The following is a 67,697-nucleotide window of genomic DNA, read 5'->3' on the forward strand; positions in this document are numbered from 1 at the left end:
AGTAAATATACCCTAAATAACTTCTCATCCAAGAAGCTTCTTCAGTTCTAAGGTCAAATGGTGGAGATCAGACACCAACTAGGGAGGATCAGAAAGACAAACGCAACAACATTGTCATCCCCTATATAGCCGGTTTATCAGAAAAACTCAGGAGATTCTTCTCCAAGCACGACATCCCAGTGTACTTCACACCCAGCCACACACTCACACACTCAAACAAATACTGGTTCATCCCAAAGACAGAATTCCTAAACACAAACTTAACAACGTAGTATATGCTGTACAGCGTAATGAGGATTGCTTAGACCTGTACATTGAAGAAAGACTAAAGAGCCACTTTGTAAACGCATGGCACAACATAGAAGAGTCGCCTTGGCGGAACAAGACTCGGCGGTCCATCTGCATCTAAAGGACAAAGGTCACTCTTTCGTGGATGCCAATGTTCATATTTTGGACAGAGAGGACAGATGATTTGAAAGAGAAGTGAAAGAAGCCATCTATGTCTACTGTGAACGACCATCTTTGAACCGAGGTGGTGGCTTAAGACACCAGCTGTCTGCCATCTATAATCCAGTTTTGAGAACCCTTCCCAGATGCCTTAACACCCACTCACATCCTGGGCCATTTCACCTCAGGAAATTGCATGATAGGCTGGGGCCAGGTTTCACAATGAGCTCACCTGAAACCCTGGCTGAATGTGACCTTCATACATTTTCACACCTTGGCTCGTGTGATTAGGTAGAGGATCAATAGGGGTCTATGTCCTTCTTAGGTGACACTCCTACAGGGCTTAAATCTGGGACTCTCCACCATTTGAACTTAGAACCGAAGAAGCTTCTCGGATGAGAGGTGAAACGTCTTCAAGCAGCTTAAAGAAATCCAGACGCTTTTCTTTCCACGCTACATAACCGCAGATGACCTGGACCATTGAGAACCTTCACAGACACCCTAAATGTCATTCTTCCAGCCTGAAATTTGATGATGTTTCAATCAAAAACATTTTTAAAAATTATATTTTATACTCTTGCACAGGTACTACTAAATTTTGCCCGCTGATGCTGTTGTTGGTCAAATTTGTCTCTAGTTTGATGGATTTTAGATCCATCAATGTGTTAAATAGAGGTAAAATCAGGGGTTCAGGAAATTGTAAAACTGAACCAGACATATCATGTCTGTGTATATTTTTTGTGGACAAGTGGACAACATGTTAATTAGCTCTGTAGTAAATTTCAAACGCATAAAAAGGTATAAAAAACATGTAAGCTTTAAAAAAAAAAAAACAAAAAAAAAACTTTTGCAACCCATTGCTCAAATAGTTTGGTGTCAAGAAGGATTAATCAGAGGTCCCAAGACTGTAGTGTCTCCAGAAATCCTAAGTACCTCAATCCTCAGTTCTGTCAGGTCTGGTTCCTTCATGACTTTCCAACCTGGTATGTTTTGTTTTCCACGACAATCATATCATATTACCTACTTAATATAATAGCATAATAACATTTTTATAGCAGCAAAACTGGATGCCATATGCACTGAATGTCTTTGTAGTCTGCCATAATCTAATACTGGCACAATATTGGAATTACTGTTACCAGTTGAACCCCGAGACATTTATCAAAAAAAGAGGACCTGTCAGTAGTGTTAAAACAGGTCTATTGAAAAAGAAGAAAAAACAGTGAGGGCGCACCTATACCCAGTCCAACAATATGTCTATAATAACGAAACAAGGCTTTCTCTGACCCTGCCCAAGACCTCCTGATCACCAATTAAATATTTGAGTATTAGATTTTTTTTAACAAACTCTACTGTACACTTTTGAGCTCTGAGTTATATTTACTTTTGCTCTATCACATATGATTGTTGCACCCTTCACTGCCCACTGTTATTCTTTGAGTGACACACAAAACCAACAGAAACCTCCCATTTCGCCCAGCTATATCCATATTACAGTAATGTTAGTTTAATAATTGTTGACTCAGTTCCATGGGATCATCCACCCAATCTGCAAGCTTTACAAAGAACACATCATTCATGAGAAACGTCCTTAAAGTATACGGTGTCGTGGACAGAAGCAGTTTGGACACGGTCAGAACGTCTCATTTGAGAAATGAAGAAAAAGTGTTTTTAGCTGCTTATCTTAACAAAAAATACAGTGCCGCAAAAATAAAGTATTTGCCCATGATCTGTTTTTTGTTTGGTTTGTCACATTTTATAAAAACAAATTTTGATGTTAGTTGAAAATGGAGTTTTTAAATGTTGACTTTATTTAATAATGTAAAAAAAAAAAAGCTATCCAAACCTATATGGCCCTGTGCGAAAAAGTAATTGTAAAATTTTCACTAGCCACACCTATTTCTGCCAGATATGTGAAATCAATAAATCATTTAAATAGAGCCTGTTTGACAAAGTGAAGTAGGTTAAAAGAGCTCAAAAAGGGACACATTATCCTATGAACTGAAAAAACAAAACAAAGTCACTGACATGTATCAAGGGTTGCAAGGCCATTTATAAGGCTTTGAGACTCCAGTGATCTTGATGATCCACAAGACTTTTAGAACAATATTCTGTGGATTGATGAGACAAACACTGAACTTTTCAGAAGGTTTAAGTCCTGTTATATCTGATGTAAAACTAACACAGCAATTCATAAAAACTGTGTTAGTAATATGGATGTTCTGGGGCTACTTTGCTTCTTCAGGATCTGGGTGCTTTGTCGTAATTGATGGAACTATGAACTCTGTAGTCTATGAGAAAATCCTGAAGTAGTGTCCAGTCCACTTCTGAAAAACATAAAATGTAGGTTTTGGAGTGGCCCAGTCAAAGTCCGGACTGAAATCCTATCACAATGCTTTGTCAGTTAATGCTTGAAAATGCTCCCATATGGCTGGATTTCAACAGTTTAGCAGATAGCAGTGGGACAAGGTTCCTCCACAGCAATGTGAAAGAATCATTGCCAGTTACTGCACTTTATGTTCTGGCCATTGTGATGATGATTATGATCATTGTTATAGACATAAACTGAGTAAAAAATAAGAAAGCAACTGTAACATCAGAAATCAACATTAAAATAAAATAAAAATAGTATATAAACACTGTCTGTACTTTTGTATAGTTCAAAGTTGTTCTATTATCAAGAGATCTGACAGCAGTGATTTTGGCCTTATCAGGTTCGTGCCTTTCCTAATCTAAAACAGATTATATTGTTTGGTTACACCAGAATATACAACTGGATATCGGCTGATAATAAAATTAGCCTATATCTCTCAGCGTTTAGATATTGAGTGTCACTAGATTTTATTTTGATGAAAACTTGTAAAATGGGGTCAAGCTTTATGTTTTATTATTTATGTAAGAGAAACTGAGAACAAGAGTTACTTAAAAAAAACATACTTTTTTTTCTTTCTTTCTTTCTTTTTTAACAAAAGTTTATCAGAGACCATTAAAATAATCTAAGAATTCTTGACAGATACCAAAGTGCGCTCACACAGTAAAATATAAATGATTCATTCCATACATGGGCCTATAGTTTGTATTAGACGTCACACCCATATTAACAAACAGCAAGTCAACCAAGTTCTGCCTAAATTTGTTTTAGAGGAAGGGTATTGTTTTGATAGAGTTGTGGACATTTCGTGTTCTTTTATTGGTTGTTGCTTTTGCCCATTAGGCTATAAAAAGATCGAGGTGAAAGACCTGTCATCCCACGCATAGCTCTAAGCAGGTAAGCATTGAGCTCTTTAAGATTCAGGCCAGTTAAATAATATAACTCAGAAAACTTTCAGCAATTAAAACAAGAATTTCTTTCCTTCAGCCATGGGAGCCCTGTTGATACTTTGCGCTTTGGCAGCTTTACTCAGCTGTAAGTATATTTGGTCATTCTTCATTTTGCTTGGATATATTTGTTCTTTTCTTCAACTCAATTCGAGATGTGTGTCCACGTAGATTTCAATTATATTTTTAATTCTAAAATATAGTTGTTGTTGTTGTCCATGAATTTTCAAATGCACTATCTTATAAAACAGCTGAAAAAATGTTGGTTTTTTTTACTATGATGCCAAATTACAGTTACTAATTATAGTTTAGTTGTTTTCCTGAACAGAAAAACTATTTTTAGTGGTTGAATGCTTGATTAATTTTCTACTTCTCAAAGAAGTCCATTGTGCCAGCTCAAATATTACTATAAAAGCAGGAAATCAGTTCAGTTCTTGCAAAGAATCAATTCACTCAATTGTTCATATATAGAAAACTATATATATATTCTTATATGTTCTTTTTGTGTGTTAATTCCAGTCGCCTAAAATTAATTACCTCGTAAAAATGGATGAAAACTAAGAATCTCAGGATACAAACCACACAAACCTTGCAGAATGAAACTGCTCAGTTTGAAGCAATTTATCCAAGATTCCAGTCTCATGATTTGAAAGCATTGTTGTGTAACCACACAAGGTGTTTGTGTGAATGAGGCAGAATGTTAAACAGGTAAAGAATTTGAGAGTGCGGCACATAAAGGATAGCCATCTAAATTGAAATTTGCTTTTGTTGGGAATAGCATTTACCTTTAGCTGCTATTGAGTTGGCACTATTAAAACTGAATGGATGAAACAGGAGTGTAATCTAAATCCCTCAGGCCCTGACTGAGCCCAGAATGTGGTCTTTTCACAGCAAAAGCACAGATATTGATAATATTTCCATTATGCAATTATATTGTCTGCGCAAGTGACTTATTGAGTGCTCCAGAGAAGCAGTCAAGTGACTATTCCTTCGTCTAAATCTCTGACAATTGTTATCAAGGAAAGAAGCTCATTCATTATAGAGTAGCATTCATCCCAGCCTTTGTAACTTTGAAATGGAGGCATTTTTCAGCCGCTCTCTCTTTGGTGTCATATTGTTTCTTTGTAATGTGTATGCTATCCAAGAACTCTCAAGCCGTGTTTTTGTATTGCCAGCCTGAGAATCCTTTGACTGCTTTGGCAAAAACTGTCTCATTAATTTCCTGACGCTTTTATGACATATTTTCATCATGCACAAGATGATGCCTGCCTTTTTCGTTTCTGAGAATGTGAAAAGCTCTTACTCTGTGTTTTTTTGCTGTTTTCCTGCTCTCTCACCTTCTCCCAGGTCCATCTAGCGCTGGATGGGCAGGGAGGGAGTTTGCCCTTTCCTTCCTACAGAATTATCTTCAGCACTATGACACTCCCCAATATCAACTCCGCATCACTGCTATTCAGGCAAATACTAAAGTGACAGTGCAAGTACCTCCCTTAAGCTTCAAGCAAGAAAAAACTTTAAATGCTGGAGAGGTGGTTACCATCAGTCTCCCCGATGGCGTTGAAATGTATGGTAGCACGAAGTCTTCCAATACAGTGCGTATTGAAGCCTCCGCAGATGTGACTGTAACCTCCTTCAACTACAAGCTGTACACAGCAGATACATCTGTGATCTATCCAGTCAGTGAATGGGGTACAGAATATTTCATCTTTACACCTCCTGGAACGCCCTATGCAACATTTAAGGAGTTCTCTGTGACAAATGGAAAAGAGGCCCAAGAAGTTGAGATCTTCCCACAAGGAGCAATCAAGTTCGAGAACCGTGTCTACGATCAAAAAAGCAAAATGGTATTAAACCTCAAGCCATATGAGAGTGTCCAGCTTCAGAGTTCATATGAACTTTCAGGCACCAGAGTTTCCTCCAAACACCCTGTTGCCGTTTTCAGTGGTCACACTTGTACCTGGAGATTCGCAAAATGCAACCATGTTTATGAGCATCTACTGCCAGTAAGCAGCTGGGGAACAAGCTTCATCATGCCTCCCCTGAGTTTCCAGAAGAATTTTGATAGTGTCTACCTTCAGGCCTCCCAGAACACAAGTGTCACTGTCCAAAATGGCCAACGTAAAGATGATTTGAAATTGAGCACAGGGCAGACAATAGAGATCCAGTACCACAATCCTGACGCGCTGTCCATTCAGGCTGATCATGGCATCCAGGTCCTATTGCTCTTCAATGGTGTGGAACATAGCTGGTTACTGTACTACGACCCTTTCTTGACGAATGTAATATCCACGGACCGTTTCTGCTTTTCCTACTCATTTGAGGCTCTAGCTGGGTTTGAAAACAAAGCTTTAGTTGTAGCACAAACCAGTGCAGCAGCAACACTCCGTTGGGATAATACAGAGCTGCCTCGTGATGTGCAGTGGAAAAAGATTGAAGGATCAGAGTTCTCTTGGGCAGAAATATCCTACAATCAAAGCCCTACCAACAACAAACACACCCTGTCCAGCTCAGGTTCGCCTTTTGCTCTCTACAGTATAGGATTCAGTCAGATGAACGGTTATGGGTCCCTAGGACAGTGCGTGCAGCCAGGTAAGCAGCACACAGTATTGATGTTTAGCATTCCCCCCACTCCTTCACCAGTAATATTTCACATTTATTAAGCAGACTGATGTGAGTAATTATTGTTTTGGGTTTTTTTTAACAGGAAGTGCATCTCTGTCCTGCAGCAGCATCACCTGCAGGGTCAATGAGATGTGTGAGATGAAGGATGGCCGTCCCTCCTGTGTTCCAGTAAAAAAAAATCCTGGAACATGCTGGGCAGTGGGAGATCCTCACTACCGTACTTTTGATGGACGACACTTTAACTTCATGGGTACCTGCACATATGTCATTTCTAAAAACTGTGACAAGGGTGATAGTCTCCCAGCATTTGAGATCCTCGCCCAGAATGAGCACAGAGGAAATCTCAAGGTATCCTATGTTGCCATGGTCACAGTGAAGGTGTTTGATGTTACCATCACAGTAGTTCGGTCCGAGACTGGGCGTGTGAGGGTAAGCCTTCCAATTTATTACTGCTAAAAAGCTGTTTAATTTTTCAAACATCCTGACTTGTCTTTAATTATTTATTATTATTATTTATTATTATTTATTATTTCAAAATAATATTTATCAAAATGCAGTGTAGTAAATAATTCTTTTCATCTTTCATTTGGGCAGATTGACAATATTCTGTGGAGTTTGCCAGTAACCTTGAATAATGACAAACTGAGAATGCATAAGAGCGGAAGCTCTGTGCTCATTGAGACCGATTTTGGTCTGACAGTCCGTTATGATTGGGAACAAAGGCTTGTGGTCACTTTGTGCAGCAGTTATGCTGGTAAGACTTGTGGACTGTGCGGTAACTTCAATGGAAATCCCAGTGACGACTTCACCACACCCTCTGGCGCACAGGCAGGTGGAGCTCTGGCCTTTGGTAAGAGCTGGAAGGTGCCAGGGCTTGGGGAAGCTCAGTGCAGAGATGACTGTACAGATGGGTTGGATAACTGTGAAAGCAGCCTGATGAAAACATGGGAGAGTGACTTGTTTTGTGGCATCATTGCACTTGACCTATTTAGCAAATGTCATAAAATCATTGACCCACTACCATACATAGAGGACTGTAAATATGATCTATGCATGGGAGGTGGTCTGCGACATTTCCTCTGCAGTGCAGTGGAGGCTTATGCTGAAGCTTGTCAGATTGCTGGGGTCCAGGTTCAAGAGTGGAGGAAGAAGGCACAATGTCGTGAGTAATGTTAACTAAGTTAATAATTTAATTAAGCGACATTTATTTTTCATTAACTGTTAGAATTACTAATTACATTATTCTTTTTTTCTCACTAAAGCTGCCAAATGTCCAGCAAACAGCCAATATGAGCTCTGTGGCAGCGCCTGTCCTGACACATGTTCGGACCCAAATGCTTCCTCCAAATGCAAACGCCCTTGTGTGGAGACCTGTACCTGTAAAGCAGGCTTTGTTTTAAGTGGAGATAAGTGTGTTCCTGCTGCTCAGTGTGGCTGTACCTATGAGGGTCGATATATTCCTCCTGGAGAGGCATTCTGGGCTGACCAAGGCTGCAAGCGATGGTGTAAATGTGTTGCTGGAAGCAGACAGGTTCAGTGCGAGGAAAAGGGCTGCAGGACCGGGGAGGAGTGCAAAGTGGTTGATGGCATAAGAAAGTGCCAAGCATTGTCTTTCAGCACCTGCCAGGCCACTGGTGATCCCCATTATATGACCTTTGACAAGAAGAAATTTAACTTCCAGGGCACATGTGTCTACCAGCTTGTTGCACTCTGTTCCAAGGACCCAGAGTTAGTGCCATTTGAAATCCTAGTGCAGAATGATCACCGGGGCAGCAAGGTGGTCGCCTACACCGGGTTAGTAGAGATCAAGGTGTACTCCTTCAGCATTATCATTACTAAGACACACAAAGGCCAGCTCATGGTAAGAAGTACCTAGTGTTTAATATGAAAATGTTAATTCTGTGAATTGTGGTCCTATTTTCACCAAACTGAATGTTTCATTTGGCTTCAGGTGAATAACGAGCTGGTCAATCTGCCTATCACCCTGGAGGAGGGAAAGATATCTGTTTACAAGAGTGGCTGGTATGCAGTCGTCACAACTGATTTTGGCCTGAAAGTTTCCTTTAACTGGGACAGTGCCGTGTTTGTAACACTGCCAAGCAACTACATGGGTGCCGTTTGTGGCCTCTGTGGCAACTACAACGGCAAACCTGAGGATGACCTGATCCCGAAAAATGGTAAAACACCCGTTTCGCCAGTAGATTTCGGTACCAGCTGGCGAGTGGCTGAGATCCCGGGTTGTGTCGAAGGCTGTAAAGGGGTCTGTCCTGACTGCGACATTAATCAGAAAGCTCAGTATGAAAAAGATGATTTCTGTGGTGTGATAAAAGATGCAAAAGGGCCATTCCGCGACTGCCACGCCAAGGTTGATCCAGCTAGCTTTTTTGAAGACTGTGTTTATGATGTATGCTTATATAAGGGCAGGAAGGACGTGCTGTGTAAGGCTATTACAGCATACACATCTGCCTGTCAGGCTGCAGGGGCCAATGTGTACAACTGGAGAACGGTTCACTTCTGTGGTGAGAAATGCTTTCATTTTATAGATAATTTCCATTGAAAAATAATTAATTAATTAATAAGTATATTTTTCATGAATTGGAAAAAAGGAAAAGGTAGAATAAACAGTGTTTGTCTTGTTTTTTTATGTTACACACTTCAGTGAATTTTTCTTCTTTTCCCTCTGGTTTTATGTACCTTTTCTAATGGCTGCCTACTTCTGTGCTCTAAATTGAATTGGCTCTTTTATGTCCCTTGTATACAGCGATGCAATGTCCCACCAACACCCACTATGAAATTTGTGCAATCGCCTGTCCTGCGACTTGCCAAAGTCTGACTCCTCCTAAAGGCTGTCAAGCTCAGTGTGTGGAGGGCTGTTCCTGTGATGATGGTTACATCCTTAGCGGAGATGCATGTGTTCCCTTATCGGAGTGCGGCTGCGTTTACAATAACCGCTACTACCGAACTGGAGAAGTGTTTTATCCCAATGGGCAATGTGAGGAGGAGTGCAATTGCAAAAAAGGAGGAGAGGTAAAGGAAACTAGAGGAGGGAAAAGTAAAGATTAATCATTTAGATGAGGCTTTTTACTGACCTGGTTGGATTTTTTTTTGTTTGTTTGTTTGTTTGTTTGTTTCCTAGGTTGAGTGCAAGAAGTTCACATGTGGCCCTAATGAGAAGTGTAAAATAGAAGATGGTGTCCAAAAATGCCACCCTGTTGGCAAGGGTGTATGCCAAGCTGCTGGTGACCCCCATTACCTCACTTTTGATGGTAAAAAATTTGATTTCCAGGGGACCTGCACTTATACACTGTCCAAGAGTTGTGGACTGGAAGGTACCCACTTGGTGGACTTTTCCGTTCAAGTAGAAAATCAGCAGTGGGACAGGGTTATGAACAGAAAGGTGGTGTCTGTAACCAAGCTGGTTGCCGTGGAGGTCTACGGCTTCACTCTCATCATGAGGAACAATATGTTTGGAGTCCTGGTGAGTAGTTGGCCTACTTTAAAGAAATTTGTAATTACTTCTTTTATGTAGATACAAATGTTGATGTGGAGTTATTTCTTGCACTAACACAGATGTCTTGCTTTTAGGTAAATGGCGTGTTGAGCTACCTTCCTATGAATCTAAATGATGGAGCCATTCTAGTTTATCAAGAAGGCAATCGTTATGTTATTGCAACCAATTTTGGGCTCCTTGTCACTTATGATCTGGTCTATCAAGTGACAGTCACAGTACCTGGTAATTATCGTGGTAAGGTCTGTGGCCTGTGCGGCAACTACAACGGGGACAGAAACGATGACTTCGAGATGCCCAATCGTAGGCTTACCAATAACGTGAATGAGTTTGGAAAGTCATGGAAGGTCACCATTCCCAATGTTGTGTGTGAAAATGGCTGTGAAGGGAATTCTTGTCCTGAATGTGACCCAGCTCTCAAGGCAGTGTTTTCAAAGTCCGCCTACTGTGGTATAATGACCAATCCCAACGGGCCTTTTGCAGTTTGCCATAGCATCTTGGACCCTCAGCCATATTTTGCTGACTGTGTGTTCGATTTGTGTGCTTCCAATGGTGATGGAAAGGTGCTTTGTGACAGCGTAGCAGCCTACGCCTTTAACTGTCACGCTGTAGGAGCCGATGTCAAAAACTGGAGAACGCCTTCCTTCTGTCGTAAGTCATGAAGTTCACAAATTCATCTTTATTATACCCTTTTAATACTATTTTGGCTTCATCTCTAAAATAATTTCTCTTTTCTTGTGATACTTTATTTCAGCCATGAAATGCCCGATCAACAGTCACTACGAAGTGTGTGCTGAAGCCTGCTCCGCCTCCTGTGCTGGCCTCACAGAGATTGTTCAGTGCCCCTCCAACTGTACAGAAGGCTGTGACTGTGATGCTGGCTTCTTATTCAATGGACAGACTTGTGTTAAAGAGATTGAGTGTGGATGCTATGAGAATGGAAAAACTTATAAGGTATGACTGAGGAATTACAATAATATAGTTTTTCTGTGTGTCAAAGTGGCTTTAACAAATACTGATATAGAAATAATGCTTTTTCTCTAGAGTGGTGGACATTTCGATGTTTGATTTATGGTTTTTGATTTGCTCTTAAAATTTTAGTGTTTAAATTGCTGATTAGGCATGAAATAATGTTTTCTCACTAGTTTCTAATGAGTATTTTTTTCCATGTTTAATGAACCTTGTTCTGTGTCACCAGCCTGGTGATGTTGTGTATGAGGAAGACTGTAACAGAAAGTGCACATGTAATCCAGGAAAAGGCCTCATCTGTGAAAAGCACTCCTGTCCTCAAGACACCAAATGCATGGTCAAGAACGGAATCAGGGCATGTTACAACACAGGCAAGACACAAACACTGTATTTTGTATTTACCCATTTGATAAATCTTTACTGGTAAATGAAAAAAATACAGTAACTTGAATAATTAGGGTTCAATTAAACAGCTATTTGAAAATTTTTCTTTATTTATCCATTGCAGATCCCTGCAAAGATCTCAAGTGTCGGGCACAGGAGACATGCCAAGTTGAGAAGGGCGAGGCTACGTGCATCCCCAAATACACAGGCACCTGCTGGGCCTGGGGCGACCCTCACTACCACACATTTGATGGGTACAACTATGACTTCCAGGGGACCTGCAAGTACGTCATCTCTAAGACGTGCGGCGAACTGGATGGTCTAGTTCCATTTTTGATCACTGAGAGGAATGACAACAGAGGCAACACAGCAGTTTCCTACGTCAGAAATGTAGATGTGTTTGTGTACGATTACCAGATCACCATCCAGAAGAACCAAGTTGGTCAAGTCATGGTGAGTTTCAGTTTCTTGCCTGCTTACTTTTGACATTTGCTTGTGTACAGTACATATATATGTGTGTGTATCCATTGTTCTGGTGCATTTTGTTTAAAGGTGGACGGGGAGCTGCTGAATCTTCCTGTACTTTTGGGTGATGGTAAAGTCTCAGTGTTACAAAGAGGGAACACTGCACAGGTGGAGACAGATTTTGGTCTGGTTGTCTCCTATGACTGGAACTGGTACCTTGTCATTAAGCTTCCCAGCAGCTACTTTGGCTTGGTCTGTGGTTTGTGCGGCAACTTCAACGCTAATGTTCTTGATGAAATGCTAAATCCAGCAGGCAAACCAGTTTCCTCAGTCATTGAGTGGGGCAAGAGCTGGCTAGCACCTGAACAGGACAAGGAACATCCTTGCTGGGACACATGTGAGAAAAACTGCCCTACCTGTGACAACGACGATGTTAAGCTCTATAAAACCGAGGCGTTCTGTGGGGCTCTTGCGGACAAGACCAGCGGCCTGTTCCAGAAGTGTCATGAAAAGGTGGACCCCCAGGCCTTCATGAACAACTGTGTGTATGACATGTGTTACAACAAGGGGGACAAAAAGATGCTGTGCCAGGCTCTGGCCTCCTACAGTGATAAATGTCGTGACGAAGGAATAATAATCAAGAACTGGAGAACAAAATTTGGCTGTCGTAAGTATTTGAAAAACTCTTCGTCTAATGATTCAAATCAAATATGTAGTTCTTATTTTCTGATTGTCTCTATTTAATTCATAACCAGCGATGAACTGTCAGCGCAACAGCCACTACGAAGACTGCGCCAGCCCGTGTCAGCCATCCTGCCCATTAACTGGAGAAAAGCAGGTCTGCAGCGGGACCTGTGTGGAGACCTGTGTGTGTGACGAGGGTTACGTCCTCAGCGCCGGCGTCTGTGTACCTACAAAAACATGTGGTTGCTCATATCAGGGTCGCTACTACAAACCAGGACAGCAGTTCTGGGAAGATGAAGCTTGCCATCGCCTGTGCGAGTGTGATATGACCCTGGGCATTGTGGCATGCCGTGAGGCTTCCTGCTCTGCCAAAGAGCAGTGTACTGTAGTGGATGGAGAGCGTGCCTGCCGACCCATTAGTTACGCCACTTGCTCGGCCTCAGGTGACCCGCACTACCGCACTTTTGATGGCCGCAGGTATAATTTCCAAGGCACGTGTGTATATCAGCTGGCAGGGCTTTGCTCTCAGCAGCCTGGGCTGGTGCCGTTCAAGGTGACTGTGCAGAATGACCACCGGGGAAGCAAGGCCGTGTCCTACACAAGCACCGTCAAATTTTCCATATATGGCATCACTCTCACCATAAGCAGAGAATACCCTTACAAAGTCTTGGTAAGTGATGATGTGGATAATGTGAAGCATATAGGCGATGTAATAAAATATTGAATGCCTAATGCATTTTGTGCAGCTATTAGAGGAGAAAAGGAAATAGGGCACAGCATGTAGTCGCTTTATTGAAAATAAAAAACAGAAGAGATACTCTGAGCCTCAAATCGTTGGATGATAATGCCTTTTGTCATTGTACTAATTCTGACATCCCTCATGCTCTTCTGCATATGTCTTTAATTGCATATTAAAATTTTGATCCTGGCAGACTTAATTAAATCAAGATTTAACTGCACATTAGAGTGGATTAGCAAGGGCCACAAAATTATTAAATTTATAAGCTCCTAAAAATATTCCCTTCTCCTTCCCTCGTTTTCTGCTTTTCAGCTCGACGGGCAGCTTGTTTTGTTGCCACTGAATTACAATAACGAGCTGATGGTGTCCCTCAGCGGCTGGAAAGCTGTAGTGGAGACAGCTGCTGGTATCACGGTGACCTTTGACTGGCAGAGCACAGTGACCGTTACTCTGCCCAGCACCTACCAGGGTGCAGTCTGCGGCCTGTGTGGTAACTACAATGACAAAGCTCAGGATGACCTGACAATGCCCAACGGCAACACCACGTCTGATGAAAGACAGCTGGGGGACAGCTGGCAGGTGGCCATTGTACCAGGCTGCTCATCAGTCTGCCAAGGGCCGTGGTGCCAAGCCTGTTCAGACTCCCAGAAGAAAGTGTATGAAGCCAACAAGTACTGTGGCATTATTGCAGACAAGGCAGGGCCCTTTAAAGATTGCCATAGCCGTGTGGACCCAGCTCCTTACATGGAGGACTGTGTTTTTGACGTTTGTCAATATCAAGGGCACCATGGATCAGTGTGCGATGCTGTGGAAGTGTATGCCTCTGCATGTCAGAGCATTGGAGTCACCATCTACTCCTGGAGAGCAGAAAGCTTCTGTCGTGAGTTTGAATTTTTTTTTTTTTTTTGCCTGTTTTTTTAAGTCTCTTGTTTCAAAATATCTTTTACCTTTTACCTTCTTTCCTTTCCCATCTTCTCATTCCATCCCACAGCTATGGCTTGTCCTGCTAACAGCCATTACAGCCTGTGTGCCACGGGTTGTCCAGCCACCTGCGCAAGCTTAACCCCCGTTACCAGCTGCCACAGGTATTGTTCAGAAGGCTGTGAGTGTGACGAAGGCTACCTCCTGAGCGGGGATACCTGCGTGCCTGTGAAGGACTGCGGGTGCTCTTATGATGGTCAGTACTACCAAAAAGGAGACGTCTTCTATTCTGAAGACAAGTGCGCAGAGGAATGCGCTTGTGGGGACAATGGAGCTGTGTCTTGTCAAAAGGCCAAGTGCCGTCCAGGAGAAATCTGTAAGCTTGTAAATGGAGTGAAAGGCTGCTATCCAGAGGGGGAAGGCAAATGTGTGGCTTCCGGTGATCCTCATTACATTTCCTTTGATGGACGTAGGTTTGATTTCCAGGGTACCTGTGTCTATGTACTGGCCAAGGTTTGTGATGATGACAAAGGTCAGCTGACGCCGTTCACCGTCACTCAGGGGAATGAGAAGTTTGGAAATGGAAAGGTGGCTGTGACGAAGTCAGTGGCAGTGTCAGTCTATGGTTATGCCATTTACATCCAGCAGAAAATGCCTTGGAAAGTCTTTGTGAGTTTGTTATCTTGATCAAACATACTTATGTAGATATGTCTTGTATTTTTTCTCATTTTTTTCCCCAAAAATGATTTTTTGTCTCGATCTTTAAGGTGGATGATGAACTACTAAACCTTCCGCTATCCCTGGAGAATGGGCGTCTCAAAATAACCCAGGAAGGTCGCAACATAATTGTTCGAACAGCCTTTGGACTGACAGTCCTCTATGACACTGTGTATTATGTTGAGGTGATTGTTCCCTCTACATACCAGGGTAAGATGTGTGGTCTTTGTGGAAACTACAACAAGAACGGTGGTGATGATTTCATTCTTCCTGGTGGCAAACAAGCCAAAAACGTTGATGAATTTGGGATGGCATGGACGGTGGACCTACCTGGGTATATATGTGGAGGCTGTGGAGGACAGTGCCCAGAATGTGAGCAGGCCAAAGCTGTCCTGTATGGAAAATCCGACTCCTGCGGCATCATCAGTGCGCCTAATGGGCCTTTCAAAGCCTGCCACAGTGTCATTGACCCAGCAGTATATCTGTCGGATTGTGTGTTTGATGTTTGTGCTGTGGGGGGCAACAAAGACACTCTGTGTAACAGTGTGCAGGCTTACGCTTTGGCCTGCCAGAGTGCAGGAGTTCAAATCCAGCAGTGGAGGAGCAACTCTTTCTGCCGTAAGTAACACACAGCAGTCTCTAGCTGAAGATTAGCTCATGTATTCATCTGTGCTCATGTATTTCAGGCACAAATATTTTGCCCTTGTTTTCTCTTCTAGCTGCTTCCTGCCCTCCACACAGTCACTATGAGCTGTGTGCCGACACCTGTAGTGGGACATGTGCCAGTTTTGTTACCCCGTTTGGTTGTTTTCCGGGCTGTTTTGAAGGATGCCAGTGTGATGATGGCTTCGTTTTCAATGGTGTCCAGTGTGTTGTCCTGGAAGACTGTGGGTGTATGTACAACGGCAGATATCTGATGGTAAAAACTGACTAGCCCTATATTCTGGTCACTGAATTAACACCTGAATAGAGCTATGACAAGTTCTGTATGATGAGTTTTTTACATCTTCTTCCCAGGTGGGCCAAGAATTGGTGGACAGCGACTGCAAGTCAAAGTGTGTGTGCCAGGCCTCTGGTATGGTAAAGTGTGAAAAGCTGTCCTGTACCAGCGGGGAAGTTTGCGATATCAGAGACGGGGTCAGGGGTTGCCACCTGAAGCAGGGCCAATGCGTCGTCAGCCGTGATGGCCAGCTAAGCTCCTTTGATGGTATGTCAGGCGCGATAGGAGCACAGGGCGCTTTCCAAGTGGCGTCTCTGTGTGACGAGAGCGCTGAGCTGTGGTTCCGTGTGGTCGTGGACGTTAGGGTCTGCAACAAGGGGGCAGCTCCCACTGTTGCCAGTGTGTATGTGTTCTTCAGCGATACCATCGTGGTAGTGAACAGCGAACACGTGACCTGGGTGAGAACATTTTTATGCAAAAATTGAATGTGATTGGTTTGAGCTCAGTTTTATACTATATTAGATAATAATAGACATTTTATACCATAATAATAACAGTTATGTTCCATTATCTGTGTCATTCAGGTAAATGGCAGGAAAGTGTCTCTTCCCAGCAAAGTGACAAGCGCACTCTCTGTCCAAATCTCAGAGAGGGCTTTGATCATCGAGAGGGCGTCCGCTGTGCGGGTCACTTACTCTATTTCTCAGGAGGTCACCGTCATTATTCACAGTAGCCTGTCTGGTAAAATGTGTGGCGCCTGTGGTAACTACAATAATGACTCCAAAGATGACATGACGACAGCAGATGGAAAAATCACCACTGATGTGTCTGTAGTTGTCGACTCCTGGAGCGCTGGGGACTTTTCCAGATGGTGAGTATTTTAAAGACACATTGCAGCATTTCCTGTGTATAAATATATGGGGGTTAAAGGGGAAGATATAATACTACACTTAGTGCTATGACAGGATCAGCCTTGGCTTCACTACTTACTCTCATAGTGATCCAGAGCTCCAGATATTAACTTTTAATTATTTGGTTCCATGTTAGAGGGTTTATTTTTTTTATCTTAAATGCTATCTTTCCCCGTATTATGCAAACTGCAAACTTAATTTGACCACTGAAATAATCAAGTACAGATCAGCGAGAGATGGGAAGGTGCTATGACCATTCAACCGCTTATTCTCTTAACAGCAAGAACTAAACAAGGACTCCACAGAGCCCTTTTAAGGGAATGAGAGTGTGGTTTTTAATTGCATTTGGTCCAATTTAATTAAGAAATGCCAGAGAATCCCCTATGGTAATTACTGATTAAAAAGCAGGTAAGGCTGACAGGCATGGCCATCAAAAGCTACCAAGCTTGCAATCCAATCACTGCTTGTCATCCAAGGACACTTAAGACTCATCTGGGTGCAATATTAATTTGAGCCCTCATGTTTAGTTTTGTGTCCTAGCCTTAAGTCACCTCTTTGGAGAGCAGAGTTTTGTCCGTCTCTTTCTTCCCTTGACTTGAGTTATTCAGATTTGTCGTTTATTTGGCTTTTTTCTTTTTTCAACAAGTCCATAGAGAACACAAGAAAATAACTCTAATAAGAACTAGTGCTAATCCTCAGTTCTTTTAAAACACAAATTTCATGTACAAAGTCATCACGCGTAATTTCCGCTGTGCCCAAGTGGACACAACTTTCCTTTGCTCCAGTCTCCTTATAAGTTCATTTTCCCTTTTGTTTTCATTGCAGTGGCCTGTAGAGATGCTGGTCCTGTGCCGACAAAAGCATCTGGTTAACAGGTAATAAAATATAAAGTTCAGATATTAACTGATGCTTGCTCGTGAATGAAACAGCTGCACAGTGGCTCACGTCCATGTTTCTTCCCCTCTTAAACAGGATGAAGAATCTCGCTTGTTCACAGATTTACTCAACTTGCTTCAGCACTTCGTCTTGATTCATGGAATAGTTTAAGTTGCTTCCTGGTGATTGTGCCTTCTATTGTTTACCCAGGGTTTAGAAAAAAAGAGGGGGGAAAAGAAAGAAAGGGGGGAAAGAGGAATGGAGCTCATTCTTGACCAATATCTCCATCTAGTGGGGGAGGAAATTATTCCATCTCCTTTCCTGTTATGTCTTGCCTGTCTTGCAATACTTTTTAATATGTGTCTATTATTAAAAAACACATTGTTCTGACCACTAAATAAAGATATTTTCTCTGCAGTATGTGGGTTGTTTGTGATTCTTCGCGTGTTTCCTCTAGAGAAGCTCTAGCAACCTGTATCAATTTAAGCTGGAAAAACATGACATTTTGCACATGTAATAGAAGTAATGCTAACCTAATGCCATTATAAGAAACCTATATGTACTAAAGGTCCTTAGAGTAGGGAGGGGGGCACTTCATCCACCCCGGCCAGGCTTTGCTGTCAGGGGACAGAAAGCTGGCACTCTGACTTGGAAAAACACCTCGCGAACAAAGTTTTCATGTAGCTGAGAGAAAACTGCAACAGTGACAGTCTGTCCTGGCCATCTAGTGTTTATTTGCTTAATTGCACCGAGCCTCTCTTTGAAGCCTGGAAATTGCAGCACAGAACAAAGAGTTCGCTGTGTTCCGTGCAGTTTGTGGCTATTATTTGCCAGTGGGGAGAAATGAGCGTGATTAATAGTTCATTATGGAATACGTGTTGACAAGAGGCACTGGCAACAAAGAGCGTGGGAATAATAATGATGATGATGATGATGTCCTCTCACAGTAGCGCTGCAGTCCAGCTCTGCCTGCGTTGTTTACTTGTGAGCGGGGCAGTCCTGGGTAATTTTTGGGAGTAACTTCAGTGGCACCCCGCCTCCCCCTCCCCCTTTCATTCCTGAGGCAAGACCAAGGAGAAACCGACTTGGTCCAGGCGGGAATGGTGAACGATCCACACAGAATGCAACCCAGACGGCTTCATTTTTAATCAAGTCATAATAGAAGGTTTTGCATGCATTTTATTTATTTGTTTTTTGTGCGTGTTTAACGTAGGGAAACTTTTTTTCCTCCCCTCCAAGTAAAGTTTAGCTCACTGAGCGAAAAGTCTCAACTCACATTAGTTTCCAGGAGGCGGATATACGGTAAGTTCACTTTGACTTGTGCTCTGCTGAAATTAATGAGTTTCCTTGAACACGACTTTCATATTAAGGCAGGTACAAATATATTAAATAAATTCTGCACGCATATAAACAGGACCCTGTGTCAGCAGCGTTTGATTGGTAGATATGTTCTTAGAAAGATATCGTCTTTCTACTTGGTTTCTCCAACGTTGTTTCCACCACCACCCCCAACTAAATGCCTGCGTCCACCATGTGACCGTCTAATTAGATAAGCCATCGCTCATGCTTCTCTCACGCCTACGCGTTCTTTGCATATACCTGCAATGCTTCTGTGCACTATGAAAGCCTTTTTTCCCTGCTCATAAATTTGCTCTAACTTCTACGTGCCAAGTTCACTGGAGGCTCGTTTTTTCGCTGAGCCGTGAGTTTGTGGCCAACAACTTGTGAAATGTCACTTAATCTGTAACAATCTGAATGGCTTCAATTGTTGACAACTCGCACAGATGTCAGAATATCAAAGTTTTTCAGACTATACCTCACAGAATAAACTACGAAAGGAAAAAAACCTCAAGTGTTGTTCCTTGGAAGTATGGTGATGCAGTCTGTTTGGAGTCTAAATATACCCCGTAACAGGTTTATGTAAGTGAAATGTAAAACACAAGCTCCTATTCCTAATTGCAAACAGTCTGTGTTAATCCCACTTTATTATAACCCATTATAATTCATTTTACGTGTTGCTCTACGGGCTTCTTTCCTGTCTCCCCATTATATTCCTCTCCATCACTCAGAAGGCTAACAAACAAGATTATTGGATTGGCACTTGTTCGAATAACTCACCCTGTATTTGTTTGATTAAACCTGATTGGCAGCTCTTTGTTGTTAATCCTGCTCCCAGGGTTGAAGTGTTCATTTCTCTCCACTCCAGGCTCCAGGCTCGTGTTCACACCCCCACTCTAGTCATGCATGAATCCCCATCAGTGCTTTGGGCCAGGGAGGGAGCCATTGGCTCTGCTAACATAGGCTTTGATCTTTGCATTGCAAAAGATGTTATTTCATGGCTTAGATTTTCTATGACTGCAGAGCTAAGCTTTGCGTACCTGCATTACATTTTTTGTTGTCCTGTTTTGGTATTTTTTTTCTTGGTAATTAGGGCTGTGAAGCAAACAAAATTGTGCCTCATATACTGTCTTGAATGGACCTTCAGCCCATTTCCAATCATGAAGGGTGGGATCTGGTGAGAGCTTAACCTAAAACATAACCTTACACATATGGGTGTAAGAGAATCCCAGTGTACTAGGTAATATATAGACCGTAATGCTTCCCCCAAGGGTTTTGCTCCACTTGTAAAGTAGATGACCCAGCAAAACCAGTCCAAATCCACTGACCAAATATCAAGTGCAACTCAACACCAGGCTTGCCTGGTACCCCTCCACTGCTGAGCTCCATATTCTGAGGGGCTGCGCTTGAAATAGACCCTCTTCGCTTACCCAGAGTTAAGGCACTATGTTATTAAGACTCCCATACAGAAAACATTCATGAGCCTGTTATGTGGCATCTAGCTGAGAAAGAGCATTGTCTCCCTACCAGGCATGGTGTCAATGATTTTCCACGTGAAACTCAGTTCAGTTTAACCATAGACTATTGTGAAAACAGTTCTGAACTTCATCGAAAGTGGCTGATTCTCCGAGGATGTCAGATATTCATGAAGAAAGATGTCATTCAGATTAAATTAAGCTTCTTCATAACAACACAAAGTTGTAAGCAGAGTGCTTCTATAGTTCTACAAAAACACCATCTGTGAACTTGGAGCATGTTTTGGAAACACAAAAAGTTATGTTTTGCTTGCCTTAATTGAACACAAAAATATTCGCTAAAAGTTCTCCCAAATCGTCTTGGAATCAGACGTTCTTGTTAAGGAGATGAGATCTGAAATGAGGGTTGTAGAATTTGTTCTTTGAATGTGTAGATGTGTAAATTATGCTTTGATCAAGACAACTCTTAGAATTTTAGAAAACTCATTAAAGAGGTGCCCCTAGCTGGAAAATGCTTCAAAAATCTTGCGAGATTCCTCTTGATTGTTGCCCGATCTCATAAGCAGCTACCGGTAACATCTGATGGAGGCTCTTCTTTTTCATCTTTCGGCTACTCACTTTGGGGTTGCCACAGCAGATTACCTTGCCTCCGTATTACCCTGTCCTTAGGATCCACTTTTATCACACCAACCCTATGCATGACCTTCACTACACCCATAAAGATTCTCTTTGGACTTCCTTTGTCTTTTTCTCCCTGCCTGGCAGCTCCATCTTTAACATCCTTTGTCTAATAATATCATATCTCAGTACTGTCTTGTAAACCCTCCCTTTCACTTCTGCTGCTGTTCTTCTGTGACTATCTCCACCCTGCCTGCACTCTCTTCTTCACCTCTCTTGTCCACTGTCTGTAGCTTAAAATAGTATTATTTGTTTGTCCCACTTGTCTGTCTTTCATTCACACAGATGTGTTATTTCTTCCTCTTTTCTCCAGTGCATACCTCTCCTTCTCCAGGCTAGCATCTGAATGAGGTTGTTGCTAATAAAGAAAGTTGTTTGAGTTACTTTTTTCAGCCTGCACTGTGAGGGATCAGGATTTTTTTTTTTTTTTTTTTTTGGTTACAACTGTGTACAATTGGTTTAAGACATTTATTGTTTCCTGTTATTGTGATTTCACATCCTGACACAGCCCAATCTTGTTTGACTTTTCCAAACAGGTACAATGGATCTTGTGACACTGGTGGCATTCAGTTCCTGGCTGGCTCCTGCGCTTGGTGGGTATTCTTTTCACGAGACCTTCAGCAGAATTACGTGCTTTCCCCCCTTTAAAACAAGCATGACCTTCTTCAGTTGCTTCCCCTTTCCCTAGCTTTTGCTTTAAGTCCTTCCATGCTAAATGAGCTGATGTGTCTGTATAATAGGATCAGCATTTGGAAGGGAGGTGTTTGGTAAGTTTGCGTGAGTGGTCACTGACGAAGCATGAACTTTCGATTTGCTTCTGTTTAATGTTGCATGCATAATTGTATGGCACTTTAACATGGTCAGATGTTTATAATGTCTAATTTGCATACTTAAACAAAAATCAGCTTAAATCTTTCACCCCAGTGTTGTACACAGAGAAAAGGCCGTGTCAGACTAGTGTAAATGTTTCCTTATACAGCAGTTTGAATAAATCAGTTATTCAGACTGCTGCCAAGTTTTCCATTGTTAATGCAAGCTCTGGTCTCAGAGTTGTTTATCCGTGCACCCCGCATGCCATCGGCTGTGCTTGATCTTAAGCAGATCTTCTTTGACTTTTATGTCCGACTCTTGGGTTAGACCTTATTTTGGAAGACTTGTCGGCATCGGTATGATAGAATGTGTTTCGGCTTTGGTGAGGAAAAAGAATAATATTAGGATTTACTGCCCAAGAACAAGGTCAGCGTTAACTGTGTGACTTTCACCCTTCCTCTCCAGCAGCCAGGATGCAGTAGAACAGATAACATATTACTGAGTTCAGGGTTTCAACCGCATCAATCTTATTTGTAGCAGTTCATGTGATTCTTTCAGCAAGTGTCAGAAAAGTCTCTAAGCTTAAACTTTAGAACAGAAAGCTTTTACTCTTTAATAACTCTCCGCTTGCCTTATCATGTCAGTGCTTTCAGCATCGGCTATTATGTTCTCGGTCGGTCGAATATTGTTAATGATAACCGTTAAAAATAACGCATTAATTATGCAAAATGTTGCCTAACACAAGTATTTGTGTAGCGTTCTCTTGTGCTCCTCCAAGGTTACACTGTTCTCACTCGGACCACTGACGCTCACATAAACAGTGCCTGCTTTCTCCTTTCTTATAATGAACAGTGTAGATCTGAAAGTCTGCAGCCAACTTTTTTTTTTCTCCACATGGAGGCAGAGATGGTGTTAGAACAGACCGATCTGAAGTTCCCCGCATTAGTGACAGAGCACGGATTAAAACAGGGCGATGAAATAAAAATACTGGGGTAGAAGAAGCACAGTTATTATTTTCCGGGATTTTTTTTTTAAATATCTGGGCTAGCGAGCATTTTATCCTCTACATTTCTTGTGATGTTTGAGACTTAAATAGAAACTGGTCCTCCTGCCAATAACTGGAACCCCTCTAATCCTGATTTTATTGATTTGAAGTTGGGTCTTAACAGTGTTAACACGCTGTTCCCATGAGAACAATGTCTATGCGTGCGTGTTTTGTTCTGTTTTGTTTTAATTAAGGAGCCAGCTACAAAATGAAGACCTTAATTAATAGGCGCTGTTTCAGATGTTTTCTCAACCCAGTTTTGTCCAACAACAGCCTCTCATTTGCTGACATGCACTTATGTAACCTGCTGAATTTCTTAATAAAGGTCAATGTTCTTTGCTTTCTCTCTCACAGTTTCTGCAGCTGATGATGACAAAGGTGAGTATTGTGGGTTGTTTTTTTTTTTTTTAGAAAGTCAAATTAGCTTAATCTAAGTACTCACTGTAGAGCATTTACTGTAAACTGGTACTAGGCTCATAGTGGTTAAATAATGCTCTAGAACTGCTGTCATATTGTGAGTACTCGCTGAAGCGTGTCAGTGCGTAAATCTGCTTCTCATTTGTTTCCTCTTTTTTGCTTTCTTCTTCCAGACTACGACAGGGATTTTCAATACGGTGAGGGCTGAGCAGATGAACTTGGGCTTTTAATGATCGACCCTCCACACAGGAAACATCTGGGAGGTTGAGATGAGTTTACATTTTTCACTTGTTTTTTCTCCAAAAGTGATGGAAAACTTCCACCCTAAGGCCAAGCTTCTGGAGTAAACCCAATGTAAATACCGAGCACTGTCACAGCTTTTTAGTCGACCCAAAGGAACAGAGTGTAGAGAATGACTGAACATCTGCATTTTATATGCACTTTTATTGTGTTTTGTTCTCGAGGGTAGGGGGTTATTTGGTAGTTTTCTCATGCCCACAGTGTACTATTCCACATAATTACCTCTAAAACGGTGATCAAAACGCATCATTTTCACTGGGGAAAGTTTTTTGTTTGTTTTTGTCCACCTCGCTTTTTCCTCCATGTGTTTCTATTTGCTTCACTTAAGGTCCACCAAAGTGTTTCCTGTTAAAATACACTTGGGCACAGCACTAAAATAATCAAAATGCTACACTACAGGAATAGGCTTTCCTAAGAGCAGTGATCTGATGTTTACCGGATGCAATAACAGAGCTGTCTCAGGGAAAATACTGGTGGCGAATGAGTGCACTGTAATGCAAAAGTACCACAATCATTTGTATACACAACCCTAAATTTGCAACAACAAAAAAAAAAGTTGTGACAGTGTGTGAAATGTAAATAAAAATGGAATCTACTGATTTGCAAATTCAAATAAAATTGTATTTACTCATTTTGAATTTGAAGGCAGCAACACGTCTCAAAAAAAGTTGGGACGGGGACATGATGTTACCAACGTGCAGCATCCCCTCTTCTTTCAACAGCAGGGAAACATCTGGGAATCGAGCAGACCAGTTACCGGGCCTTTGGGAGAGGAATGTTGTTGACATGGGATTCTAGCAGCTAAACAGTCCTGGGACTTGTTGACTGTATTACTCATTTTGTGACAGGCTCTTTTACAATGAGTGTAATAGAATCAGAGATTCAAGCTTTCGAACTGAGCACTGATACCAATCCAGATGTTTCATACCTGTCCTCTTTAGCCAGGGGGCATGGCATCCATGTTTTCCAAAAAGAATTGAAAATTTGATTTGATCACTTAACAGTTTGGACAAGAGAAGGTTTCTGTGGAACCCAACCTTTTTTTTTTAAGATGCGTTGCTGCCATGAAATTAAGAATGAGCAAAGTTTTTAATGAAATAATCAAAAATTGAGAAAAAGTATAGTTGCATTATTTTTTATGACTTTAATTGCATTAGAGTAACAGGTAATAACTATTTAAATCCATAGCAGTTTGAATACATGTACAATGTACCGTAATAAGTGTTTTTGTTCTTTTTAACAACAAAATAAACTTCTGATCAAAATGTTTTTTTCAGTTGATATTTATTACTAAAGATTTTAACACATTTTACTAAACCATGAAATGAATGTACATGTACTATATACAAATAAATACGGATAATTACTAATTAACAATACTCAAAATGATGTCAGGTATAATTAAAATATACCTATATTAAAATATATTAAACAGACCTTTCTTCTTTTGATGTTCTCTCGCTCTCTGCTGTTTGTCTCACGCCTTGCTTCCAGACTGAAGACTTCAAACGTTACATCATATAAATCTGCGAACACTACAAAGTGTTTTTAGTTTTTTTGTTTTTTTGTTATTTCAGATTATGAATCTCTGAGAATTGGTGGGCTGGTTTTTGCAGTGGTGCTGTTCTTCCTGGGCATCGCAATCATTGTCAGTAAGTGCATGGCCGTCTAAAGACACAGCAAGAGTGCAAATGTGTAAACGCAAAAGTGTAAGCGGATTGTATTCCCTGTGTGCGCAAACTCACCTCACAGCCCCCCTATTTCCCTCAGAGGTCTCGGAGGGAGCCACACAGATGCTTCTGGTGCAGTCTCAACACATTTATGCTCCTTGCATCACAGCAATTTGGCCTTTATATCTGAAGTCAGTGTCTTTCCAAGGGTCCTCCTCCTACCTGCCAGCACATGCTGCTGTTGCCACTGGGAGCCCTGAAACCAAAACCTGCCAATAAATTATTCAGTGGCACTCACATGCTCGGCCACACTCTCTGCCTGCCTCTGTTTGTAAAAAGCAGAGTGGGCTTCCAAGTGCACTTTGTGAAAGTTTTTGTTTTAGTATTAGTATTTAGTATATGAGTTATGAAATTATACATAGAAATAGCAGTCATTGATGGGTCCTTTAAACAGAGAGGCTAACCAAAGACGTTTATGCCATTTGTTTAAGAAAAGTACAGATTTTTTTTTAATTGAATAGAAAAAATCTTCAATGACGTTTTAGAATATACATGAAATGCACCTGTGTGTGTGTGTGTGTGTGTGTGTGTGTGTGTGTGTATATATATATATATATATATATATATATATATAGATAGATATATAGATATAGATATATAATTTGTCAGAATTATTGAATAAAAGATTGCGATACGTAGGTCACAGGCTTAATAATTTTTCAGATATTTTCTAAGTGCTGCAGCTTGACAGAAGAGATTTAAGAAGGATAATAAAAAACTATCATCTCATCTCTGCCTCATTGAGATTAAAAGCAAACTGATTTATTTATTTTTTAAAGCGAGCTGAGCACTCTTGGCTTGCACGTACCATGCACCACTAATTCTACTAGCCAGAAGTTATCCAGCGCACCGCCACATGTATTTTTAGTTAAGCAACCAAATATTTGGGGGGATTTTGGTGGATGAATATAGTCTTGGGTTCAGTCCAAGTAGTTGGAAGCTTATAAGGCCTTCCTAGGCTTGCAGCCCAGACGTGCTTATGAAAATGAGCTTGAAAGCGAATTAATGTATCTATCAAGGCTTGGAGGAGTCTCCCTCTTTTAATACTTAAGGGTACAAAGCTGACTGCTGTGTTTGTATAAATTCTCTTAAGATTTGCTTCTGTGCTTTTTGTAGAAAAGCATAGTGTTGTTGATACCAACCCTGTGTAATTCTTTTACTTGTGATTCTGTCTAATTTTTTTTTTTTTTTAAATAACAGGCCGAAAGTGTACCTGTTCAAAGAGAGACAACCCAAGGTAAGTAAATAAACATTTTTCATTCTGGATGCACACAATCAGTTTTTTTAATGTAATTCTGTTTTGTTATGTTTTCAGACCCAGGGGTCCTGATGGGGAACCAGGTGTTCGAAGAGGTAAATGGTTCCTTTCTTATATAATGATTATTCTTTTTTTTTTTTTCCCCACTGACCATGTAGTAACATAAGACTCTTTCCACAGTTTAACAGACATAGATACACAACTGGTAAGTATCCTGCAAACATGTGTGAATCACCTTTAAAGTGAAGCTCAAAAATAAATAATTTCTGTTAAGTTGAACTGAATCCTTTACCTCTTCTGCAGTTTTGCTGAATGTTGCCATTAGGTGGCAGCAAATACTACGTCAGCGGCAGACAATCTTTCCATGAACACATGAAGCTATCTACAGTTACATAATGTTACAGTTCTCCTTTTTTTTATGTTTTTATCTCCTTTCCATGGTAGTAGATATTGTGCCAACTTTATATGATGGCGATAGTGTTGTTATCGTTTGTATTTTTGAGATTTTCACTTCGATGCAGGATAATAAAGCAAATGTTTGACACGATGTTTTACGTTTTTATGCGTGTTTATTTAATTTGGCGCCACTGCAAATTTAAACCAGTGAACTGTACTGTACCACACCGCACCCCTGATTCTGCTGACACTGCAGCCAGCTCAGTTACACATGCAATAGTAAGAACCAGCAGTGTGTGCAGAGTGATTTATGCCGCGTTTTGCAGCTTTTGGAGTTTTTTCTTTTTCTTTTTGGAAAAAAAGGCTTTAATTTTGCCTGTTTCTCTGTTCAGTGCTGTTTATTGGCAGATTTTGACCAGTATGAGTCTGCCAGCCTCAGTGAACATAAAAGCTGCAGATGTAGGCTGTTTTTTTTTTTCCTCCCTGGAGTTGCAGCAATGGAATGACTGCACTGCACAAAAGACACAATGTGAGGCAGGAGCTGGGGTTTTATGCGTGCAAGCTTATATACTCTATAGCAGAAAGTTAACGGTTACATATAATGATTGCTGAAACAAAATGATGCTACACAGAAAATAACAGCAACTCTCCACCACAAACTTAGACACAACACAAGGCTGGGGTCCTTAGCAGGTAGTAGAAGACGGGATAATTACCAAGCCTACCAATTATAAAATTAGATATTTGTTTTAACTTTGGCTGGATCATTAACAGTATCCCATGTGTGGGGCAGCCCTGCTGCCTATAGTTTTTTTTTTTTTTTTTTTTTTTCATTTTGCACCACTCGGTTAGCATGCAGTGTTTCACCATAACCACCAGAGGGACCCGCCTGAGTTTATTGTTCTCCCTGCTGTGCTATGCTGCTCCCACTTTTCGCATCCAGTCCAACACTGCAAACCAGCACCTGAGCTCATCTTCACCTCTGCACTGCAGCCATGGACACCACAGGTTTGTTTCTTTGTTTGTTTTTCCTGTTAAAATGAAACGCGTACAAAAAGTTATTTTGCAGATCAGGAACAAATTGAAATCACTGCTTTCATTTTCACACCTATGTTTATGCTGTTCCATTGCTGCATTGTTTGCTAGAGTTGTGGGAAACAGTTTAGCTGCTGATGCACGGAGTGTCATAACACAGGGAGTTCCTGAGTAAATGTCCCCGCTGGAATGGACAGATCAAATATTAAGTACTTCTCTAAAACAGTTCTCGGATTTTGTGGAAGGGGGAAACCTGTGGAAAGAAAAACTGTCTGCTCAGCCACTTGCTGAGAAACTGAGGGTTCCGCAATATGCAAGCTGCATTATTGGCATCCAGACATCTTAATTGCTTAGCACGGGCTTGCTCGTTTATGTTTCTAAAAAGTCACTATGTTGATGAGGGGTGGACTCCTTAAATTGCTTATTTTATTTTATTTTAAATATCCTCCTAACTTCAAGTTCTTGTTTAACTCAATTTAAGATCTTTTTATCCTCTGCTGCCGGGATGATACCTCTGTATCCTGCTGCTGGCTTCTAACCCATTTTTTCTGCTGAGCCAAGATGCTGCAGTCAAGGGGGGGAAATTACTCCTGAGGAGTTGTGGAGCCAATTCTGCACACTGGGAAGCAGAAAAGCTTGCTTTCCCTTGTAGTGCATTAAAAAGCTTTGTGATAATCCCACTACTGTTGTGGCCAAATAAACACTTTTAAAATGTGGTTTATAACTTGACACTCTTTCTTTGCAGAAACAGTGTTTCCAGACCAAAGCGACTTCGAATATGGTAAGATTTATGTTGTTTATTCATTTCAAAGATCAAAGCCAAATGAGTGTTGTATTTCTACTGATAGCATTCTTTAAATACACAATAAATTCCTATAAGTGTTTCGTGTGTGGTTTTTATTCCTTTTAGATTATGAGACATTGCGGACAACAGGGGTTATCCTTGCTGTCATTATGTTTGTCTCTGGCATATTAATAGCCCTGAGTAAGTTTAGACTTTAAAATATCTGTAAAAATATATATGTAATGAAAAGGCTTTGTAACATATATCAATATAAAAATATTGTTTTGGTAACTCATCTATCATTCCTCAAACAGGTAAAAAATTCACAAAATGTGTAAAATCCTCATCCAAGTAAGAGTTTAGCAGATGATCCCCCTGTGCATGTTGTATGAATTTGCCATCTTTTTTTAAATTGGAAAAAAAAAATCCTACATTCCCCCCCCCCCTATCCCTGCACTGGATGCCTCTTCTCAAAATGCCCCTATTCTGCTCTTTGCACACACACTTCCAACACATTTATGAGATTACACAGATGTGGCAAATCACATGCGCATAGTAAGCATTTCTGAATGGACGCATCACACTCTTCCTGTGTTGGTAGTGAATGGGCAGTGTCGATTCTCAGATTGTTGCATGCTGCTTGTATAGTAAGACTGGAAGAAAGGCGAGAGCTGCTGTTTAAATGGGGCAAAAGCTGCATATTGGTCTATAGTTACACTTAGAAGCCTGTGGCTTCAACTGCATCTAGATCTACCTGATATTGCAACCCTGCTAATGGAAACACGTCAAGTTGAAGTTGTTGCCACAGTATTCGAACCGCACGAGTATGTTTTTATTGGAATTATTGATGAATTTAATTTTGAAGTCACCTCTTGACTAATTTCCTCCTTTGTTTTTCTAATTGCAGTTCCAGCTCATCTGGTACTCAAATCCCAAAGACAGAAGGTAATTTCATTTATCTAGATGGAACTGTTTAGAGTGACTGTGTGCGCTAAAACTTTGCTATTTTTCCATTATTCTCTCTGACTTATTTCCTTTTCTTTTGCAGTACCTCCTCCAACTGTATAGGCATTACAGCACAAGCTTGAAAAAAAAAAAAAACAGAAGCCCATGCTAGCAAATAGATACAAGTAGATCAGCTGTGTTGGTGGCCACTCCTCTTATGGATAACATACCTCTGATGGGTGATTGATAAACAGGGTTTTCTTATACAACCTGACCTCATCCCATATTATTTGGCAAAGCTGCAAAACATCTGTCTGTAGATTACTCTGTGTAGTGTTTAAGATGAAAAAGATATGACAAGGACACTCAATGTTCACATCAAACACAGGAAACGGGTGTGGTTTCTCTTCTACATCTTTTACTGTTGTAAAACAATAAAATCAAGAGCATGATTACAAAATTAGAAATGTGTCCATCATGTGTACAGCAAATGAAACTGCATTCATTGAGCCAGTTTAACATTCGTCTTTATGATTTATTCCTTTTTTTTCCTCCTGCGCAGGATCTTTCAAACAGCAGATCCAGCTGGTAAACCAATCGATGGAAAAACCAAATCATAACAAATCAAAATTTGCAAAATGAAAGAAACATTCATTTTGAGGTTACCTTTACAAATATAACAGTCAGAGCTGATTCAGTTCTAAAGCAACAGTATTCAATTCCCTGTAAAGGCTAAAAGGGAGACTACTTTCAAATGGATCCCATCTACTCTTGTTATAAGAATGTCAGAAATTATTCTCATGTGAAGCAAGAGTGTAGAAAATGAAAAGCATGTTCATGAGAAATGTTATGTGGTTTTGTTGTGAGATTTCCTTTGTGCTTTACAGGAATTTACAGCGTGTCTAATATAAAGGATGACACATAAGTGAGAGGCTTACTTGTCACTCAGATTACACTCATTTAATCTGTGATTAAGTTTCACTGTCATTGCAGTGAAGGTTGGTTGAAATTGGCCTTGAAAAATAAATACTGTGTGAGTGTAAACAAAAGTGCAAGCTTCTTATGTGTTGCTGTATTTTCCATGCTGCTAATTTCTGAAGCTGAATGTAAACGGGACTGTTCAAATGGTACCCCGAAGATCAAAAGAACCTGATGGAATTTAAGCACTGTTATCGTCCTCGCACTCATGACTCATGAGTAAAAAGTACAGTCAGTCAGACAATTTGTCACCACACTTACTCATGTAATGCCTCTTCGACAAAGAAAAAAAAAACATATTGTCTGTCACAATCATTTTTAAAAACATAGAGGTTTTACCCTTAAAGTTTCCTTTTCCACAAAGGAAAGTGCACCTGAGGTTACACAAATATGTATGATGCATACAGAAAGAAGGTTCAATCGTACAACAGATTATTCTCATTCCAAACACACATGAAGCACACATACTGATTGATATGACAACCATCACTCACTGTATCATTATGATAATATTTCAACGAGGGGGATTTGAGACAACAAGAGGTCTTTCAGGGACATTGTCCTGGAGCTTATTTTCACGATTTCACAGAAATCAACATAAAACCGGGAGTTTAGCCTAACAGAAAAATAAATATTACTCCACCTTCGACTACTACTTTTTTTTCCAATAACTAATGCTAATGTTTTGTAGTTCTGTTGTTTCATTGCAAAATGTTAAAAAAAATAAATATGTTACTTAAAAACTTTCAAATGCATGCCTGATTTCTAGCAACAGCGTTTCGTGGAAAAGTCTTCACAGAGATATCACATTTCGGAATGAAATCCTTCACTCACAGAGGAATACTTCTGCCTAAGAGTAGTAAATAAATAAAACACTACAGTTTTACAGAAACTAAATACCAAGCAAATTTGAAGCTTTAGAATTAAAGCATCCTTTGTCTATTGCAATGTGAATTACACAGCATTTGGAGATTTATATACCAAAGTAGTCTTGTTTACTCATCAATATGTAGGCTGGATACTCCCAGAGTGTCATCAAAATAAAACGTAAACCCCCCTTCTCAACAGAGGAACGATCTTAAAGACATATTCCCTCCAAAATGGGACTACAAATTATCTGAGTCATTCCTGGTCCTGCAAGGACACGATACGTCGACGAGAGGAAGCACTTCGTTTCTTCAGCATGAGCTTGAGCTACAAGTTAGGAGATAAATTAATATAAGTAAACTGAAAAATCAAGTCAATCACAAAAAAAAGAAAGAAAAAAAAAAGTGAAGATATGGGTGATTACCTGTTCTCCCAGCAGGCCGCTCTGCAGCAGGTGAGCTGGCTGGTCATTCTCCAGATTGCGGATGCTGGGATCAGCTCCTTTGCTCAGCAGCAACTGCAGGATCACCTCCTGGTGGAGGTTACCATGGAGACCGGCTGCCATGTGTAAAGCTGTGTGGCCGTGAGCCTGTGGGGGGAAAAATATAAAAGCCGCATAACTCGGACTGTTCACAGACAGCTATAGCTGTACGCTTACACATTATGTATTTGCGCATAAACACGTGTATGCATAAAATTCTGCTCTGAGTTTCTTGTCAGTGTGGGACTCACTTTCATATTGACAAAGTCTTTCATGTTCGGCAGGGGAATGCTCAGCAGATAACGCACCAGATCAATGTTCCCCTCCTTCACAGCCAAATGCAGCACAGTCTTGTTACTTTTGATTTCCTGGAATTGGAGAATTGGAAGTAATGGGAGAGACATAATGAAACCACAAGTCAGACTAGAACCGCTAAAAAGCGTCAAGCAACAAGGAGAAAACAAAAGAGAGAACAAAGAGGGGAATGGTTGGCAGCATGACGACATCTTGGTTAGATAAAACCCCAGGTAGCTGAAAATTCTGCCTTGAATTACAGGCCTTACTGTGTTGAACTTCACAGTTGACCTACCTGACTGAGAAGGGATGCCCCTGCACCAAGTAGCATCTGCACACAGGAGAGCTTCTCCATAGCTTTGGTCTGAAGATTAACATCTGCATGCCCATTGGTAGACAAAGCCTTCACCGTGACACTGTGAGAAATGGCTGCACAGTGCAGAGGGGTCATCCCTGGGACAAAGAAAAATATATATCTTTTAGGGGTTCCAGTAAATATGTTTGAGTTGGAGCTAAAAGCTAAGATGTTATTTTACCTTCAAAATTGCGGGCCTCCAGGTTGACGGCCGGCCTGCTCGACAGAATCGCCTGCAGAAACAGATCGCTGATTAGATCTCCTCACTCTTATCTTTGCTTGTTTTGTTTTTTAAGTCATGCCAAAGTCATTTAGTAGTTACTGTAGCTTTACCCGCAGAACCCCTGGGAATCCATAGTGGGAAGCCAGATGAAGAGCGGTTTGTCCATTAACGTCACAGGCGTTGATATCCGCTCCCAAAGACAGCAGATCTTGGACAATGTCTGCCTGGTTTGCCGTCACTGCCACCAGTAAAGCAGTCTGCACAAGCACAGGTAGTATACACATGTATTTTAAGAGACCATGTCAACAACAATCAAACTGAATGATGTTTTTTTTTTTTTTGTTCATACCTTTCCCTTGTGTTCTTTTGCATCAAGTCTCCCTACATCCCTCAGCCTCTCCGCAGCAGCATAGGCACACTCTCTCAGTCCCTTGGCAGTGTAGATGTGCAGGATGCTGATAGAGAAAGAACACATCACAAATTAGTTATGAATGAGACTACATAATTGTGGTAATCCCCACAGCCAATTTCACTCTATTTTCTCTCACGAGTTCACTTGTGACAAGGAATAGAATTTGTAAGATTGTAATTGTCACTGAGCATGAGTGGCTGACTCATTTTCATATTTAGTTTTTTTTTCTTTATTCATCTGTCTAGGATTACCAAATGGGTTCTCACTTTGAGCTCACGACTGAAAACGAAACTGTAGGAAAGTAAATAAATTGTGTACTCGTGTTCAAAGAGTGCAATAAAGTTATCAGCGGAGGTTTGCGTGGGTCCAGAAAGTGAACACGCACTGCATTGCAAAATATCTAGAAGAATTAACACTTACTTGTAATGCTTGTAATGCAGGCTAGAACTTAAAATTGAAACCTCAGTCCACATTTCCCACTGGCAAATTGACTTTTATTCTCTGCCTTAAATCTCAATAGCCGGTATAAACCAAACACTCCCCGCTAACACACTCATGATCACTCACGTGTCTCCGTCTTCATCCTGGCAGGTAGTTCTGCTGTAGTCCATCCTGCTAAGCAGCATTCTGGCTTCCTCGAGCTTGGTGGTATCCATTGTTGAACTGAAAGTCAGCTGTGTGGTCTGGCTTGGGTCCAGAAGTGACCAGGAAGAATCTGAGAGAGCCCCCAGGCAGTCCTGTGCAAAGGAATGCAGATTTCACTCAACAAACTCAAGATAGGATTATCAAACTTGCAGAGTCTGCAAACAAAGGCTAACACTTACATATGGCTGGGACATTGTTTCCACAAATGGATGGACTGGTTGCTGTGTGTATTCAGGTGTCATTGTGTGGCTGTAGGTTGTGGTAAAGCTGGTTCCTGGTTGGTTGCCATAGAAACTGAGTGTAGACTCAGGAGCTGGGGCCCACTGCTCATAGCTCACTGCCATGTCTGAGTAGCTACTTGCTGCACCTAGAAAGAAGAAAACTTATTTTTATCACTGAAAAGATAAAATTACTTAAATAACAAGATCTCTGATATACTTTTGGTTGACTCTCTACTCTCTGTGTTGCAATCATTTGCAATAGTTTTTGCAATAGTTGAGGTCAGTATTAATAAGAAAAATGCTTATTAATGCCTACACATCCAAAGATTTTTGCATTTAGTCTTTAACAGAAGCTGCCCAGTCCTTACCTGTACAGGAAAATGGTTCTGATGGAGGCAATTGCTGCAAAAAGAAGAAGAAGCAGGAAAAACTGTGAACAATCAAATCCTGATAATGTAAAATTTGATGAGATGCACAGGTACTATATGTGCGGCTTACTGGAACAGTAGCTGGAGGAACAGGACTTGTGCTGGTTGTCGGGCAGCAGGGTGGCACAGAGGACGTCTCGCGTCTTCTCTTCTGCTCCAAGAGTTTTTTCACTGTGGGCAGTGTGCAACACGGCTTCTCTTTTGGCGCTGGGAAAGTAAGTAATATGGAAATTGCTCAATTTTTCAACATACTGGCAAGCCTCCTCAGTCCAAATCATGATATTCCAACCACCTTGCTTCACAGTTAGTGTGAGGTTCCTTCCTTGTCTACTGTCCCTGTGACCAGCTGTATACACCATAATGATCCTAAAGGTTGGGTCTGCCTAGCTATGCCTATATGTGTCCAAATGCAGGTCAAATTTGAATGTCTTTGTTTCTGTAGATGCACTTAGACACAAACAGAAGAGACCCTGTGATTCCTTGTTAGATTTTTGGACCATCAAATCGTGTAGCCTCAATTTAGCGAAGGGTGCAATTAAGGACAAATTTGAGACTTCTTAAATCTCATCCCAGTTACAGGGATCCACAACCTTTTTTGTGTTTAGATACCTCTATTAGAGAGCTCTTTAGACCTTGGCCTAATGGAGGGAGATGAGAACAACAGACCTAGAGGTTCAACTTGTTACACAAGCGAGACTAATGATTGGAACCTGATTCCAACTTCACTGATTTTAAGGTGTGGTAAGTGTATGGGCATGAGCGTACTTTTCTTTTCTTTTTTTCTGCATGATTCATGTCTTTAAATTTATTCAAATGTACATAAATGACAACAAAATGTAAATTTTAGATATATGTTCTCTATCTGTTGCCTTTTTACTTCTTTAATCACATGACTATATACTGGTGACATTTAATCGATATCAGAGGCAATGTTTAGTCATCACTAGTCATTTGTTTGCTTTCGTCTAGAATGTCTTGGAGTATCGAAAGGTTTTCTACAGCCAAAGATACATTTTCTTTTTCTTGTTTCTTACAGACTTACTTTACAAAGATCTAAAATAGGGTGAAGATGCAAATTTTGAGATTTGAAAAATGAAAGCAGAGAACGCTTGAATAGCTGCCAATTTTTTTTTTCTGTTAATCCACTAATGAATGAATGCAATGAGCGTTTCATGTCTGGAAATATCAATTTGAAATGTTTTCCAACAAAAGGACAAACTTGTTTACAGCCATTAAAACTTAGCTTATCAAAAAGTTAAACCTTCAAACGAATAAATGAAGTCTGATCACAGACAACCTTTTTATGTCTACAGAAGTGGATTTACTCTCACTGTGTACTCTATGGAGTCTATGTGCCACTTGGCTTTGATTTGTTGAGGGTTAACTGTCAACCAGCCTAATGATATAAATATCACTGATATAAATGAAGCTTAAAGGTATGAAAGCATCAGAATAAGAAATATAAAGTGAGTCGTGAGCTTATGATTCATTTGATAAATGAATCATAAGCTGTACAACTCTCATCACATCTCATTTTCTCCACGCTCACCTTTCACATACATTAACATCAAGTCCATTATGCAGTGAGTGTGTTTTCCCTTTCTGATACTAAAGTATCATTTCCACTGAACAGGTAAAGGAAATCAGAAAAATAGGAAACAAATATTACAAAACAGAATTCAGATGTTTCCAGCTGAGATGTTGTGACCACACAGGTTGTTTCCTCAAAAACTTCACCCCACATGTGTAAGATAAAGTGATATTTCCACCCTGTCTGTGGAACTGCGGTACAAAAGACAAAGCTATGCAAAACCTCCTCCATTAGGAACACAGATAATGTGGCCAAGCAAACCAGACAGATTAATCAGAAAGGCTGTAGTATGGGATAACCACTGCTTATTTTCTATGACATCTTCCTGTAGTACCGCTCCGTTACGCTACACAATGGCAAACCACATCTTCCTGCCTTGGTGTGTCACAGGCTTGTCACCTCAACACGTGTAGTTGCCTTGTGCTTTCTATTGTCTGGAAGGTAGAGCACAAGAAGTCTGCTCTTTTGTCACGTCTCTGTTTTGTTTTGTTTGGGGTTTGTGTTGTTGTTGTTTTTGTTTGTTAGCTTTTACTTTATGAATATTAAGCCTTACAGGGACAACACAGCCCTGTTCACCAAAGCAAACACACAGAGTGTGCGCTTCCGGAAAAAAAAAATGCAAATTCGACCACTGAGATGAAAAAAGAAAAAAAAAGAAAGAAAAGCTTGTAGATCTCTGTTGGCAAGCTGTGTCGCTTCTTCTCAAAGTAGAAGGAGGAAAAAAAGAAACAATAATCTCACTTCCACTTAAAAACCAGTCCTTGACAATAAGCTCATGGTGCTGTGTGTCATATGCCCCCCCCCCACCAGCACACAATAAAGGTCACTTAATGAGAATACATGACATCAGTCTGTACATTTCAGGGCCGCAAGTTTCATTTTCAAGTTCAAAAGGTGTTACTATAGGTTACTCAATCCTGACTCATTTTAACTTTATATCAAAATGTCACCTTTGGCCCGGTGATGTAATGCTGCAATATAAGTGCATATTCTCTGTTTAAAAGTATCTCTGAAAAGATACCACCAGTTGATCGAAGTTGCCCTGTAGGCTGCCAGACGCCAGGAAATGGCCTGGGGGACCCACGCATGCACATTTGGGTTTACACTAATCTAACCCCCACGCAGCTCTGGGCTAGACTGTGCTATATTCAAATAGGTTTTGTGGAAACCCCTGGACATTGAGTCATGTGAGTGGGCGGTTGGGGATTCCGACGACCTTTCTCTTTTGGCTCTATGCTCAGTGAAAAGAAAGAAGCATACAGCCAGTTTCCTCATTTTGTGGTTTAGCAGAGCTGAATATGTAATCGTTCGTGCTTGTTTTTTAAGGGAGACCATAAACAAATAAGCTTAAGCAAACAAGATGCTGTCACGTCACACAGCCTGCCTGTCTGGCACTAATCATAAAATGGGGAAATGAAAACATACTAGCATGGGTGGAGGTGTATTAGGGTTTCCCCAAATGATGTCCTGCTTGTTGGATTCACCCGAACTGTGATGTCATATATGAAAAACCAAGCCAAGAGGAAGGCTAGTGCATGAAAGCACCAGTGAAATGACTGAACTCACTGTACTCTATTCATATCAAAAACACATCCCCCTATTGGCATAGCGTGGCAAACATAGTCTGACTATAAAAGCACACCAGGAGCTGAAAAAGAGCGATTCCTGCCACGTTTAGGAGGCAGCATCCCGATTAAAGTTCATAGAAAACCCTATCAGATGTGTCCTGTCCTGTTGATGACATAGGAGGTCTGTGTCGACGTAAGCTTTTAAATGACACCTCATTGTAATTAAACTCTAACACACACACGCACAACACAAAAAAGAGAAACAGCTTCACCATCCCTGTCTATATAAAAACCCGAAAAACATACAAAGTAATGAGTTAGCGGTGTCGTCATCACAGTCAAAGTATTCACACGATCAGGCTTCTAATCTGCCGCATCAAAAGCACAAACGTACTCACATTTATCAAAGTGCATGTCAGAAACTGTTTTGCTGTGAAGTCTTCGACAGATCGTCCGCTTGCTCGCCAACCTTTTCAATGAGGGATGACCGAGGGATCTCTGACGCTCTGTCACGCTGTAGTCTGTCTGGCTTGTTTTCTTGTTGTGATAGTGCTCCACACAGAGCATGCAGTCCCTTTCCCCTCAACCCCCAGCTGTGGTCACGCCCTCGAGCACGAGGAGGGAGGGCAAAGCGTGAAAAGCAGAAAGAAAGAAAAAATAAAAGAATAAAAGAGCGAAGTGTGAGAACGAGCTGTGAGTTATGCGAGCAAAAGGTATGACAAGTGAATAAAGAGTTGTTTATATTTAGGCGCTGTTTCGGACAGAAGAGCGTTTATTTATAAATGGTTACCATTACTTCACCCTGCACCAGCTGAACGACTTAACCGCCTCAGGAATTAGTAATGGGTTGTCCAGTCTCGTAGTAGGCTAACAATAAACACAATCAGACATTCTGCTTATAGAGTACGTTCGCTTTTAATACTTGAAGTACATTTTGAGGACAAAAGTGAGTGACGGCGAAATACATTAGTTTTTACGTTGCGCTGAAAGCCTAAACAAGCTGGAACTCCTTGACTGTTTTGTAATTCAGTTTATAATGACACTTATGTCATGTTTCAAAAGCTCATCTCAAGTTGGTAGTTTTAGATGTGTGGAATCAAAAAGGTCGTGGAAGTGATCGCAAAAGTACAACAAGTGCCTAAATGTTAAAGTAGTAACTGACAAAGAGATAAGTGATCTGAAATTTTCAATATTGCGCTGATGCAAAACAGCGTTTGATAGAAAACTAAAGAAATATAGTAACACGTTATCTCAACCTACTGTTATCATGACTTATATAAAGTTCTAAAGATAATGAACTCCTATCAAGTTTGTTTTTATAGCCAAAAAATGTGATCTCAGCTTACAGTGAACAGAGTATTTATTATGATTTAAAATATCAATTTTCTGCCATTCTGCTGCCCGCAGTGTCAATAGAGATGCCCAGACCTTCCTTTCCAGCTCTTCTTTGTGGACTGTATGTAAACTCCATGTAAACATATTATCTTTCTCTTATCTTTGTTACCAGTATAGATAAAGTCTTACGGGAATCTCTGTGTCACCTAAAGAGAAAAACAACATCAAAACATCCAACTTGGTGGTGAGTTGTTTTTTGTTTTTTGCCAAATGACTAATATATATGTTTAGGGTTTTTTTTGCCTACTTTCTCCATAAACAATTGTCAGACAACACAGAGAGAGGTTGAACAACATAATAATGCAGAAAGATGTAAACAAGTGGAAAAAAGAGTTTAGAATATATATTTAAAGAATGTGTAATTGTGAAAAAGTGCTACTAAACAAACAATGTTAAAGGAAAAATGTGTCTCATCAGATATTTAGCTGTGGGTTTAGTTATTTTTGAAAGGTTTGGATATTCCATTTGTGTGCTTGCTGTAAATATACTCTCAGATATGAACCTACCCAGAGGACTAAATACACACTTCCATATATTCAGGACTAGGGCTTGTGACCTGTACATTCATCAAAAAATCTTATAGTGACCCTAATGCTCGCCCTGTCATACATGTTCCCATTGTGGGAATTCATATTAAACAATTCTCAAATAATTGAGCAAAAAGTGCAGTCTTGAGGCTGTCCTGAAGTCTGTGGTTTTCTGTATTATTCTCAGTCTGAGTGGGCGTCCTTAATATGATTATCATTGTCTGTAAATACAGCAGTCATGCTCACTTGCTATTCAAACCTTTTGTATGCAAAGGGCAGCTAATCAGAAGAAAATCAGCTTAAAGAGAGGGTGACCTTGAAGACAGAGGTGAAAAAGCCAGTTTAAGACAAAGGTTGAACCTCGGAGCGCAGTATGAAATATGTAAAGGAATAAGATAACATAAATAAGGATTATTTTAATCTGTGAATCATGCAGACCTACTCTAGTCAGATCCAAAACTGTAAATGGCAAGCTGAAAATGAATGTAATGGGTAAACTTCAAGCTTTTGCATCTCTTGTATGTGTGAGAATTCTGTGATTTAGGTTTTTTCCATTTAGAAAAAGAAGAAAGAAGCAGAAAGGATCAAAAACAATGAATGGAAGAAAGTCAGATACAAAAGAAAAAGGACTGTACTGTCTAGTGATTATAATACAAATATATACCGTGTTGGAAATATTTACTTATCTATATACTATAGATATATATCTTCAGATGTTTAGTTTATATCCAGTAGGCATAGTTAATGCATACAGTGGACACAGTTTAACAATAAGCCCATCCAGCTTTAACTGTCTGTGCAGCAGTCCCAAGTTTAGTCTTCATTCTATTAGATGACTCTGGACCCTGATGACTTTTTGTTGCTGAAAGCTCTGTTTAGTTCAAGGAACAACTCAGACTTGAAAGGGCAGATAAAAGAAGGGAAACTACACAAGATGTTTTCTGTGTTTAGTATATCAGGCTGTGGTCATCCACAGCCCAGCCCAAAGCCTAACCAAGAGTTCTGGCTCCACCTCTCAGTAAATTCTCCAGATGGTTTGATCTATATTCTACATCCCACATTTGCTCTGCTAATGCCAGTATACCTGTACACATAACTACTGGAAATACCTCAGGTCTGCCACACGCTCAGCTACACTTTTCCTAGTAAGAAAGAAAACTAATAAGCTTCTTTCAGAGAAAGTTATGCATCATTCTTCAGAGAATCTTTTCAGGGTAAACAATCAACCTCTGGGGACTTCTTCTCATGTTTTAGTAGCAACTATTTACAGGGCTCCAAAATTATGTTAAAAGTATTTTTTTTCAACTATTTAAAGATATGGGGATTTTAAAGATTTTAACTTACTTGCTTAGTCATACTTATGTTATTAGATTAAGTCACAGTAACTATGTAACCATCAAAGATATGGCAGTTCTTTGATGTCCCCTTATCTTCACATATTCAGAAGAGATAAGTGTCTACAAATAACAGTATTCTTCTTAAGGAGGCTATTTAAAGGATAATGAGAATCTGTAGTTAATTTGCTGAATAATATCTTTAATGCTAAACATAATAGATATACACTCAGTGGCCACAATATTAGTTACACCCAAATCACCTGCTCATTAATACAAATATCAAAATTAGCCAATCACACAAAAGCAACTCAGTGACATGGACATGGTCAAGACTGTCTGAAGTTAATACTGAGCATAAGAATGGGGAAGGTAAGTGACTTAAATGACGCTGACTATGGCACAGTCGCTGGTGCCATACTGACTGATCTGAGTATTTCAGAAACTGCTGATGCACTGGGATTTTCCCACACAACCATCTCTAGGGTTTACAGAGAATGGTCCAAAAAAAGAACATGTCCAGTGAGTGGTAGTGAACATGTCTTGTTCATGCCAGAGGTCAGTGGCGAAAGTAAATCAAATCACAACAGTTTTCAACTGAGCTACAGAAGAGCATCTCTGAACACACATGTCGAATCTTAAAGCAGATGGGCTGCAACAGCAGAAGACCACACAGGGTGCCACTCACACAGCTAAGAACAGGAAACTGAGGCTACAGGTTACACAGGCTCACCGAACATGGACAACAGAAAACTGTAAAAACATTGCCTGTGATTTCTGCTGCAACATTTTGATGGCGGGGTCACCACCATCCTGCTTTGTATCAGTCGTTCTGGTGGGTGGTGTTGGTGTAATGATGCTGAGGTTGTTTTCTTGGCACACTTTCAGACCTTTAGTATCAATAGACACTGTTTAAACACCACAGCATAACCTGAGTATTTTTGCTTACCTTAATGACTGCTGTAGCCATCTTCTGATGGCTGCTTGGAGCAGGAAAATACACTATGTCACAAAGCATAAATGATCTCAAACTAGTTTATTGATCATGAGAATGAGTTCACTTTTCTCAAATGGTCATTATGGATTTGCAGCTAACAAAATCTGCAGCAACTGTGTGATGTTATCATGTCAATATGGACCAAAATCTCTCAGGAATGTTTCTAGCTTGTTGAATCAGTGTCATGAATAATTAGAGCACTTCTGAAGGCAAAAGGAGGTCCAACCTGATACTAGCAAAGTGTACCTAATGAAGTGGCTAGTGGATCGCTTTACTAAAATAGTAACCAACAAACCCAAAGTATTTTAAGACTCAAATGTTGAACTATGTTGTTTTATTATATTATATGTTGCTTCACATCAAGACGGTTCTGAGTCTGCTGGCATGTTCTCCCCATACTCTGGTTACTATGGTTTCCTCAGTCCAAAGTCTAGAAATTACTTGGATTAAGTTAATTGGTGATTCCAAATACCCATTGGGATCATTTGGATAATTGCCCATTCAAATCAACCATGAATTGGATAAGCAGAAGAGAATGGATGGATATTAATTAGAATAGAAGGAAAAAGTGGAAGTACAAATTTCAGACCAATAATAAATATCAATGAAGAAATGTAATGCTAAATTAAATAAAACAGGGAAGTGTTTTTTTCCCCTTCTAACATTATAGATGTGGTAAAAGCAGTACTCTGTGCTTTTCACAATCCTAACCTATAAGGTAACTAACCTCACCCACAGGTTGTACATTCACTGCTTTTGTGGCTACAAAGCTTGTTTACAGAAGAGACAACAAGAAAGCAGTCGTAGCCATGTGTGCATCAATGTGCACCTTTATTTTTCTGTGGTCTTTTAACTGTTTTACTTCAATTTAAGTGTTTATTCTTGCTATTTCTCCTTTATGTTTTCTGCTTATTTATTGATCTTGCTCTAACAGATGAGCTTGGTCATTCTATGAGAAGGCCTGCAGCTCCCTCTGCTGTTGTACAGCTAGAATATAGCAGGTGGCAGTGCAATATTGCTGACCTGAACCAAAACCAAAGTCAAACCGCACTGAACAAAATACAAGATTTATTTTGCAACCACTGGATAAAATGTGTAAACAAAGAATTTTACAAAACTCAAAATCTGAATCACTGGAAGAAGGGATTCAGTGAAATGTATTTATTACTTTTAGTTATTCAAATGAATCCTGAAATATCATTTTACGATTATATACATATTAAATAAAATATAACTTTTCTTTTCTTTTTTCTTTTCTGGATTTTAGGAGTAGCCAAGAGTTATGTTGTAAGCATCAGCAGTGGTGACATTTAACAACCCACAGTTTCTGTCAGTGTGAACGCTGACAGCAACAACATTTGAAAAAAACAGAAACCCAAAACCACATTCAGCAGCTACAACAGCTAACAGCAGCAATGGACTGTAGTAAATAAATAAAACTGATTCCCACATTCTTCCTTTCAACATTGGATATATTGTGGGTTTTTTGGAAACAATGTTGTACTCCGTTAAATACAGATTCACTCTGTCAGAGCTCAACTGTTATTAAATAATCTGTAGTGGAGACAAGCTTGCAGACGGTGCTTCAGCCCACCAAAGGAAGTTAGAAAGTTTGACGTCAGAGATGTCAGAGGAGAAAACGAATAGGAAGTCACACCATGTTTTGGATAGCAGAAGGCAGATCAGCAAACCAGAGAAGGGTACGTTTTTTTTGGACTCCCATTTATTTCTCTTCATCATCATTTTTAATTTTAAAGATTTAATCTGTCAGAATGTTTTTATTCGGTTAGATTATTCGAGGAAAGGTTGGATTTATAAAGTTGTGAACAGGAAATGTTTGCATATGAAATGCAGTTGCTTGAGCTAAATCTTTTTGTTTTTTGTTTTTTAAATAATTGTAATGATTTAGACATATGTTAACATTTTCTGAATTTTTCATTTACTAATTTTATCTCTATCGCTTTGTAACTACCCACACAGTCCATCATGTCTCGTTGTGATGTAGAGTATACAAAAGAGTTCAAGCCTACAGTTCTGAGACATTTCAGATGTTCTGTCCTTAATACAAAAATTAAAATGTATCAAAATTCGAAGAATAGATACTGTAACATGAACTTTATTCTCCACATCTTTGGAACATGTAATATAGGACAATGTTTGGTCTCTTCTTGTCTTTCAGATAGAACATAACTGAGCCGACCTTCATGGCGATGGCAAATAACAAATTCCTCACCGTTGTCCTATTTGGTCTTTTTTTCAGTAAGGATGATTTAATAGTATTTCTCTTTTCTTTTTGTACACACACTCAAAATGAAGGTGGTCTTACACAGGAAAGTAAAACCACAAGCTGCTGTGCATGACGGAAACTTAACTGACTTGTTAGAGGAGCTTAAAGTAAGTTTCAACTAACATATCCCTCTTTGTTCCCTTTCTTTCTCTAAGGCCTTGCTCCAGCACTTGCTGGTAAGTATCAAAAAAGATGATGTGTCAACTTCCTAAATGCATTTTAAAAAAATGAATCTTAATGTTGAGAAAAAAAAATAAAAATAAAAGTAAATGCAGAACTAGGCAACCAGTGGTGATGACTCAGTTTTTCTCTACATCTCTTGGGTTTTTTTCTTTCTTCCCACTCCATTTCTGTCTAACTGTCTGTTTCTCACTTTTTGTATTTACCAGACAGCACAGTGTCTTGCTATAGGATTGAGCCAGGAACAATAGCAGGCATCATCTGTGCAGATGTGGTTCTGACCCTTATTATTGTCGTTGTAACATACCGATGTGCCAGTTTTCGGCGTCAAAAGATAGATAATGGTAAGATGACGGTGAAGGGCTCGCCGGTCCCTGGGAGCCCTTTTATTTTATCACGTTGGATTTCTTTTTTTCTTTCATATTCACCTATAAGACTGTTTCTCAACTATATTTTTACTATATTCATCAAACTGACTTCTTCTGTTATGTGTGATTTTAGCATCAAGTGTATATACTTTCAACTAATAGCTTTTCTCCATTGTGCTGTCTCTTGTCTGATTTCTTCACAGCTCACAAAGTGTATATGAATGTCCGGGCCAACTGCAAGAGCTAAAAGGATGGTGCAGTGCATGAAAACACTTTCAACTTTCTTGTAGAAAACTGTTTACTTTTTTTTAAAGAAATCTTCTCTGAAAATTAATTATACAAAAAAATCTTTAACTATTACATTTTAAGTTGAACACATTGTTTTACACATTTTATATCTTACTTCTTAGCTAATTGTACTTAGACTTCAACCTGTTAATTCATACTACAAAAAATAAATAAAAGAGTCTCATAAATGGGATTTCATACTCATACAATGTGGACTGTGATTTTAAATATGTTACAAAGTTAGATAAGATGTGTTTCAGTTTATTTAGTAGAGACTTTGAAAAAGGCAGTCCAGTTTTATCTTTATAGTACCATTTCACAGCAACAGTTGCCTCAAGGTACTGTTTATTGTAAAATAAGGACCCTACAATAGTACTGCATTTTAATAATATTAATTGTGTGTGATAATAATAATTGCATATGGTTAACATTCAAATACACTGTTAAAAACTATCAAGGAAACATTTGAGCAATCTTAACTTTAATTTTTGCTCTGATTTCGTATAATCAGCCCTTTAAGCATTGTTACAGCATTTTGATTACAAAAAAATAATATACAAGGATTCCAACTTGAGTATTTTATTCACGGACATCAGATGTGTGGTTTAAATCTTCCTTTAATATTTTTCAGCAGTGTTATTTAATGTTAATTTAACGCAAACTATCGAAATAGTTTAACCGGAACATGGAGATGTTGTGCAAATGTTCATATTATATTTACAAACTGTAAAATGTATAAAAAGTAATGCTAAAAAAAAAATGTCCACTTTAGCACATTAATAAAAGAAAGCTAAAACATTCTTGTGTCTGGTAAGTTTTTCTTTTTTAAAGATGGAGGAATATTTCATCTTCAGACATGTTCACAGATTTATATGGTTTTTAGCCAGTTAACTTAGTCTTGTTTTTCTACATTGTATAGCTTCACAGATTGTTCGGTTGCTCATTACATTCTGTTTGTTTCTCGCTTTCATCTACTTGGTCATCCTGTAGCTGACATTTAAGACCTGATTAGATTTCAGACATGTAGGACATGATGATTAGATTTGGAGCGTGGTTCCGCTGTGTGGTTAACATGGCTCCACTTTGTCCTTTCAGGCAAACACAGAATGAAAAATGCTAACCAAAGTGATTTCATATCTCTTTACTTATGTGTCTGATCTCAAGTACACAGTGTGCTTGATTGATGTACAGTGTGTCCTTTCAACCGTCTCTTATTACCTTGTGAGTCATTTACTTTCACAGTTTTGTGGATGATGTCAACTTTTAAAGCTAAACTTCCGGTGATATGTAGCAAATATGCCTTGCTGCCTGTTTCTTTGTTAATTAACAGAAAATGTTACACAACGCAACATTTCCCTGTTAATCTGTGTTTGTGTAAAAAAAAGTGTATTTGAAATTATTTTTATATTTTATATTTTATTTATTTTGTTTTATATTTTAAAAACAGTCTTCCAAGTAATTAATTTCTAAGTAATTGAATAAAGGTCAAGAGTGTCACCTAATAAGACATCAGTTCAGGTTTATGCTCTGAGCCACCTGATCATCACTATGTCTCCACTTCATTGGGCTCACATGTCACCTGTCACCCCCATTTATCAGACATTACTTTTGGTGGGGAACTCTACAAAGTGATGTTAAAGGCTATAAAGTTGCCTGTTCCACCAGTGCACAAAACAAAAGCAGCACTCAATGACCATCAATGACCATCAGGTTTACTTCAACCACTAACCACCCCCATAGACCTTGGTCACATATAACTTTAGACTTTGCTACCAGCGAGCCCGTTTCCTCCAGTCCGTAATTCTCCCTGCAGTTGACAGGTTCTCCAAGTCAGGCCATTTTGTCTCTCTGGACAAACTCTCCTCTGCCTCCGAAAACGCCAAGCTCTTTGTGGATCATGTTTTCAGACTCCACAGACTCCATAAGGTCTCTGACAGAGGTCCTCAGTTCACTTCAGAGGTCTGGAAGACCTTCTGCACCTCCCTGGGAGCCAAAGTAAGCCTTAGCACTGGCTATCCAATGGTCAAACCGAAAGTTGTCGACATGTTTGGACCTGGACTCTGGAAGCATTACTAAGGACCGCTGATGGACAGCGCTGCTACGGGGATCGGCTGAGAAGACCAAACCCCAAGTATGCACCAGGGCTTGCTGCCAGAGACATTCCTCTCAAATCACGCAAGCTAGCTCCATGCTATATTGGATCATATGAAGTCAACACCTCCATGTTTTGCTCACCTCCCATCCATTGACAGCAATCAGCGAGGCAATAGCTAAGCGCAGTCATCCACTCTCCGCCAGTTTGTCAGCTACCTCATGGTGGTAACCAGGCCTCATTGCTTCGTATATTTATGTCTATGCTCTTTACTTGCCTTGATTTCCTTGTGCCTTCAGTTTCTGACATGACACCGCATAACTCGTGTGCAGCTCAAGTTTTGGCTACCCTCCTCAGAGCTCCATGCTCTCCTCCTGCAAATAAGACCGCAAATTCAGTGTTCACCTTTTCCCCAGTAATTGCTCTCCCCACTCAACACCTAACTTAGTTCTCCCTCTGTTTCAATGCCTTCATGTCAGACACTCACACTATGTTCTTAAATCTGTAAAGTGAAAGTAAATACAAAACTTCAAGGATGTTTCACTGATAATTATCAGAAACAGTCAAAATGCTTGAATTTGTCTTGCAAAATAGTGATACTGAAAACATGAAAAACACAAGTCTTGTTTTAATGTTCATACACTCACTGATTCTGAATTTGTGCTCAATATATCACTGGGTGTCCTGAAACGCAGCACCCAGTTGCTACTAACCCTCTTAATTACTACGGGAACAGTAATGTGTATATTTGGTTAAATGTGGGAATCTGCGTGACAATAACAGTGAAGCTTTCATTTTTACAGACAGTACACCCGACTTATAGTTAAACCGGTGGTTTTAAAGCGGCTCAGAGACTAGGTAGCTCTTACTGTGGCCAACCGCTCGCACTAAACCACAGGTCATGCGGAAACGCTCTATACAGAGATACCATCACACGTATTTCTGCAGAAACTGAAGGTGTAATGAAACTGACCTCACACAGCTCCTTATCTTTGCCTAGCCTAGATTTTATTTTTATGAAAACATCGCTAAAAATTAAAATTAAAATAAATTAAAGGATTAAAGTCAAATATTTTCTTTTTATAGAGCAGCATTCCTCACAAAAATGTGGCAAAAACAGAACCACCAGCTTCCTCTTCTCTGAGTGGACTCACTTCTCCTCCTGCTATCAGAGTCATATGCTCACGAATCCTGACACCCTGACAACACTCCCTGTGGACAGCCCTTTACCAGAGAACCTTTCTACCTTTCGATATCTAGGTGCGAGAGCCTAGCGAAAGAGAACAGAAGGACCGGAGGCTCTCACCCTCCTTGTCTCATTTCCTCTTAGACCAGAAACCAAAAACTTTAGAAGATGTCTGATGCTCTCTGTATTGTGGGTTCGTTGTTTGGTGAGTAGCGTATACTTTGGTTTTGAACATCTATAGCAATGGTAGCAAAGGAACACAGGACTACCCTCGATTCTTTTTATAACCTGAGGTTCGTTTATTCTTTTTCTCGCAGGCTCATCAGAAGGACAGCAAGGTATCTAGCTTCAACTCTTTGCTCGTGAATGATGTGTGTGTTTGGCTTTTGTATTTCAATCATATGTTGTTGGGGTTTTTTTTGTTTTAACAGAATGTGGTTCCTGTTACCTGATAAACATGGAATCTGTAATAGGCATTATTGCCTCTGACATCATCTTGACCATCTTCATCACTATTTCTGTATTTTGCTTTGCGACTCATCAGAGGAGAAAGAGGGAATGGGAATCACACAGTGGTGAGCACTGTATTTGTGTGCCTTTCTTTACATGTGTATGTTTGCCCTAGTGGTGTTATGCCAAATGGGCATTAACCTGACACTTCTAAATCTCCTATCAGGCAAAAGAAGTGTACCATCATCAATTTCAAAGAAAATGGCAACAGAGGTCACAGAATCTCCATACCAGGTGATGTATAGACTCTTTTAAAAATAAAAAATGACTAACTAAAAACACACTTGAAACAAAACAATACATATAATGTATATTATACGTATTACAATGATGCATTGCTTTGACTTTTCTGTAGGAGTTACATGGAGTCCAGTCAGATGTTTACAGTGAACTTCGGCACTATAGGAAATGACTGAATAACATAAAAAGTATCAAAGTGCTGACAGTGTCCTGTTTGTAATTAGTTCCACAATGTAAAATATAAACTAAGATTTGTCACATTTACTCGCAAATAATTTGTTTATTCTGCATTAATTGATTGATGTTGTATTCAGTGAGTACTGCCTGGCACTAAATGTAATCGTTGCTGCTTCACGTTCCTGTTTTAGGCTGTTTTATGATATGTATTTGTATCTAACTAATAATAAATGAAACTACATTTTAAAACCAGATTTTTGGCTCAGACAGATCCTGTCAAGTCTTCAAAAGTAATTGCATTGCTTCATTTATGATTTAATTGATGTTGGCTTTATTTTCCATCACACTCTGACAGCTTACACCAACACACCCAGCACAGGTTAAATCAAAACATATTTATTTTTTACATTTGTTTGTTTGATCAGAGAACAAAAAACGTGTGCTGAAAATCTAATTTTGGATAGAAAAAGTCCCTGCAGCATCCGGATGTGGAAGCAAACTGTCTTGAGTTGAGTCTCCTGAGTCAACAGACAGTGATCCGTGATTCATAAGGAAGACATGCAATCTGAAAATAGAGAGGAAAAATGTTAAAACTGCAATCAGAACATGTGGAACACAAGCCAGATATAGAAAACTGGTTCATCTTAAGTGAAGGAAATGTGAGGAATTAAGTCGGGCGATGTGGCATCAGTGGTTTTCTAAGTCAGGTTGGTTACTTGGAGTTATACTTGAAATGTGATTCAAATCCAGAGGAAACTGACCTCTGTGTGCTCATCAAGCGACATGGCTCTTGGATGGAATGGGCAAGCTGCTGGGCCTGTGCTCTTGTGGGACTAAAGCAAAGAAAAGATAGGATCACAAACACTGATATAACCCTCTGGAAACAGTCACTGTGTGCATTACATTAGTAATTAAGAGAACAACAAATTCTTACCAACTGGATAGGTTTCAGAGCTCATATATTCTCTGGTTTCTGTGGGAATATTAACAATTGTATAGCTTTTTTATTTCTCACAGCATAACTCCTGGAAATATGTCATACAGAATATGGTCTTACCATCATAGTCCGTTTGTTTATTGGTGCTGACTCCAGCCAGGCTGTTACTGCTGTCTTCCAAACTATCCCAATTTGGCCTTTCTCTGATTTGGCCATGGACCAACATACCACTCATCCCATTAACTTTTCCTCGTGTGGCCCACCTTTGGAGATTGGTGCTTTGACCGCCACCCTCCCAAGCATTTGTTATCCCTCCTTCCTCACTGTCTCTGCTTGCTTGGAGTTCTACTTGAATCAAACTATGCTCCCTGCTCCCATGGTCCTGAACCAGGCTGCTGGTCATATCCATCGCTGCCATACCGTCTTTGCCCACTACAGTCACCTTCCTTGACGGAGCCTCATTTTTTGCCACAGCTCCGGGAATCATGATCTCATCGCTGTCAAGGTCTTTGGATACATCTAGGAAGAATGGAAGTCATTGCTATGCCATCTGAATCACCACATTCACCGCACTGATACAGACAGTTTGATTCAATTGGCTAATAATTTTGATTAAAAGCACTGCACCTCTGCTTTCATCTCCATTTTTGTCAAACGCATCAGGTTCTGAAATATTAGAAAATATCTTTGTTTACTGATATAGCATTACATTCTTTTTTACTAAATTTGCACATCATCCAAATTGCTCACGTACCTGAACATCTGTTGGTTTCAGAGCTCTCTGTAGATTTGGCATCTGACATATCTGTGAATGAATTTTTAGCCATTTATTGAAAAAGTAATTGTGCTTTTTTGTTTGTTTGAGTTCTTTTGTTTTGTTCAGTGTGTTTTTAGATGCTCTTTAAAAATGAAAAAGGAAACAACAAAAAAGTGTACCGTCTGAGTCTTGCTTATTCACAGTGCCACATAGAGGGGTCCTTTGTGCTGCATTAAACAATCAAAAGTAAACAACAAAAACAGCACAATTACTAGAAATGTTTCTGTTCTCTTTAATACACTCCGGATTATTTTTATAGAGAACCAAAAGTAATTTGAGGATGTGAGTACATCTGAAAGCTACATTTGGAAGCACTGACCTGTGACGGCTGCAGGTGTGGTCCTTTCTGTAGTAAGTGCTAGTGCATCTACAAATTTGCAATGAACAAGTCTTGTGATCATTTCAAACAACGATACAAGCATTGTTTAGCGACATGAATAGTTCTTACCATGTAGAAAGCTTAACACACCTTCTTTTGGGGATTGCCCTGTTAGACAGATTTGAATTTTATTACAAAATTAACAGTTTCCTGAACAATATTTAATTATTTACTCTCTTTCAATGGTTTACCTTTGATAGAAGCTGCCACCACCATATCTGCAAACGGAAGCAGGAGCAGGCAACACAAGAGGCTGAAAAAATTATTCAAGATTTCAGTTAAAAAATATATACTTATATCAAAACTAATGCAATATCTCATTTGTGGCTAGTACATGAAAATAGCTTTAATTACAGAAGTTTAAAATGCAAAATAAATCCATCCAGACTTACATCTTCATTGCTGACTTTGGGTCCTGGGTCTGTCCACTGTTGGTCAGTAAGGGTGCAGTTAGGTGGCTTTTATGTGCTGCTGCTTTGTCTCGCTTTGTGACCTTTAATAGGCCTTGCCTTAGTTAATTATAGATTCTCACAAGAAGTATCAAATTGAGTTTTAGTCAAAGACTGTTTCTTTGTGTTGAACAGTGCGTGAATGGCACGTAGAGGAGCAACAATTAGGTTAAAGGCTCTGATATGTTTACAAAGGCCTATTCATTTCAGTTCAGTATGACAACAATCATTCTTAACATTCACAGAAGCCACTGGTCTTCCCCTCATTTATGTGTTAATTACAGGTGGCTGGTTTTTTTCAGAGAAATGCCCCTGAGGCTATTCTATGGCCACAGAACATGTATTGTTTCTCTATTGTCCATTTATTTATTATGGTCCTACAAATGTCATGAAGAGTGCAAGATTTCAGGTGAATCTATTTAAATTGCAATTTCATATATATCCCTTCTTTCTCTAGTTCTACAGTACAACCACAATGATATTAAAAGCATGAAAATTATGTAAATCACATTTAACCCTTACATACTGTTCATAATCTATATGCTTTCACATTATGATTCAGATCAATTTTGAATTCATAGTAAAAGTTTACAACAAATTTTGAACAACAGATCAGATTAATTTAGAATATATACAAAACCTGTTCTGCATTAATAAATGAATGATTTATCCTTAAATATTGTTTCACAGATGATCAATATTTATTCAATGTTAATGAACACTTAGAGCAAAAGAATGCTTATTGCAAACTTGTCTGTGCGTTCAAAGCAGCAATAAAAGGTCAATCACACGCATGCCATTATAATCTTGTTCTGCCGCATTCCCTCCTTTAATCTCTGTTTCAATAGTTCAGAATAGATGGATTACAGTTTGTTTATTGTTAGATATTCTCTCATGTGTTATCTGCTGGTACACACATTTATATTTAGTATAGCTTTAATGATCACTCGTCTTACTATAATTCACACTTTAACTATACATTCATACAGAACTTTATTCCATAAACTTCAAGTATTTTATCTTCTTCATATTGACTGCAAATTCAGAATCCCCAATTAACCTGACAGTCTTTGGACTGTGGGAGAAAAAACCCACTCTAGATAAACTGAAGTAGATCAAGCATGCAAATTCCACACAGAGATGCCACAGCGAGCATATGAACCAGGAACCTTTTTGCACTGAGGCAACAGTGTTAACCAGTCTACCACTATGCCCACCTTATTTCAGACCTCATACCTCTGTTACTTATGATCATTCCCCCTGATGTTTTACTATGATGCTGTTTGGCGATTCCACCGTGATCCTTCAAAGACCAATAGGTCCCTTTGTCTGCAGAAACCTGGGCAAATGTGGAGGAAACACTGACTATTCATGTGATAGACAAACATGGCATGTACATTTTCACAGTTTCAAAATTCCCTAAAACTACACATTTTCCTTGATTTGACGCACATTAGTGGACCTAAAAAAAATCTCAATGAATGAAGGTCATATTTGAGTTTTATTTTCGTGTATTTTGGGTCACTTTAAGAAAAGTAATCAAATTTCAACCTTAAATGATTACATTTATTATTTAGGTATTTTCCCGATGTCAGATGTGAAAATAACAGTACTGAATTAAGTAAACCGTTTGTGATGCTCAGATAAATATAGGCATAGGCCTTGCTTAAACCCACACTGGGGAAATTCACTTGTTACAAAAGCACAAGGTACAGGAAGAAAAAATGAATTAGAGATATATTAGAAAAAAAAATAGAAACAAAATAGAAACAAAATAGAAACAAGAAAGCCAAAATACAATATTATGCACACAGTAATACATTTATTTATTTATATTCATACATTTACTTGTTTTTAACAGATGGGATGTTTTAGTCTACTTGTGGAACCGAACACTGAGTTTTACATAAACTAAAAAGCTTTAACTACAGAGACGTCCGGATCAAAGTTTCCTCCTCTAGCGAGACCTGTTGGTGGCAGACTGAGTTACAGTCTCCCTATGAAATGGAAAAGAGAGAGCGCCCCCTGCAGGAGAGGCTGTTCGCACTAAGCTCTTGATCTCGAGCATCGCCATATTGACGTCCCAACAACGCTGAGAGGTAATCGGGTTATTTAATCGCAAATATTCGTTGGTTTAGAGCTATTTGTGGGTGTTATGCACACGAGGAAAGGCTATGGATAAGTAACACAGCCGCGACGCCATTCTGCTGTTCGATCACAGTGATTCAAGGGTGTTTTTTCAAGGCGTTGTCAGCCAGTTGCCTCGCCAGCCAAGCTGGCTATTCACTCCCCTAGCTTGTTAGCTTAGCACTTTTTAGCTTTAAGAAATATATTTTTTCGAAGCTTTTTGTGAAGTTCCACTTTAATAATGGCCAATTGGAAAGTCGTTTTACTACTTTAACGCAGAATTATTATTTTCTTTCCGTTACAGACCCATAGTGTGGTCGAGAGCTTGTTGTGACTTTGTACCCGGCTTTTTTTTTTACTCTGCAGTTGGCGAAGCTAATGCTAACTAGCTTGTAAGCCAGCTGCCCGGCTATCTCTTAGCTCCACAGTAGGCCTTGTGGGGCCACAGAAGGCTTGTGCGCACATTTCACCTCTTCATCAAAGTATTAAGCGGGCAAACTGGCTCCAGCTGAACGCGTGTCTCGTAGCAGATAGATCATTTGTCGACTGGATGCTCCTCGTGTGCTCGTAAATTTGACATAACCTTAATAACGTTATATAGTGGTTGGCGTACGTTGGCTAGCACACTGCTCGTGTTTTCCTGATTGATACTGTTGATTTTAATTAACCTACATTTCTGCCCCGTTTCAACAGGAGATACTGGCTTGGTGTAGCCCCCAGTGATGACTGTATTGAACCCCGTACCTCCTGATTAGACTGGTTGGATGCCCCCATTTACCATTCAGGTTGCTCCATTTTATACGCCAGCACATTTCCACACACTAGACATCCCCGGGCTATCCTTAGTTTTGTTTAAACGTGTCTGTTTTACTTTAACAATGGCTCTGTTTTACTTAAGATATTATTACTGCTCTTCTGTAGCGTGTGGGGAAATATTCACATTTTTCTTGTGAAAGTTTTAATCAGGCTACCATTGAGAGAGTCTAAATATGTCTTAAACTTTTTGCTACACATTGCTCATCATTTCTTCCTGTAATATTTAATAAATGCCCAGAACTGGTATGGTTTTTAACAATATATCTATCTATTTTTTTTTTTGTGTCTGTTTTCCTATGTAGCTTACTTACCGTAGAGGCATTTCAGCCAACTTTGTTTCAGTTCACCTTTCACCATTGTCCTGGAGGAAACCTCCCAGGTATGCTGTGCTGTCTTATATTTCAATATTTGGCCAACATTTTATATACAAGGCTGTTTATAACAGTTGGAATGCTAAACCAGTACTCAAAAATGCTTATGTAACCATCAGTATGTATTTGTCTTGCACATTTGTGCCCCTGTGATTTTAATAGAGCTTTATTGTATAATTTCATTTGTTCTTTTTCTGTCTCATCTCAGGAGATTTAGAGAAGACCCTTTGTAGAATATGTCTGGCCCTGTTCCAAGCCGCTCTCGAGTTTACCCTGATGTAAACACACAGAGACCTCGGGAATACTGGGACTATGAGTCCCATGTTGTTGAATGGGGGTAAGGAAAAGGGGTTATTGTTGGTGACCTTGGTTTAGTTTTTTTTTTCCCTTAGGTTTTTAACTCTGACTTTTAAAAAAAATTTTCCCCAGCAACCAAGACGACTATCAGCTAGTCAGAAAACTAGGGAGAGGCAAATATAGTGAAGTGTTTGAAGCCATAAACATCACAAACAATGAAAAAGTGGTCGTCAAAATACTGAAGGTATGGATGTTTATCGATTGATTGTTGGTGGATTTCACCTTGTCACTTCAGTTGAGATTTTATAAGCCTCATGAGACCTCATCCCTGTCCATAGCCTGTCAAGAAAAAGAAAATCAAGAGAGAAATAAAGATCCTGGAGAATTTGAGGGGTGGTCCAAATATCATCTCACTGTTAGATATCGTCAAGGACCCTGTGGTAATGTTCTGTTTTTCTACTTAAAATAATTCAAGGCTTTTAAACGCGAAAGACTTTTTACAAAAACACACATTTCCCTTTTTCTTTTAGTCACGGACCCCAGCTCTGGTGTTTGAACATGTCAACAACACAGACTTCAAGGTAATGATGTTGTGTTTTTGTGGACTGCTAATTTTGAAATGTTAATCTTACTATTTTTTTTCCCCCAAACTGCCTCTAATTTGTTTTGTTTTTTTTATTCTTTTACAGCAATTGTATCAAACTCTGTCCGACTTTGACATACGGTTCTACATGTACGAAATCTTAAAGGTAAGCAGTTTTTCGTACATGTGGATTGCACCAGCTGTTCTGTTATATTGGAAACGTTAGATCAATATATATCTTTTTATTTATTTATTTTTAATTTTTTTTTAATGGCAGGCTCTGGATTACTGCCACAGTATGGGAATTATGCACAGAGACGTCAAGCCACACAATGTAATGATTGATCATGAACATAGAAAGGTATTGTATTATTATGTTGGCTATTGTCATTATCATTTGTGGTTCACACCAGCTTTGGCTTGTAGCCCGATACAGTTATTGCAGCATATTCTGACTTGTTCTTCTTGTTCAGCTCCGTCTAATCGATTGGGGTTTGGCAGAATTCTACCATCCAAACCAAGAATACAACGTGAGAGTGGCATCCAGGTACTTCAAAGGACCTGAACTGCTGGTAGACTACCAGGTGAAACTCTTTATATTACTATCTGCATGTAGAGGCAAATAAATGTCTGTGTTCAATATATAATCAAGTCAGGAAGCCACTTCAATCCAGTGCCCCTCTTTATATTATTTGTAGATGTATGACTACAGCTTGGACATGTGGAGTTTGGGTTGCATGCTCGCCAGCATGATCTTCAGGAAGGAACCTTTCTTTCATGGTCATGACAACTATGATCAGGTATGACCTTTTTTTTTTGTTTTTGTTCTTTAAATATAGTCTTGTCAGTGTGGTCAGGGACCTTATGGCCAAAATAGAGCTGCAGAGCTTTTTTTCCCCACAATACAGAGTATTTTTATTTTCTACACAGTCACACTAGTATTCTCAGAGCAGGCGCTGGTGTCATCATAACCTTGTGTGGAAAACCAGCAGCGATTGCTTCAGGGTTTGTTTATTCTTAACTTTGTGCCAGCTTGATGTATTAAATGAACCAGGAAAAAAACAAAGGGTGCAAGACGTGACGACATTTCTAAGGACGTACGTCATGACACAGTTTAATCCCGTCTGTAATGTCAGTTATGTTAGGAGCTTTGCTTATCTACACTAGGACTAAGGTCAAGATGCTAAAGTAGTCCATTAAATTGAAGCCTAGCATCAAGTCCTCTTTATTGTAACTAAATAGTTAGGATCCTTTATTGAACCTCTCTTATAAAACGTTAGTATTCCATATTTGATTATTTGTACATTTTAGCTTTCGATCACCTGCTAATGCAGTTTTCAGTTGTATTTATCAGCATTAATTCATCTAGCATAATTACATTTCTTGAATTATAATATCAAAATGCAGCGAGCAACAGATGATTCATATCAGTATTTCTTACTTACTGAAACAGTCGTAGCATTTCAAACCAGTTTAAGGGTCACAAGGTTGATTCATATACTTTCAAAGGAAAAGCTATCATAACGATGACTGTGCTACGATCAGTTAATCATTTCTCTAGATGCTCCACCCAGTTGAAGTAAACCACCATCGATAAATAGGAAACCTTTGGTCTTTGCTAATAAAAAATACTGAATCACAGTAAAAGGTTAAATTACATGTTTATTCGCGTGGGCTTTTATTTTCTGGAAATATGTGTGACTGATAGGAAAATCAACCACTGGAACTGTTTTTTTTTTTTTTTTTTTGTGTGTGTGTTTTTTTTTTGTTTGTTTGTTTTTTTGTTGGTATGATGTAGCAAATTTTCTTTCTTTTTTTTTTTTTCATCATTTTATATTTCAAGTGTTCACTTTGTACTACTTCCACTCTGTGCTCACATGTTTTTGTTTGTTTGGTTTTTTTTAAAATAAAAATAACGTCTGATTCTTAAATAATTACTATCATCAGGTTTTTAAATTATTTTCCTTTAAGCGTGCTTTGATAAGTTTTATGATTAAAAGCAGAATGAACAGAAGGAGTGTCAAACATGCCCAGTCTTAATATAACAAAATGTGTTGTCCTGTATTTGTACTCTCCCACCATTAATTATTGGTCTGTACACACCATGGTCAAACAAATGCTTCATGTAATCCAACTGCTTTTTTTATTATTATTATTTGTATTTTTTTGTTTTGCAGCTTGTGCGAATTGCGAAAGTACTTGGCACAGAGGACCTGTATGACTACATTGACAAGTACAACATTGAGCTGGATCCACGGTTCAATGACATTCTGGGAAGGTAAAAGATCATAGCTGCTTGTTCATAATAAAGCATCCATTGAGTGTTTTGGCTTATGACTAAGTCTCAATGGCCAATTTTTTTGCCTCTAGGCATTCCCGCAAAAGGTGGGAAAGGTTTGTGCACAGCGAGAACCAGCACCTAGTCAGTACAGAGGCTCTAGACTTCCTTGACAAACTGCTGCGTTACGACCATCAAGCCCGCCTCACGGCCAGAGAGGCCATGGATCATCCTTACTTCTGTAAGTCTTGTATTTCCTGTCTCTGCATGTATTGCTTTATTTGTTTTTGGGGTTTTTTTTTTTTAACATTTTGTGGTTGCTTACATACATGTTTGTTCTCAGATCCCATCGTAAAAGATCAGGGAAGAGGGGCCACTCCTGGAGGGATGGCTGCCAGCTCCACTCCAGTCAGCTCCTCAAGTATGATGGCCGGTGAGTAATCTTGTTCAAAGTGGCATGCACTTACAGACAACAGTCTTGCTAGCTGCACGATGCTTTTGCAAAGAATTATCTAGAAGATAGATGACCTCTGTTAGATATCTATAATTAGCCCTTTACTGTAAAGTAGAGGTGTGACTTTGTTGACTCTTTTTTTTTTTTTTTTTTTTTTTTTTTTTTTAAGGAGCACCTGACAGTGGCTGCAGTTAAAGTTATGCACTGGTGTTAAAAAACATTAATAAAGTACATCACCGTTTAGAGCTGTGATTTTCTGATTAGTTAATGTGGCAACATTTCTTATAGATTGCATCAGGTAACTTTGGTACATAATAATATCAGCTGCATTTAAGGCATGCTCTGCAGAAGTTGCTCATATTTACTTTTCTCAGAACGGCACCTGGACAGCTTCACACTTTTTCCTTTTGAAAATAGAAAAGTTCAGTTGAAACAAATTGAAGCAACCTAACAGCATGCGTGTGTACGAAGATGTGTACTGATTGTATATTATAACTATGGAACATTTTGAAAACACCTGTATTATTCTAGCTGGCTTGAACTTTGTGATTATGAATATTTTTACTTGTGATGTAAGATTCGGCCCATCGTGATGCCCGTTTTTTGATCTCCCTCCTTTCTGTAATTGTGCATTTTCCGGGTGATTAATGATCCTTCTTCCTTTCCTAGGCATCACCTCAATGTCCTCCACACAGCCCATGGCTAACATTGCTGGATCACCCGTCATCCCCGCCCCCAACACCCTGGCCACACAAGTCCCTGCGGCCACCGGGGCCCAGCCCTGAAGCCACTTCCTCACCCGTGTTTGTGTCCCACGGCCATGACCCACGTAGCTCTCACTACGACCCAGGGCCATGGCTTCCCCTTTTATGTTGGAAAAATAACAAAGAAGATTTAAATTGCTTTTCACATTCAGTTCTATTTTGACACCTGGACTTGACAGAAATGTATTGTTGCACCTGTCAGAATTATTAGAAATTAATTTGGGTGTGTTACTTGACAATGCTATTGTCTAGAAATCCTAATGAGATGTAGACCTGAAGAGAATGGATAATAAAAATTTATTTTGTATGTTTCAAATATACAGTCTTGCTCTTGAAACTGTTTGACGGGGATCCTGCTGTATTACACTGTGAACCTTTGACACGACTTCACGAAACAAGAGTCAGGAATCTGGCGCGCCCCACCCAACAGCGCTCGCTGGTCGCACACGATGTAACGTGCAGGAGTTGTAGGTGTTTTGAAGTTGTTAGACGCTATCGTTCTTTAATTGGACTTTTTGTAGATATTCTACAGTTACTGTCAGGTTGCATGCACCCAATGCTGAGTTTCACAGGGTCAATAGTTTGCCAATTTTATGTTACTTCACTTCTGTATGTGTATGTATGTGTTCATGTTTGTTTTTTATGAAGTCTCTTACACATGATTTTGATTATAGACAATTTTGTAACTTTTTTGTTTTATGTTGGGAGGGGTCATCACCTACAGAAAACAACTTCAAAAATAAACAATTTAAACAGGGTTTTGCAGGCCCTACATGTTATTGAATATACATCAGTACATCAGGCTGGTCATGTAGGTATGCGTCAATGAATGGAAACACAATAGTCATTGTTTACTGCAAGAAAAGTTTACTTGAATGAATATTTACACCTAATATTAGGTTTCCTTTAGATGGACTAGTGGATATAGGTGTGTTTTTAGAATGTAAGGGTTCAAAATACCTGACGGCAATCTCTGTGTGGGAAAGAACAAATGAATACATATGTAATCGCTCACACACACCCCTTGAGATTATTTCCATATTATATTTTTCTTATCATTTGTCAGATAAAATTCTCAGAACCAGGTAGAGCTGTTCGAGCTTGTCGAGGACCACGCCCCAGTGCAAGCGTGGAATAAAACAATGAATTAGGCTGGGATTTCTGACTATCGTAAGCCATTCTGTTCATGAAAAAAAAGAAAAAACATCACCAGGCTGCTAATTTTGGAAGCTAACCCCATGTTTTTATAACTGGCAATATCTTATTTTTAATATATGATTATTGTGGCTAAAATAAGTTACTTTAGTCATAGTTTGGGTAGCTGTTATTTAAAAAAAAAAAAAGAAAAATAGAGAAATAGTCCTTTTTTTCAGTCCAGTTATACTGAAAATGTGAATGAGTGGCGATAGAAGGCTTTTAAATGGTTATCTTCACTACTGGTTCAAAAACAGCCTAATGCTGAAACCTTGCATTGGGAGGAAGATTGTCCAGATTACAAAAGCAAACATTAGTCTCCAAACTGTGGTGTGAGTGCAGATTTTTCAAAGGCCAGGAAGAGAGAGAAGTTTAGCAAGCCATTAGTGCAGGGAGCATGGAGAAAGAGAGTCACACCTGATGTATGAATTCAGAGGGGTCTGTCAACTCGCTCATTTTTGCTATGTCACTAGTTAAACTGACACTTCACAGCAGGCCCAAACTATCCTCAGGCTGCTCGGAGGCCACCACTTCCCCCGTGGACCTGAAAACCATAAAAACACTTCTCTACTTCCCTTTACCTACTACAAACCTGCTAAAAGCTATATATGAGATTTATTGAATAGCTGACCTTAAGAAACATTAGTAAAACTATCCAATGCCATAATTATACACAACTCATATTCACATTACTGTTAATTAAGACTTCTGTGTGTTTGCTTGCTTGTTTTTAATTCTGTCTAAAACGTGGGAAGGACCTGCATTCACAGCCCTGATCATGCTGTAACCAACAGCAGTAAACCTGAGAGTGAGTCAGCATGACTTGCATAGTCACCGGCCACTTCATTAGGTACATCTTGCTTGTTCTGGGTTGAGCCCTTTTTTGTCTTAAAATTCTATATGGCATAGATTCATTAAGGTACTGGAAACATTCCTCAGAGATTTTTGCTTCGTGTTGACGTGAGAGCATCACGCAATTGCTGCAGATTTGTTGGCTGCACATCCGCGATGAGAATCTCCCATTCCGTCACATTAAGTTGCTTATTCATTTGAGATCTGGTGACTGTGGAGGCCATGTGAGTACAATGGACTCATTGTCATGTTCAAGAAACTGTTCGGCATGGTTTGAACTTTGTGGCACGGCACGTTATCCGGCTGGAAGCAGCCATCAGAAGATGGGCACGCTGTGGTCATAAAGGGATGGACATGGTCAGGTAGGCTGTGCCAGTTAAACAATGATTCGAAATGTGCCAAGCAAACATCCCCCACACCCTTACACCAGCAGAAGCCTGAACCACCCATACAAGGCAGGATGGATCCATGCTTTCATGTTGTTAATGCCATATTCTTTCCAGTTTCATGTGTTATACCAACAACTGATTAACTGCCAGAAATTGTGTTTTTTATGTGTAATCATTTAGCATATTTTAGTAAATAGACTGTAGTCAGCAGGATTTATGAAGAGTTTATATATAAAATAAAGAACGATCTGTTTAATCTTCATCACTCTGTGTGTTTGTAGCTGCATTACAATCAGTCCAATCTTCTTTTGGCTCATAAGATATCTTTGCAGAATGGTGGGGTTATACTTGTTGCAATTTCTACTGCAATCTTGGTCAGATCTTTCTTGAAAAAGACATTTTTAATGTCAATACACTTTTTAAACCTTAAAATGACATGATATCATTCATGCATTCAACAATTTCGGTGACGGAAATTACTTCTTGGGACTGCACCTCTTCTTAGCTCACAGGCGTGGCAGCCAGTAGTGTAGATTTATCCCATGTGCTTCAGTCTTCAACATGCTGTGTGTTGAGAGATGCTCTTCTGCATACTTTGGCTGAAACAGGTGTTTATTTGAGACATTCTCCTCTGACTTCTGAGCCATTTTCACCCAAAGAACTGCTCCTCACTGGGTAGTTTCTCTTTTACAAACCATCCTCTGTAAACTCTAGCGATGGTTGTGTGGGAAAATCCCAGCAGTTAGTGAAATAATCAGGCCAGCACCAAAAACCATGCCGCTTTCAGCCACTTAGATCACCTTTCTCCATCATTCTGATGCTCCGTTTCAACTTCAGCAGGTCATCTTTGCCAGGTCTACATTTCTAAACGCACTGAGTTGCTGCCATGTGACTTGCTCATTAGCTGTTAACAAGGGGTTAAAAATGTGTATCTAATGAAGTGACCAGTGAGTACATATCCCCTTACAGAAAGTGAAATTTACTAAAAAAAATGATCCCATACAGGGGGCTCACAAAGGTACATATTACACACAATGGTGACTCCATTGCATGTGCAGAGTCAAGAGGCCAAATGTTAATCATGAGGCAACTCTGCTGGTAGAATGTGTTTAGAATATTAGGAACAAACCTGCAGGCTGTGTGCACTTCACTGTCTACTAAGGGCAAAACATGCAGTGAAGCAACATCTGTCAACTTTCAAAATACCCAACTTTCATGCGCACAAACAACATAGATCTGTCTTTTAGATGCTAACTCTTTGGATCTACAGCAAATTTACGTGTTTATCAAATTTAGAGATTCACAATGCGATATATATAAGTGATGCATTTCTTATTTCACATGGTAAGAAGCGGTATTTCGGATTGTCATGAATGCAGCATTTCGGGAACGCCCCGCTGTTGCAGTTTTTAAGTCCGTTTGAAAACCTTTCCTCCTCCAGATTTCAAAATGGGAAAGCTGGCATACATTTCACTTTTTGTAGCTGCCTTGTCGGTGCTGTTAGGAGAGAGATTTATTAGCCTCAGGTAATACAGATAGCGTTCATGTCGAAGCACTTTTGTGCACTCGGACTGTTTCAAAATAACTTTTTTTTATGCAAACTCTGCAGGAAAAGGTGCCTTGCTACTAGAGAGATCGTCCCGAAACACCTCCCCAACTGTGTTGCACTCAAAAATCTGGGTAAGCCAACATGCAGGAAAATGCAGCCGATACTTTGATGCAGACTAGAAACCAGAAAAATTAACAATATGTGAATATTGTGCTTTTAGATTATGGATCGGAGGATATAACGATCCTGGAAAACGGGCTTGCCCTTATCAGCACTGTAAGTTGTTTTTGCTGTAAAGCAGCCAAATCTCCACCTCTTAGGTTAACAGTCTTAAAGCCCATAGCAATCGTGTGTAATAAGAATGTTAATAACATCAGGAATTTATAATGTAGCTAGTGTTATTACACTTTGTATAATTACAGTATTTTTCATGCTTTGTGTGTGCAGGGTCTGAAGTTTCCTGGACTGCCTTCCTCAGATGTGCCTGGAAAGATATTTCTGCTTGATCTACAGGATTCTCAGATGAAACCAGTAGAGCTCCGCATGCCAAGGAACTTTGATCTTGACTCTTTCAACCCTCATGGCATCAGTGTATACATCGATCCAAGTGGTAAACAACCCTACAGTTCATATGCGTTTGCACACATCGCATGCAAGTGTCCACAGAATGGCATCTGGAAGGCAAAAAGTCTGATGTCCTCGATTTGAGTAAACTTTGCAATTTATTGCTCAACTTAGGGCACTGAGGACAATGTTTGCTTTTTTCTTTTGCTTGTGTGTGCTTGCCAAGCATGTGGTCAAACCTGCTGTGATACTTACAGGTGGTACCATGTAAGTACAGTAAGAATAGCCAGGCTTTTCATGAGTGTGTTTGCAAAGCCTAGTGATAATTTTCTTTTTATTTAATTTCAAGTTCTGCATGCTCCTCAACTTTGACACAGTCACACACACACGCCTTATAGACATTATTGTTGTTCTCTGCCTTTCTTATTGTTTTTTCCAGATAGCACAGTCTACCTGTTTGTTGTCAATCATCCTCAACAAAAAAGCCAAGTGGAGCTATTCAAGTTTGTGGAGGAGGACCGTGCCCTAGAGCACCTGAAAACCATCAAACATGAACTTCTCTACAGGTAAAGTAATATGACAAATTTCTGTTATAAATGACATTTGAGATTTACTGAATAGTCAGCCTTAAACAATATTTGTGCGACCATCTCATGTCATAATATAGTTCCATACAAATCATGTGCATGTTAATGTATAATAACACGACAAAACATTTTTTGTTTCCTTTCTATTCTAGCGTAAATGATATTGTTGCAGTGGGAGTGGATAGCTTCTATGCAACAAATGATCACTATTTTAACCAAGAAATCCTGAAAGTATTTGTGGAGCCTTTACTGCCTCTGACGTGGGCTAATGTTGTGTACTATAGTACTGAGGAGGTAAAAGTGGTCTCTGAGGGTTATTTCTTTGCAAATGGAATCAACATGTCACCAGACAAAAGGTAAGAATGCTCACGAGGCCCTTGCACACGGTTACATATGTTTCAAATATCTGAATGTCTTTATTTTAACGTTCTCTCTTTTATAGGTATATTTATGTCGTAGAATTTTTTGATCAAAAAGTGCACGTGTTGGAGCGGAAAGAAGACAATTCATTGGCCAACGTCAAGGTAGCTAATAAAACTGACTTACCACAACAGGGTGGAATTGCTTTTTTGACAGTTTTTTAAAAATTTAAATCCATTGAAAAATACTTTGATAATTTATCAACATTTTTTAAATAATATTGCTATATTTATTGCTATATATATATATATATATATATATATATATATATATAATATGTATGTGTGTGTAATTGCAGTCTTTCGTTTCACATTTAACCAGTCTGTTGCTGTGGGTACACTCTGTGACAACGTCGAGGTTGACCCTGAAAATGGTGACCTTTGGTTAGGCTGTCACCCTAATGCATGGAAGGCTCTCATGTTTGACCCCAAAGACCCACCAGGATCAGAGGTCTGGTGTTTCTTCTTATTTGTGTTTCTTTTCTCACTATATAACAGCACATGCACCCATTTGTAGAGATTGATCTGATTATGTTTAACATCTTATGATTTTGTATGTTTGCAGATCATCCGTATCCAGAATGTTCATTCTGATCAGCCTGTGGTTACACAGGTGTATGCAGACAATGGACATGTGATCATGGGCTCTTCGGTAGCCGCTTCGTATGGAGGGAAGTTGCTCATTGGCTCTGTGTTCCACAAAGCCTTGTGCTGTGATTTACAGTAGACGATGAAAGCAAACACTGCCACTCACTTTAACACATGAGAGGGGAAAAAAAATCTCAATTCAGGTGTTTAAAAGGACAAAAAGAAGGGAAAACAAATACTTGTATCTGTTCTCAACTGGGACAGTTTATACTGCACTGCGTTCAGCCTACAAAAGTGGTATTAGACCCAGAAATGACTGAACTATCAAGATATTTGCTTCACTGTTAAATAATTGGAACAATTATGAAAATAATGTTTTTAATTTGATAATTTGTCACTGTCTGTGTTTGGCTTTAAATAAAAGGTGAAATGTGAACTTTAATAAATAGATTTGTTGTGGTTCCACAATGAAGTTGTCCACTGTGTCCCCAGTAAGTAAATGCACATTTGTCAACATGGGGGGAAAAATGTTATTTGATCCATCACCCTTTTCACAATCATCCTCACCCCATGAGGCAAGATCTGGCTTGGAGCTCCAGAGCGAGGGCGATTGATGGTCATTTTATATTTCTTCCATCTACAAATAACAACACCAACACTTGTCACCTTGTTGCTGATTGGATGGAATTAAAGAAATTGATTCTGTGGACAGGTGTGCTTTTTGTGATTGATTGCTTGATTGAGTGTTTGTAATCTATGTGCCATATGGGCGTGCAACCATTTGGTGGGAGCCAGAATTCTTCCTGGGTTTTAGGGGGTCATATACGTTTTTCACTCAATGACGTGCAGGTCAGTTTTAAAGTTGTATGTAGTGTGGGGTTTTTTTTTGTTTTTGTTTTTGTTTTTTTTTTTGGGGGGGGGGGGGGCATAGACTGTTTATGCCTTTGTAAGTGACAGAACTTAGGAATTCAGCAGGGAATCACATAACTGTTTCTCCCACTGTATACACACTGTCCCAAAAATAAAGAAAGAGATAAAGGAACACCTTTTAATCAGATTATAGCATCACATCGCTTCTGGGATATTGATTAGGTCTTGTTAATGAGATTAAGAACAGGTGCACTAGATGGACAACAGTAACTAAACTTCATGAGGGTGGCCTGAGGGCCCGACGTACTCTAGGGGAGGGGGGATCCCTCAGGACACCATCCATCATCTCATTAGCAGGATGTCCCAACATTGTCTATACTGATATAGATTTCACAAAGTTGTCCTTAGGCTTCTCGGTTATTCTCTCAGAAAGTTAATGAATGTGATTGGTATTCTGAGTACTGCGTTTCATAAATTGTTCTTGTGTGTTGATATTATATTATACTTTAATTTATCCACACATAATATATTGTAATAGTGTTTGGGGTGCTGTGTCTTCATAAAATTATATTAATTCAAAAGACATTTTTGCAGATAATGAATTTTTCAAATAGACTTTCCTCTTTTTGTAAAATACTAAATCTTGACAATATTTAATGTGAATAAATATTGCATATCTCTTTTTATGTATAAGTATGTATATTTAATTGGTGATTTACTAGCTGTTTTGCAACATTTCTTTTATGTCTTTTTCAGATGTACATACTTACTAAACAAGACACCATGGTGATTTTTATTTACCCTTATGCAGAAAGCAAAATACACATAAATTTTGAGAACCTCTTTATTGGAACAAACTATCACCAGTTCTTCAGTTCACAACTGCATTTTATTCTTTTAAAAACAATTAAAAACTATGTTTATTTCTAATAGCACAAATATATATTTATTATATTTGTAAATGATTGTATGTAACTTGTCTGTTCCAGCTGCTTACCTGTTCATGTTATAGGGAAGGTGGTTGTTCTTATTCTTAAACTGTACATTATTATTTTTG

General features: G+C 39.4%; 8 protein-coding genes across 13 annotated transcripts; 6 read left to right on the forward strand and 2 right to left on the reverse strand.

The window, feature by feature from the left end:
* Nucleotides 1-3,690: 3,690 nt before the first annotated feature.
* LOC120732139 (IgGFc-binding protein) lies at nucleotides 3,691-17,919 on the forward strand. Its single transcript, XM_040029510.1, has 23 exons — nucleotides 3,691-3,715; nucleotides 3,806-3,853; nucleotides 5,113-6,354; nucleotides 6,470-6,816; nucleotides 6,982-7,549; nucleotides 7,650-8,248; nucleotides 8,339-8,906; nucleotides 9,149-9,414; nucleotides 9,524-9,865; nucleotides 9,973-10,546; nucleotides 10,650-10,849; nucleotides 11,094-11,235; nucleotides 11,373-11,701; nucleotides 11,801-12,380; nucleotides 12,469-13,067; nucleotides 13,449-14,016; nucleotides 14,128-14,726; nucleotides 14,825-15,392; nucleotides 15,494-15,693; nucleotides 15,792-16,172; nucleotides 16,299-16,585; nucleotides 17,451-17,500; nucleotides 17,598-17,919. The coding sequence occupies exons 2-22, from the start codon at nucleotides 3,808-3,810 to the stop codon at nucleotides 17,458-17,460; spliced, it is 9,015 nt and encodes a 3,004-aa protein (XP_039885444.1). The 5' UTR covers nucleotides 3,691-3,715; nucleotides 3,806-3,807; the 3' UTR covers nucleotides 17,461-17,500; nucleotides 17,598-17,919.
* Nucleotides 17,920-18,136: 217 nt separating this feature from the next.
* LOC120732148 (FXYD domain-containing ion transport regulator 6-like) lies at nucleotides 18,137-30,985 on the forward strand. Of its 5 annotated transcripts, XM_040029521.1 has the most exons (10): nucleotides 18,461-18,803; nucleotides 21,529-21,585; nucleotides 21,733-21,759; nucleotides 23,202-23,225; nucleotides 23,438-23,461; nucleotides 25,142-25,216; nucleotides 26,495-26,531; nucleotides 26,610-26,647; nucleotides 26,733-26,757; nucleotides 26,856-27,099. In XM_040029521.1, exons 2-9 carry the CDS (start codon nucleotides 21,534-21,536, stop codon nucleotides 26,735-26,737), a joined length of 282 nt encoding a protein of 93 aa, XP_039885455.1. In that variant the 5' UTR covers nucleotides 18,461-18,803; nucleotides 21,529-21,533; the 3' UTR covers nucleotides 26,738-26,757; nucleotides 26,856-27,099. The 5 variants fall into 5 exon arrangements, with proteins under 5 accessions (XP_039885456.1, XP_039885460.1, XP_039885455.1 ...); XM_040029524.1 differs by lacking the exon at nucleotides 21,733-21,759 and having other exon boundaries at nucleotides 18,505-18,803; XM_040029522.1 differs by lacking the exons at nucleotides 25,142-25,216; nucleotides 26,495-26,531; nucleotides 26,610-26,647; nucleotides 26,733-26,757; nucleotides 26,856-27,099 and adding an exon at nucleotides 24,210-24,832 and having other exon boundaries at nucleotides 18,137-18,803.
* On the reverse strand, nucleotides 30,255-38,392 carry LOC120732140 (NF-kappa-B inhibitor delta). Its single transcript, XM_040029512.1, has 12 exons — nucleotides 38,174-38,392; nucleotides 34,687-34,823; nucleotides 34,557-34,590; nucleotides 34,147-34,334; nucleotides 33,890-34,059; nucleotides 33,260-33,365; nucleotides 33,021-33,167; nucleotides 32,869-32,920; nucleotides 32,628-32,785; nucleotides 32,290-32,406; nucleotides 31,982-32,146; nucleotides 30,255-31,884 (listed from the first exon to the last, which is right to left on the reverse strand). The coding sequence occupies exons 1-12, from the start codon at nucleotides 38,340-38,342 to the stop codon at nucleotides 31,813-31,815; spliced, it is 1,515 nt and encodes a 504-aa protein (XP_039885446.1). The 5' UTR covers nucleotides 38,343-38,392; the 3' UTR covers nucleotides 30,255-31,812.
* Nucleotides 38,393-38,448: 56 nt separating this feature from the next.
* Nucleotides 38,449-45,949, forward strand: hcst (hematopoietic cell signal transducer). Its single transcript, XM_040029527.1, has 7 exons — nucleotides 38,449-38,488; nucleotides 39,283-39,354; nucleotides 43,589-43,727; nucleotides 44,208-44,287; nucleotides 44,471-44,491; nucleotides 44,705-44,839; nucleotides 45,067-45,949. Exons 4-7 carry the CDS (start codon nucleotides 44,233-44,235, stop codon nucleotides 45,108-45,110), a joined length of 255 nt encoding a protein of 84 aa, XP_039885461.1. The 5' UTR covers nucleotides 38,449-38,488; nucleotides 39,283-39,354; nucleotides 43,589-43,727; nucleotides 44,208-44,232; the 3' UTR covers nucleotides 45,111-45,949.
* On the forward strand, nucleotides 38,456-49,608 carry LOC120732147 (transmembrane immune signaling adaptor TYROBP). The gene is made up of 7 exons (XM_040029520.1): nucleotides 38,456-38,488; nucleotides 39,283-39,354; nucleotides 48,330-48,634; nucleotides 48,747-48,767; nucleotides 48,861-49,004; nucleotides 49,106-49,173; nucleotides 49,295-49,608. Exons 3-7 carry the CDS (start codon nucleotides 48,598-48,600, stop codon nucleotides 49,349-49,351), a joined length of 327 nt encoding a protein of 108 aa, XP_039885454.1. The 5' UTR covers nucleotides 38,456-38,488; nucleotides 39,283-39,354; nucleotides 48,330-48,597; the 3' UTR covers nucleotides 49,352-49,608.
* LOC120732142 (casein kinase II subunit alpha-like) lies at nucleotides 45,744-60,386 on the forward strand. 2 transcript variants are annotated; one of them, XM_040029514.1, is made up of 16 exons: nucleotides 45,744-45,754; nucleotides 53,990-54,037; nucleotides 54,759-54,850; nucleotides 55,184-55,260; nucleotides 55,461-55,589; nucleotides 55,682-55,793; nucleotides 55,888-55,989; nucleotides 56,080-56,130; nucleotides 56,239-56,298; nucleotides 56,410-56,493; nucleotides 56,606-56,716; nucleotides 56,831-56,932; nucleotides 58,310-58,410; nucleotides 58,503-58,651; nucleotides 58,754-58,843; nucleotides 59,534-60,386. In XM_040029514.1, the coding sequence occupies exons 5-16, from the start codon at nucleotides 55,489-55,491 to the stop codon at nucleotides 59,647-59,649; spliced, it is 1,179 nt and encodes a 392-aa protein (XP_039885448.1). In that variant the 5' UTR covers nucleotides 45,744-45,754; nucleotides 53,990-54,037; nucleotides 54,759-54,850; nucleotides 55,184-55,260; nucleotides 55,461-55,488; the 3' UTR covers nucleotides 59,650-60,386. The 2 variants fall into 2 exon arrangements, with proteins under 2 accessions (XP_039885448.1, XP_039885449.1); XM_040029515.1 differs by lacking the exons at nucleotides 45,744-45,754; nucleotides 53,990-54,037 and adding an exon at nucleotides 54,076-54,632.
* Nucleotides 49,492-53,321, reverse strand: LOC120732145. Its single transcript, XM_040029519.1, has 12 exons — nucleotides 53,175-53,321; nucleotides 51,882-51,982; nucleotides 51,681-51,742; nucleotides 51,580-51,597; nucleotides 51,430-51,477; nucleotides 51,230-51,277; nucleotides 51,048-51,098; nucleotides 50,921-50,959; nucleotides 50,414-50,812; nucleotides 50,291-50,329; nucleotides 50,118-50,189; nucleotides 49,492-49,921 (listed from the first exon to the last, which is right to left on the reverse strand). Exons 2-11 carry the CDS (start codon nucleotides 51,887-51,889, stop codon nucleotides 50,131-50,133), a joined length of 771 nt encoding a protein of 256 aa, XP_039885453.1. The 5' UTR covers nucleotides 51,890-51,982; nucleotides 53,175-53,321; the 3' UTR covers nucleotides 49,492-49,921; nucleotides 50,118-50,130.
* Nucleotides 60,387-63,512: 3,126 nt separating the features above from the next.
* LOC120732143 (serum paraoxonase/arylesterase 2-like) lies at nucleotides 63,513-66,477 on the forward strand. Its single transcript, XM_040029516.1, has 9 exons — nucleotides 63,513-63,589; nucleotides 63,673-63,743; nucleotides 63,833-63,888; nucleotides 64,060-64,222; nucleotides 64,616-64,742; nucleotides 64,916-65,119; nucleotides 65,206-65,287; nucleotides 65,505-65,633; nucleotides 65,748-66,477. Exons 1-9 carry the CDS (start codon nucleotides 63,513-63,515, stop codon nucleotides 65,907-65,909), a joined length of 1,071 nt encoding a protein of 356 aa, XP_039885450.1. The 3' UTR covers nucleotides 65,910-66,477.
* Nucleotides 66,478-67,697: the final 1,220 nt, after the last annotated feature.

Source organism: Simochromis diagramma, unplaced genomic scaffold (assembly GCF_900408965.1).
Source record: "Simochromis diagramma unplaced genomic scaffold, fSimDia1.1 OVJJ01000361.1, whole genome shotgun sequence".
Lineage (NCBI taxonomy): Eukaryota > Metazoa > Chordata > Actinopteri > Cichliformes > Cichlidae > Simochromis > Simochromis diagramma.

Bases quoted from the DNA above. Each gene is read 5' to 3' on its own strand.
- LOC120732147 (XM_040029520.1), top strand. From the start codon at position 48,598: ATGTCTGATGCTCTCTGTATTGTGGGTTCGTTGTTTG. The intron at 48,635-48,746 runs GTGAGTAGCGTA...TTTTTCTCGCAG, and splicing joins TATTGTGGGTTCGTTGTTTG to GCTCATCAGAAGGACAGCAA. The intron at 49,005-49,105 runs GTGAGCACTGTA...ATCTCCTATCAG, and splicing joins GGAATGGGAATCACACAGTG to GCAAAAGAAGTGTACCATCA.
- LOC120732142 (XM_040029514.1), top strand. From the start codon at position 55,489: ATGTCTGGCCCTGTTCCAAGCCGCTCTCGAGTTTACCCTGATGTAAAC. The intron at 56,299-56,409 runs GTAAGCAGTTTT...TTTTAATGGCAG, and splicing joins ACATGTACGAAATCTTAAAG to GCTCTGGATTACTGCCACAG. The intron at 58,844-59,533 runs GTGAGTAATCTT...TTCCTTTCCTAG, and splicing joins CTCCTCAAGTATGATGGCCG to GCATCACCTCAATGTCCTCC.
- LOC120732139 (XM_040029510.1), top strand. From the start codon at position 3,808: ATGGGAGCCCTGTTGATACTTTGCGCTTTGGCAGCTTTACTCAGCT. The intron at 11,236-11,372 runs GCAAGACACAAA...TATCCATTGCAG, and splicing joins CAGGGCATGTTACAACACAG to ATCCCTGCAAAGATCTCAAG. The intron at 11,702-11,800 runs GTGAGTTTCAGT...TTTTGTTTAAAG, and splicing joins ACCAAGTTGGTCAAGTCATG to GTGGACGGGGAGCTGCTGAA.
- LOC120732145 (XM_040029519.1), bottom strand. The intron at 51,278-51,429 runs GTCAGTGCTTCC...TGTTTAATGCAG, and splicing joins CACACCTGCAGCCGTCACAG to CACAAAGGACCCCTCTATGT. The intron at 50,960-51,047 runs GTACGTGAGCAA...CTAATATTTCAG, and splicing joins TGAAACCAACAGATGTTCAG to AACCTGATGCGTTTGACAAA.
- LOC120732148 (XM_040029521.1), top strand. From the start codon at position 21,534: ATGGATCTTGTGACACTGGTGGCATTCAGTTCCTGGCTGGCTCCTGCG. The intron at 21,760-23,201 runs GTAAGTTTGCGT...TCTCTCTCACAG, and splicing joins ATTTGGAAGGGAGGTGTTTG to TTTCTGCAGCTGATGATGAC. The intron at 23,462-25,141 runs GTGAGGGCTGAG...TTGTTATTTCAG, and splicing joins CGACAGGGATTTTCAATACG to ATTATGAATCTCTGAGAATT.
- hcst (XM_040029527.1), top strand. From the start codon at position 44,233: ATGGCGATGGCAAATAACAAATTCCTCACCGTTGTCCTATTTGGTCTT. The intron at 44,492-44,704 runs GTAAGTATCAAA...TGTATTTACCAG, and splicing joins CCTTGCTCCAGCACTTGCTG to ACAGCACAGTGTCTTGCTAT. The intron at 44,840-45,066 runs GTAAGATGACGG...ATTTCTTCACAG, and splicing joins GCGTCAAAAGATAGATAATG to CTCACAAAGTGTATATGAAT.
- LOC120732140 (XM_040029512.1), bottom strand. From the start codon at position 38,342: ATGCTCTGTGTGGAGCACTATCACAACAAGAAAACAAGCCAGACAGAC. The intron at 33,366-33,889 runs GTGAGTGATCAT...TTTCTCTATCAG, and splicing joins CAGGATGAAGACGGAGACAC to CATCCTGCACATCTACACTG. The intron at 32,786-32,868 runs GTAAAATAACAT...TCTTTGTCCCAG, and splicing joins GGAGGCCCGCAATTTTGAAG to GGATGACCCCTCTGCACTGT.
- LOC120732143 (XM_040029516.1), top strand. From the start codon at position 63,513: ATGGGAAAGCTGGCATACATTTCACTTTTTGTAGCTGCCTTGTCGGTG. The intron at 63,889-64,059 runs GTAAGTTGTTTT...TTGTGTGTGCAG, and splicing joins GGCTTGCCCTTATCAGCACT to GGTCTGAAGTTTCCTGGACT. The intron at 65,288-65,504 runs GTAGCTAATAAA...ACATTTAACCAG, and splicing joins ATTCATTGGCCAACGTCAAG to TCTGTTGCTGTGGGTACACT.